Here is a 72089-nt window from a genome sequence, read left to right as displayed (position 1 = left end):
GACCTTCTATCAAAGGAACTGGAGTTGATATATCATGCCAATGTGAAAATAGTACCGATTGTATTAACTTGGGACGGACTTGTCACTTCAAAATTCCAACACTATGCACAATCGTTGAACATCAATGAGAGAACACATGCGTATATATAATCACTCACTATCAAAAAAACCCTTGAGAGCATGATTGTTTCCTATAGGAACAGAATTGAGCCATGCCAAAGGACTCTCGAACTGGACAAAAGAATAAAAGTTATTTATCGACAAATAGATATGACCATAACTTCGCCACTGCCTGTCAGCACTTTCCAAGGAAAGAGGCTGGCATCCTTACCTGAGGAAATATCAGAATATAGCAGATTGAGAAAATTATACTTTAATTAATACTTAATTGATTCATTTGGTGCTTTGAATAATAAAACATAATAAAATACTACTTAAAGATGTTTACAAAAAAATAAATCAGAATAATGCTATATAGACATAAACATTAATGAACAATTTTTTTGACGACCACTGTATATAAAATTTTTAAGGGGTCAAAAAAATTAAGTGGTCGACGAAAAATTAAGTGACGAGTAAAAAAAGGTTGAGAACCCTGCTCTAAATCAAAATCAATGTTTTAAAAAGAGAAAAAAATAATATTTTCTCAAGTCTGAAGTTATGGAGGAGGATTGTTTTCGACTTGCAATTAATTTAAACGCCGAACAACAATTATCACAGTCAAATACTGCGTGAATTCGTGTACTTGGCTTCATATTTCCCGGAACTAGATTGTGATTTTTGTAGACTGCGACATAGCCAGAGAGTAGATACACAGCAAAAAGGATACTAACAAAGATTTCATTTTACTGGGGATGTCTTCTACTTAAAGATTTTTTTATTTGATCCTTTTTTGATACTTCGTTATTTTAAATAGATTTCTTGTTAGTAGATAAATCAGAATAAAGATGGAGCAAAAAAACAAAATTCAAAGGGTATAAAAACCAATATAAAAATGCCAAAATAATAAAATAAATTGACTTTTAAGGAATAAAATCAAAATAAATGATACAAATAATAAAATTTCAAATTCTGAAATCAGGAAATGAAAGTTCATAAAGAGTTATTCCTTAAAAATCAAATTAAATAAGAATGTAGCAAAGTAAACATAAAATAACAACAAACTAAGTCAACCACGTGTATCAGCGTGTTATAATTTATTAGTCTTACCTTTAAAAATAGGTTAACCATAGTGTAAAAATTTTAATTTTAATAAATATGAATTTTATTTATATTTTCAAGAAGATTCTCTTCCTAATGTCAGTGAAAAGGTGAGTCGCGGTCTTGCCGAAGATTCCTGAGGTCTCTAAAAACTTTGAACTCTCTCACTGGAATGTCAATTTCGTGAAGAACCATGCCACGAAATGGAGTATTGAACCAACCCTGAACCAGAATGTAATCGGAGAAGTCAAAATGGAAAGAGTCATACTTCCGCATGATTCCTTATTACCCCAAATTTTTGCACTTGTAATGGACCCTCTCAATGGAAATCTGAACACAAGTACCCAAAAGTTATGATGGATAACCAAAATTATGGTTTATTATATATACAACAATGACCTAAGAATATTTTTTCAAAAAGAAGATACAATGATGATTATGATGAACGAGGTAAATAATTTCTTCCGAGCTGCCAGACTGGAAAAAATGTCGAAATATCCGCAACTAATCTGGCTGACCTTGGGTCGGAAGAAAAAACGATTGATGGGATGGAGGTCACAGAGATATATTTGAGTGCTAAAAGATGACGCCATGTATTGAAAAGCGAAATCTTTTTGGGAATCAATAAAGACAAAATTAAACTCGTACAAGTTATTTAAAGCCCTTAATGTGCACGAATAATCCCTCTATAACTACAACATTGGGTTCGTCGATATTGAATCACCCAAATTTGAACAAATTGAGAAAAATGTACGCAATATCGTTTTACATCAACGAATTCACTTGAAACCTGCAAACAAAGAAAGGCTTTACCTACCAAGAAGCCAACTCCGTACACGATTTGTATTCACTGCTTATAAAAGTGAACTGATACTTTTCTAAATTCTTCCTGATAGAGAGAAAGTCGCGTCACTGCCTAAGGAAAAATTGGATTCTGCAGATAATTAATGCAAAGAAAACACACTTGGCAAAAGACTTCAGGGAAACATTATTAACATATTTTGCAACAAATCTGCAAAAAATCTCGAAAATACAGCGGAAGGCTGCGAAGTCCATCTCCAGTTTTATTAAACAGCTTATGAGGACGACGGGGTCTGTGTTCCATGTTAAAACATGCTGGCAACAGCCCAGATCGTTGGATTCTCGTCTAATCAGAAGATGCGTCAGATTCCTGGCTGAACACAGAGAGAAGATGCGTAGATTGATTGGAAATTTCGGGATCACCTAATTAAAAAACAGAATTTGTTGTTTTAGTGGGATTCATGGTATTGTTGTAATCAAATATCACATCTTTTATTATTTCTGTATAGAGTCCAAATATTCCAGATGACGATCTTGTAGACGATATCCAATGTTTTGTGCTTTGGTTTAGCCTTTATTTTATTTATTAATATCAGATTTTATTTCTCAACTTGCCCTTGTATCCTAGGAGCGCGCGGTCATCAAAAAATATGACAAATGTTGTATTTATCGCAACGTTTAGTCATAAGAGCATTACTAAATTCTTTTCCATTATCGATGTAAAGAATCACGGTATAAAAACGTTCTGAAATAAAAGCGATATTTCATTTGCCGATTTTTTGTGCTAAGCCTAGTGTCTATTCTCCGGCGTGTCAACTCTCTGGACGTCAACAAACTATTTTTTTAATAAAATTATTTCTACCAGGTTAGACGTGACATGCGCAAGTACACTAGATTTTTGTTAATAAAAATCTTTTATTATGTCTACATGAACCTTGCCAGACACAGCCGTTCCTAGAAACAGTCTATCGATAATAGTGTCTTGTAATGCCTATTTCACTGTTATACTCAAACAGCTTTACTAGAAACGTATCGGTTAAGTCAGCGATGTATCTATCACGCGGTCTCTTAGCAATTATAGGAATTATTTGAGGCTTTGTAGACATCAGACAAACGCAATAATGCACAAAAATACACTCGCCCAATATTTTTACTTGAATGTTTTAAAAGTCTACAAACATGTAAATATTTATTTTTTAAAATAAAAATTAGGTTCTTCGGGGAAGTGAACATTACTATGATCAAAGTTTTGATTTGTTCGAATATGAACGGAACAGAAATTTAGATTACGACATTTATTTGAAAATCACTACTTAGTGCATGTTTAAGCAAATATAGTAAAATGCTGAGAACTAAAAATACTCATGGAATCTCACCTTTAAATAAATTGTGCACTTCTAGCAAATACATTATTGACAGGTTTATAGGGTTAGACATGGCTTAAACGTTGGCTCATGAAATCTGACATTTTAAATTTTGTAAAATAATATAACCTCGTATTATTAGGCTATAACATGATGATTTGACAAGTTTAGGTGGCAACAGTCCATATATAATGAGATCATATGCCGGAAATGACATTGACACATTGTCTACCTGTTCGCATAAGTACATTACTGAGAAAATGGGGTTACTCATTAAATATTGAGGATTCAGAATATCTGAAAATACAAAATGCGTCAAAAAATTGAATGAAAGGCGGTTTATATCAATCCTTTCTCCTATCTCTATTGACGAACTAAAGGATCATTGGTTTTTTCTTTGACCCTAAGTCGTCTCCAATTGTCATTTTTGTTTTCATAAAAGAATACGTGCACCAGATATTGCAGGCAGATTTGTTCAGAATTTGCGAAATGGACCACTTCCAACGACCACTTTGCTCTAATTGCATAGCAAAACGACTGCTTATTTCATCAACCATAGCCAATTCGGAGTCTTTAGAGACTACGTTTAACGCAACTAACAGAATTCCAATAATCCAACTAAAATAACTCAACCAAAAAGCCAAACCTGAAAGTGTAATCACCTTCGAAAATATTGAGGGGATTAAACAAATCGTTCAAATCACAGTCAATTGACAAAATTGTAAAAAAAGTATTCCTCACTCCCCAAACCAAATTCTCACTTGAATACAATTGGGAATTACAATAAGGCTTAACCTGCCTATAATCGTCCGAATCTGATGTGATTAAATCATAATCTGCATTATAACATCACTCAAGGACACTTCCGCATCATAAAAATAGCTATACATCAATACTCTAAAGAACTCCAAAGTATTGAAGCCAATTAAATTCTTTGCAGGAATTGATTTTCTCCCATCATCCACTTTAAAGGAGAGCAATCCAACCATGAGGAAATAAATAAGTTGAAGGTTATCCCCAAAACTTTTTTTTTTTTTTTTTATCTAAAAAAAACATAATTAGAAAGAAAAAAGTAAGCAATTGGGTGGCTAAGGGAATTGTCGAGGGCCTGAGGGTCAGCTCAACGATGCCGCGCTGCGTATTGAGTGGCAGTTTCCGCGGAGCACAGCAACCGAGATTCGCTGGAACAGCCAGCTCGTCTCCCTCCGGTCGTTTGTTTTTGTGGAGATTTTTCTACCAATGGCGGTGAGGAGTTGAGTCGCAGCCTTTCCGACGATTCCAGAGGTTTCGAAGGCGAGGGGGGCAAACTCAAAAGCGTCCGAAATACACCGGTATTTCGTCATCTTTGTCTCTTCAGCCAGCGCACTGGCGGAACCCGGGTTTGCGACAGTCCTGGGAAGCATTGTCGCCGAAAAAGAGTCGACACACGTGGCATCCCAAACCAGGGACTTGCCTTCCCTAAAAGGAAAGGTCGTCATCCCGTCGGGACGCTTGCCGTCGCTCCGGGAAAGGCCGACTGGCTCTAGGGTGGAAGGGAAACCAGCCGACTCTAGAGCCCTCCTCACAACGTCATTCAGATGAGTGTGACGGGGAATTCTCCCGGCACTCTTCTTACACGACAAGGCGTGCAAGCCGTTTGACGAAATTGAGGACCCGCACCGGCAAGGGTGGGGCTGGCAGATGTCCAAACCCAATCGTAAGCTGATCCCAATCCGCAAGGATTCGTCGTCCAGTAGTAACCCCGTACTAGGAGTGGGGAGAGCTTTGAGCCAGTCACCCGTGTGCGGCTGACAGGCGCAGTTAAGGGTGGCCAGCTGGAGTTGGTCCGACTTGGAGCGAAGTTTTCGTAATGTGTTCGAGCAGAGAATTTCGTCCCAGCCCCTTTGAACTGAAGGGATCGTGGGAAAATCAAGGTCGAGTGAGCACCACGTACGGCATGCAGATGAGAATTCCGAGAGCTCATTAAGTTCGAGAGAGGGAAGTAGAACTGAGCAAACGGAATTCCTGAAAGCCGACATGGATGAGAGATAGCAGGGTAGGGCCAGGTCCGCACAAGAGCGGATCCCGATCCCCCCGAAGCGAGTTGGTAAACTGGCACGGGTAAAACCGTCACCAGTGAACCTCAAATTGAGGTGGAATGTTAGCGATTGGTGGACAAGATTATCGATTCTGGATAATGAGTCTGTGGCAGCGAAACACGGGGAGGAACGGAGAATATAGGTCAGTCTGGGGACGAAAAGAAAGTTCTTCAACAAGAAAAACGCAAGATGCGAGCCAAGCCCACGGATCCGATCAGTGAGTAGTTTAATTTCGTCCCATTTAGACGATAAGGCATTTTCTATGCCTTCAGCGGAAATTGGAGAGCCCAAGATAACTAGATCGCTGGTGGGCGTTAGCCTTAACCCAACGATCAGGCTGCTGGTCTGTGTGTGCACACCAACTTCAAGATCAACTTTTTTGGTTGTTGGTTGTTGTTGCTGTTTCTATTTTTATTATTTTTGTTATCATTTCATTATTCTATCATCTATTAATCTATCCTGTCGTTATCATTCTATTAATCGTTCCTTTTCCTTTTTCTTTCGCTTTATTGCATCATTCTTTACATGGCAACTTGTTCCTCTTGTAAATCATCCAATTCCCGCAAGAAGGGCCGCTTGTGCTCCTCTTGCGATCTGTACTTCCATCTATCCTGCGTCGGGCTCTCCAGGGCCAGCTCGGCCGTTATCCAATGCTGGAAGTGCCCGAGTTGCCTTGGTCTACCCAAACGCATATCCCCAATTCCGGGAGCCATTTTACCCCTTCTCAATTCCTCAAATCCTTATCTGCTTTCCGAAGCGAATCATTCATCCCAGTAAGGATTCCAAAATCGGCCAGACCCACTGTGGCCAAGTCCCTCGCAGCCTTGATCGACCAGGCGCTGGCTTCCAGCGCTCCTGACCCTTGGTTCAAGCTGTTCTCTTTCTTCCCGTTTGCCTCAATTCTTCTCCTATGCGCTCATGCGCTGCTAATCACGTTTCTTCTGCCCAGCGGATTAAGGACCGTTGTACATCTTACGTCCACTCAGAGTTCAACTCTGATTGGCTGTCTGTCTCTCTTACGCCCCCTTGTAAGGAGGCACCTTCAAAACGGCCCGGTCTCGCAGAATTGCGCTTTTCCCGGGCAGTCCGAAGCAAACTCCTCCAGGGCGATATCTCTGGAGCAGTGCGCGCAATTTCATCCAACTCCTCTGTGGCTCCTCGGTGTGATGCTGTCCTGAATCAACTCCGCAGCAAACACCCCCAAGCTCCCACCGACCTCCGTGCAACACCGACGTTAGTTTCGGCTCCGTCCAACCCGATAACCTCGTCTGAGGTTTCGGCCGCTCTCGGGTCTTTTGCGCCCAGTAGCAGCGGCGGGATAGACGGTGTAAAGCCCATCCACCTACGCGATCTCCTGAGCCCATTGACCCACGAATCCGGAAAAGACCTGCTATCTTCTGTCACTCGTCTTTGTTCGCACATTGTCTCGGGCGAGATTCCAACCGTCGCCAGAGATCTTCTTTTCTCTGCTGGCCTCATTGCCCTGTCGAAAGCCGATGGCGGCGTGAGGCCCATTGCGGTCGGTAACGTTTTCAGGAGACTCTCGGCCAAGATAATGTCCCGCAGGGTGGTTCCCCCCTGAGTCTGGAGTTTCTCCCTTTCCAGTACGGTGTCGGCGTCCAAGGTGCCTGCGAAATTCTCGCGCACGGCACTCGCCAACTTGTCCAGTCAAAGCCAGAAGACTGCAAGTTCATCGTGAAGCTGGACGTCAGCAACGCATTCAACTGCGTCCGCCGGGACCATCTGCTCGAAGTGGTCTCGGCACGTTGCCCCGTTCTCTTCCCAATTGTAAAGCTGGCATACTCTGCCCCAAGCTGCCTTCTGATCCATGATCAGATCATCATGTCAGAATGCGGCATTCAGCAGGGTGACCCACTGGGCCATTGCTGTTTGCCCTCTCCGTTGACCACATTGCACGGAACCTTTCTTCCACTGTTAACTTCTGGTACCTGGACGACGTGACGATCGGTGGACCTACAGAGGTCGTTATGGAAGACGTTAAGAGAATCACTTCCGGTTTCTCCAAGATCGGACTATCTCTTAACGGCGAAAAATGCGAACTCGTAAACATTTCTCTTGCCCCCGCCGCTCTCCGCAACACATTCTCCTCCCCAAAACTTAACAATGAAGGCCAAAAAATAGGCAAAATCCCCAGACCAGCAGCATTCCATCTAAATTTAAGACAACCAATCATACCTTTCTGAAAATATTCGATTTTAACGAATTCTTTAAGCAAAAAATCAGGATTTTTAAATTCCTTGATCACACTTTGATTTGAGAACTTTTTTATCAATTTAAGAATCTAAAAAAATAAATATTCAACAAAACAAGCAAAGGATTGACTGCTTTACACAACATTGAACAGAATTTGAGTTTGTGGTTACAGTTGTCCACAAAAGAACGACCAAGATCCGACTCTACCCAGAGGTTTCCAAATGATGAGGCGCAAAAAGCATATCAGAAACATTTTTTTAGAAAATTAGATCTATATAAAAATCGTGATTATATTCCGATAATAAAAGTTATTATGTCACATGCACAACGCGCACTACGCCCTGAGCGCACATTATTGATTCGCTAATAAATAATGATTGATAACCATATGGGTGTATATAATTATACAAAAGTTCAGCACCGGATGAAAAAATTCTGCCAAAACTTTATACTGAAATAATAAAATATAATATGAGGTTAAAATTAGCTTATAAATTTAATATTGTAATTATTTTTAATTTTATTATCTATTATCTGTTTTTATGTCATTTAATAAATTTTACAAAGAACTCAGATACAAAAAAGATGATTCGTTATGCTACTGGAACTTGAATTTTTATTAAGTTCTTACCTTTTTTACAAAAAGTTTCACACTGCGATATCGGTGTTTAACTCTCAAATTGAAACAAATTTTTAATAAAAATTCAAAAAATTAATTAATTTTCTTTTTAAGGCGATGAATTTGAATTTTATCTTTTGAGCCATCTTTTTTCTCAATCTCAGCATAGTTATTTGAAAAAATCTGAACAATTTTAACCGGAGAACCATATGGACTTTCAAATTTATTTAATTTTAGTGAAGGATTCGTTCCAAAATCCTTTTTTATTCGGACCTATATTTATAAATTTTTATACAAAACCATATCTCCCAATTTAAAATCATTTTTATTTCGATGAACAGACATTCTTTTATTCATTCTACGATAATAAGGTGAGTTGATATCGATTGGTCTGAAATTTATTTTAAATTTCGACGATTCAATGTTATTAGACGTTTTTAAACTTGTTTCATCAAAAAATTTGACGATTATTTAATACCTTGGGTTGCACAAATTTTGCTAAACTCTTCTTCGAATTGTTGGAATCGTTCATGTTCGGCATTTTCTAAATCAATTTCTAAATTATGACCAAAAATAAATACCTCTTGATTCACTAAAAGGATATTCTGGAACTATTGCATTAAATCCTGGAATTCCCCTGAATCTCATAAAGGGAGTTTCACCTATTTTTACAGAATAGTTTAAAACCCGTAGAAGAATGAGTAGAGAGGTTATACCAGATAACTGCATCTCCAATACAGTTAATCCACTTTTTGGTACTATCCTCAGATAACATTTTCGAGATTTTGCGTGTAATCGTTTGGTTGAAGCGCTCAATGATCCCTTGACTGCGTGGATTGTTAGGCCTTCCGTGAATTTGGAGAATGTTGTATTTTCCACACAAGTCAGTAAGGTAAGAATTCTTGAACTCTGTCCCATTATCTGTTTGTAGATATAGACATGGTCCATGCTCGATAAATATATCTTGAATATTTTTTGAAACCTCGAGTCCAGATTTATTTTTTAGCTTTCTTGTGAATCCATATTTGCTGTATACATCAATACAAGTTAACAGCCATGAAAAAGAATCATTGGAACTAGAAAATCTAAAATAATCAGAAAAAGCACCTTTTAAGATCGATTAAATCCATTTGAAACCTTTCATTTGGTTTATTAGCAAAAACGTGAAATTCTGTATCATGGTCCTTTAAAGGTCCAGAAAAGCGGCAAATGTCACAGTTGATAACAACATCACGGACGATTTCACGTTTAATAAAAAAAATCTTTGCCTACACAATCTCTCAAGTTCATTTTGACAGGAATGGCTAACTTCGTGAATTCCTTGACAAAGTCTTCTCATTTTTCATGATCATCAGAAGTAATAACTAATTTGTGACTCCCGTTTTCAACACGATAATAAAGGCAGTCATTTAATAGTATAAAAGATTTTGACTTGGTCAAAAGCCTTCTTTCCTGATATCTATTTCTTGTCTTTACATCGATCCCTTGGAGAATCGACTTGATTTGATCATATTCATTGTTATTTCTTATATAACTTCTTTTGTTTTGGAAAACCAAATGTGAACAATCCATAGTATATAGCGTGCGTAATATTTAATTAAAATTTGATGAAAAAAAGATATTAACAAATTAATAAATATATTATAATATTTTTAAAGTGCCATTTGTGTCATTATATTCAATAATTTCGAAAAAATTTATAAAAATTACAATATGACTAATCGATAATGTGCGCTCAGGGCGTAGTGCGCGTTGTGCATGCGACATATTAATTTAAAAATTATATTTTTTCAATCATCTTTCTTACCTGGGAGCAACCATTAACTGTCGTGGCTCGTACGTATAGCATATAGCAAATCAGAGAAAGAGGAGTGTGAGGATCCTCAAAAGCTTACCAGGTTCCATCTGGATCCGGAAACGTACATCTACGTATACAAAACGTGTGTGCAGCCAGTCCTCACATATGACTACGAGGGCTGGTACGGAGGAGAGTGACTACCTGATCGAACAGTTGGAAAAGACAAGACGTTTTCGCTATGAAATTGGCTTACGGAGTAAAAACTGACGGAAGGTTAAAAGACTCACAAGAATCCTCTGTGCCCACGATCCGGATGGTCTTGGAGAATTGTTATCAACTATGACTACAATTGGGGATACGCATGGAAAGAGACACTTCGGTGTTTTGTTTTTATCTTCCCGTTAATGATTTCTTCCTTGTTTTTTCTTTTTCTTTTCGCTCAATAACACTATTCTATTCTCTATATTTTTTAAAAAATTTATTTAATTTAAATAATTTTAACACATGGATAAATTCTTGAGTGTTTGCAAAAGAAAATTCACAAATAGTAAAGATTTTGACGATGGTTCAAATAGTCAAAATGATTGGAATATAGAATATGAGTCCAAAACTGAACGATATTTTTGCGCAAATTACAAAAGTTATAAACTACACAAAACACAGTCCTTTAAAAGCTAAGCTTTTTGCAAAGCTGTGTGAAGATATGGATTCAAAATATACATCGCATTTATACTATTGTGAGGTACGCTGGCTATCTCGTGCAAAAATGGGTAATCTCCAAATTTAGGCATACTATAAATCTCGACGTATAAGCAATAGATTTTAATTATTTTTTAATTTTTTATTAATTTAAGTTAATTTTAATGGATTTGTCTATTGGATTGTCTGGATTTTCATATTTTTTAAGAATAAAAATTAAGCCAAAAAATCGTATTTGTAAACTATTAGGAGCAGAAATTGCATCCGCATCAACAATAGACAATCCCATTTAAAATTAGTCAATGTTGGCCATTGCATTCTACGTTTTTGAGGTATTTTTTTAAATTATATGCGAAGTTTGGCGAGAAACAATGGTTGAAAGGGTAGGTGGTTGGTTCATTTGTTAGTTTATTGACGATGTGTGTTTTTTTTAATTTATTAATATTAATTATTTATTTCTAACAAGGAATTATTTTAATAAAATTTTAAATAATTTATTCCCTTGTGGTTTATAGTAGGTCTAAACTTGGAGATTACCTAAAATTGTTCAGGGATAAAGTCTTTATTGTCAAATTTGCCTATTTGGTTGAATAAATCAATACAGGGACCACAACTACATTTATTCGCTCAAAAGGACAAAATAAAAGCATTTATGAAAAAATTGGTATTATGGAAATCAAATATACAAAAATATTTATGACATGTTTCCACTTTTAAATACCTTCTGCGCCATAGTGAACATTGAAGCAAACAAAGACATATTTGCTGAACATTTGGATTGTTTGTTGAAGTATTTTTGCTCATTATTTTAAAGATCTCGACTGTAAAACGTTCGAATGGATACAGAATCCATTTACTGATGAAAAAGATAATGATTGACAACATTCGAAAAAGAAAAATTGATAGAATTGTCATTATTGAAACAAAAATTTGAGAGAAAACCGCTAATTTATTTTTGTTTGAATGTAAGTACAGAATATGAAATGTTGTCGAATAAAGCAATGAAAGTTTTGTTGCCATTTGCTGGCTCATATTTATGCGAAAATGGATTTTCTGCAATGAAATGTAAATATCGAACTCGTTTAGTAGTGACTAATGAGCTAAGAGTAGCACTCTCTTTAATGACACAAAGATTTCAAAAACTTTGGCCAAGATAGAAAAAAATTATCTCACTAACTTTTTGTTTTAAAAAATTGTTCTTGATAAATTAATAATTATATTATGAAATATAAAGGGAGGCGCAAGATTGTACATTTTTTCTAAGGGAGGCGTGTAAAGAAAAGCTTGGAAACCTCTGCTCTAGCCGGTCGACTGATTTTAAAATAAAATTCATTCACTTTGTATACATATAAATGGACTAAAGGAGAGTACTTTTTTGTATAGAAAAGTCGTCAAACTCAGATTTTTTGACGGTTAATTGGCTTCAAATAAACATTCGAGGACACCTTGTCGGTAACAGAATGGTCGGAATCATTAACAAGACCGTATTTTGTGTGAAGTTTGACTTCAAAATTACACTCACCAAATAAAGCGTCGTATGAAATGAACTTAGGGTCCAAATTTAAAGATTTTTTTGTCTTGAATAGTTTCATAACTGGTCTGGTCGTCGTCTTGAAGAAATAAGCATTTTAACTATAGAGGCTGGTCGGTTAAATCCGCTCCCAAAAGAAGGAGTTTCTTTTTCGCTTAAATATATTTGTACATAGTTTTTGCCAATTTCAGCTAAGACTTTGATAAGAAGAAAATACAATTATTTAATATTTAACTTAAAATTGTTTGGTTATTTCCGATAAGTATACTGAGCCAAATTTATTGTAGTTTTAAGTTTTGAAAAAAGCGGCATTTAAAAGTTGTTTTTAGTTTGTATTATTATCCAATGTATTTTAAGTTCAACAAACAGTGAAATCACAATAGTAAGTAATCCATTTTATTGTAAAAACAAAGACAGTGACAGAAATTTTTTGACGTCCGATACAACGAAGCGGCTGCTCTAGGTAGTCGAACTCTTCTGAGGAAACGTTTATGTGCCGTCTTGCGGAAGCTAGCCAGGTATCAGTCCAGATCGATAAATTGGTCGGTCACTTGAGATTGTCTTTGGAAAGACCGAATATATTTCTTAATGACCTGCCGGATATCCGGGTCTTGCATTTCCGGTTGTTTAGCAAAAATTAAAAATATATAGGTAGCTGAATTATGATTAATCATTCAAAAATTTAAAATTGTAAAAAATTTAATGAAAATAATCAAAAATAGATTTTTCCATAGGTAAGTTTTGTGATATCTCTGATAACCCTTAGTCGGATATCTTCTAATGTTTCTGCTTTTCTGTCACCGGAACAGTGTGGATTCAGAAGGGGTAGTTTTACTGCAGATCCCGTCTGATCTCAAATATAGATATGTGCCACTTGTCAACGATACACGAGTGATTTTAAAATACTGGGGGTGGACATGCCAAGTGCTTTTGATACTGTTAACAGGAAAAATTGCCTGTTGTGATTGAAAGTTTGCAATCGAAAATTTTAGAAGAGAAAAGAGTAGGTTGCGAATGGCTAAGAAAAGGGAAGACGAGTCACAAAAGCAACATCGAAAATATGCAACAGATTAAGAGCAATTATAAAAAGGAGGAGACCATGATATGAGGAATCTTAGGCATGAACAAAATAGAGTGGGGAAGGCTATTAATAGAGAACAGGAGATACGAGAACAGAAGAAACGCCGACGAGATCGAAACGCAAGAAAAAATTCAGTTAGGAGAAACCAGCTAACTAAGAACATCAGACAGAAAATCGACTATGAGTTTAACGTAGGAATAGTAGAATATCTAATTCTATTTGTTTAGAAACTCTGTATTTAATTATAGTAGAATAATTGAGTATGGAAAATTGGATAATGTAGGTTCTTAAACGGAAAAATACAGTTGGTTTTTAGCAATGAAAATATTACAAATTTGCTTTATAGATAATCACGAGAATCAATTTAGCCAAAGATGTCTAACAGATAAAACACTACGTGCAGATATTATAAGTTTGTTACAGAATATGTTGCAAATATTCAATACATATGTTTGATCATTTAGATCTGTGCTGGGATCTATAACTGATGAAGATTATAAGGTGGTTATGCATCAAGATAGAACACTTGCAAATCAACATGAGCGTCGCTACAACACACCAACATCAAACCAGGTAGGAATTCTGATACTAGCTCAACAATATGACAAGAGAGACATTATAATGAACAAAAGATCCACTAGATTAATGAGAATTTCAGAAACACATCGATCATTAATGCTCTTCAGTACCCATTAATATTTCCCAGACGTAAAGATAGCTACAATTTTAGGGTAATGCATATCAATCAATCTATTGGTTTAACAACCACTAAAAAACATTTGTATGGAATTTTATTCTTACATGTTAATGATACACGAGCAGTTTATCAATACCCCTCTGTATCCTTTAAAAGACCTCAAAAATGAAATTTAAGTGTCAAAGAAATTTTAAGGTTAATAAGTATTGAAAAATAGATATTTTGTAATAAAATTGTTGCATTTCATATAATGTAATGCTATAATGTTTCACCACTGTAACATTTCTAAACAAATATTAAGAAATTGACTCAGGTGAGCAACACTAGTAAATTGCACATGTTTTATATTTTATTTAAATACGAAAAATTATAAATTTTATATTAAACTAGAGCATTCTTCATAAAAATATGGAATGTCCAAATACCAATATTTGTATTTAAAAATGAGAACAAAGTAAGTATCTAAAAAATAGTCAAGAGCCTGAGGGTTAGCTCAAAGATTATGTGACAGTTTTCGCGATGCACGTGAACAAGAGAATCCTGATGAATACCAAATTACACTCGGTAAACTCTTTTAAACCCATCAATAGATACCCTCAGTTCATATAAACTATTAAATAGTTCATATTAACTATCCTGGAATCATGTTAGTTGCATAAAAAAGTGAACGAATCCTAAAGTCATCCTAAGAAAGCGGGTAATCTATTTGTCATCCAGTCAAAAGACATTAGAATGAGTAAAGCAAGTCGTCACATTCAGTACTCTTTAATTGTTTAACGGAGACTGACCTTACTAACCCTTCTTAGTGGCCTTTATATAATCCTCCTCAAATTGAAGTAATGGTTTACTCGAAATTCATTCTTTGATACGTGTGACACAAAATGTTCTTGGCGAAACTTAGCGATGAAAAATGTAGACCATTTTTGCTATAAAATGTGTACGGGTGCTCAAAAATTATTATTTGGAAAGACACATTTGTGTGAACAAATCAAAAGGCTCATGACACTCTCAGACAATGTACAGCAGCTAATGATTTGTGAAGATACGTGTGGATACCACAATATATCCAGGACAGTAAACAATGACCATTACTTTAATTGAGGTTGAAATCACTAATCAGCCATTGTCGAAACAAGTGAAAAAGATGCACAAATACAACTTTCTTGAAAGTAAAGTAAATATAGTACTGTTTTTGCCATGAGAATACTCTTAAATGATACAGCACAGTACTGTGGAAACTCTGGAAAGTACCCTGAATACAATAATGGATGGTTTACGAGGATGACTATAAGCAAATTGATATCAATGATTTGAAGATTGAAAAATAATGTTTAAAATAGGACAAGAAGTAAATAATGTGAGATTAACTAATGGACACGAAGACACTCAACTTTAAGCGTTTTCGAGATATTATGACAAGGGAACTTCAGGGAGGTTGAAAAGTTGATAAGAACACCTGTAAATTGAAATTTCCGTCAAATTCCGACATAAATTTTAAACTGACTTTAAATCTGATTGTAGAATAAAAATAAATGATTTGTTGATTTCCAAATACATTTGTTGATTTGTTAATATAAATTACTCAAATAACACATCAAAACAATTTGAAGCTCGAACCGCTTTTGACGGGGCATTTGCAGACGGACAGACCAACGATCGTTCGTTATTGTGTGACCATCGATCGGTTAATATGTGGGCCCTTTGTTGGACCTCCTCGATTCGCCTTCTGTTGGAACACGACAATCGCGGACCCCACGATCCGCAGGCGTAGGAAATTAACGGTTCAAGGTATTAGCGGTAAATATTCTTGGGCTTTGTCGCGATTTTGTTCTATTCGGTATTGTATTGTCAATTCATCTACATTTCCAGTATTGTATTTTAGAGATACAAATTCTGCGATAGTGGCCATATGTGTTTTCTACTAACTTAACTATGACTTTTAAAGAATTTTGAGACAATTCCATCCCACGTCAAGACAATTAAAACACTTTTTAATTTTACATTAGACAAATCTTTACTTTTACTTCCTAGAGAACCGACAGTTCGTTTGTAAGCAAATCGTATTTGTGAAATTTTTCCACTTCAATTTGCATTTAACGAGTGTTTCTTAACCTTTTTTTAACCGGGGACCTCTTTAGTCTGTTGAATTTTTCTTGGGACCACCAGCACCAAAACAATTTAATAAAAAAGCTAACAAAATTAAAAAATCATAGTATTTAGAGTTAGTTTGATCCTGCTTTTCAGAAACTAGCAGTTCAATTTTTGGTACAATGTTGGTAAGTGCCATTCTCATATCGTCTTTTACTTTAAGTCGATTACGAACTTTACTGATGTTCTATCATAGCTGGTGACCCATCTGTATAAATAGATCCAACTTTATCCCAGTGAATACAATTCTCACGTAAGACGCCAGAAAACAAATTAAAAATATCATTAGCTTTGTTCTTCCAGTTAATTCCAAACAAAATAAAAACTCGTCATGAATAGAGTCCATGTCGATAAAACGAACAAATGCAACCAACTGATTTATATATGTTATATCGGTAGATTCATCCAATTATATTATGCATGGGGTGCCGTTTATTTTCATAACAAGTTGTTCCAAAACATTACAAGACATGTCTCATATTCGATTGTGTCATTAGATAAAGGTATATTTTAAAATTTTGAAATATTGCATTTTACCAGTTTTTAACATTTATTAGGAAGTAAAAAACAAATTTTATTAAAAAATCAAAATGAAACCAAAAGAAATTATGCAGCCAAAACAATTGAATGATGTAAAAAGCCATACTAACCACCGGACAGGAGGCAACACAAAGCTTTTAATAATGTAGCACTTTTGCGTACTTTACTAAAAATAGTAAAGATAACCAAATGCATTAATTGAAATTATTATTCATGTCGGAGAGCAAAACATTTAATACATCTCCTTGTTAATATACCAGTGCTTGAACATTCCTATGCAAATAGAAACGGACTAGCCTGGATAACACACAACAAAAAATAGTATTAAATCACGTTTAATTAAATTATTGTTTTTAAATAAAAATATCTCTTAATATTAATTATTTTTAATTAATATGACAAATTTTATTCGTTTTATAAAAATTTCACCGAGTTTTTAATAATTTAAATTAGCTATACTTTTTATTTTTAAAAAAACAGACTTGTCTAAAAAACAAAGAATTTAATATATGTTTTGTCAGATTAAAATTGAATTCTTTTCGAATTTGATGAAATCAAACCCAAAGAAGAAGAGATCGACAAAAATGAGATTTCTGTTTATTCGGTCACTTTTGTTCACCAAATTTTCAGGTTCGCTGCAAAGTCTGGAATTTAGTGAAATCTACGAATACTTACAAAGAGTGTGGTCCCTGTACATATATTCTGAGTGATCTGATTGGCCGAAAATTTCATTTAAAATAATCAAAAAAAGTTATCCGGACGTTGATAAACGGAAAGTTATTCGTAAATTCCATGATTTGGAGAGAACTCAAAGCTTGGGTTAAAGGGACCAATGGGATGACGATTTCTGTCGTCAATATTGAAGGAGAATTAGAATTTTATTACATTTCTGTATATTTTTTTGTCAGAAATATTAACGAATACAATCAGATTAAGGAAGCGTTAATCGGGATATTCCCGGAGGATATGAATGCCCGAAGCAAACGCTGGTTGGACGAAAAAGGTTCCAATTTTTGTTAAAAAATGATAAGTATTAATTTTTTTAATTTAAAGACTTTATTTGAAAGGGAAAATTGAAAAATTAGTCATTCCTTTGGACTGTCTAGCAGAGATGGAGACCCATGCTCGTTCTCTACATTTGATGTCTCACGGAGGCGTCAACAAGATTGAATTTCTCTGTCGCCGTCATTACTTCATCGTGAAAAGTAATGTCGTAAGAAAAGTCATATCCGAGTGTGATGTCTGTAAGTTTTCTCTTCCACTTCAAGTTAAATCTGTTTTAGTAATCGTTTAGACCAGGGGTTCTCAATCTTTTTAGCTCAAGGGCCAAATCGATAATTAAGATTAGCTTCGCGGGCCGCACAAAAAATATTTTATATATTTTTATATTTTCCATTTTACTAAATATTGATTCGCATAAATATGTAGATTCATATATGCATTGTGTGTTATATTTTTGAATTTGTCTTGAGGAATTAATTCGTAAAAATTAATAATGACGCATTTTTGAACAATGCCGCCAGTTCTATATCATGTTGTAAATTAATGAGTTCTAGTTGAAACTTTGCAGGCGCATCCTTAATTTTCACGCTGAATGGAGTTGCGAATATTTTCATTCAAGGAAGGAATTCTTTAAAATTCTAAAAATTAAATTCATATAAATGTACCCCAAAACGTGCTTCAAATTGATTAATGAAATCACCAATTATGGATATGTTTAACCTTAAGAATGAATAATTAAATTTAAACATTATTAAAAAATTAATAAAGTTAGTTACTCTAGAGGGGCCGCATTTGAGAACCGCTGGTTTAGACCGTGGATGAAATTATCCATGTTTTCGCCTCTGCTCCAAATGAGCGGTTTCAAATAGATCTGATCGATCTGAAAAGGTTTGAAAACGTCAACGGAGGATACAAATGGATTCTATCCGTTATTGACGTCTATAGTCGGTTTTATGATTATAATTATCATAGTTTTGCTTTTGTTAGGCCATTAATTAACAAGTCAGGACTCGAGGTTTCAAAAAATGTTGAAAATAAATTTTCACTAGTTGAAGTGCCCTAGTGAAAATAAATGGGTCTCCATTCTTGAATATTCTGTGTATTGCTACAATACAACGATGCATTCATTTTCGAATGAGACCCCATTCAATTGTTATCGAGGAATTCTAGGAACAAATATGTTACCGATCATTGAATCTGTAGAAGGTGGCATAGTAAAACGTAAAAGAACAGGCTGCCCATAGGGGCCTGATTACCCATGTCACATAATATATTTAGGTTTACCAGGAAAGTGTTTTTTCAATACAAAATGACATTAACACGAGAATTGCTGATTCTCCCTCTGTTACTGCTTCCCAGAATGAATTTAAGATCGGTTTTAATTTTTTTCAACATTTCCTCCTTAGTAAATTCAGATTCGGGGACTCCAGATGTCATTAGTATCCACAGTGGTTTGTTACTTTGCTTTGACTTAGAATCGGAGGAAGAACGGGAAGTTGAGCAAAGTGATTCCGCGGTGGATAAGATTTTCACGGAAGAATTTTTCCAAGATTGTTCTGGGGATGAAATCATGACTCTTAGTGAGGAAATGATGTCTTTTACTGAGGATGTGTCCCCATGTGTCGACCAAGTGGTTTCTTTAACTGAGCAAGTCTCTTCACATGTGGAGGAAGTATATTGACTGCAAATTTAATTTCTTGATTGCAAAATTGATTTTCCCAGTCGCAAAATTCATCTACTATTTTCAAAAATGATTTTCCTAATCGCAAACCGGATTTCTTACATGCAAAATTGGCATTCTTGACTGCAAATTTAATTTCCAGATTGCAAAAATGATGTTATCAGCTGCAAAATTGACTTGTAAATGGTATAGTTTCCTGTAGTGAGGAAACGAATGTCATGTCTTTTACGGAAGAACTGCATCCAGTGATAACCAAATGGCATCTTTGACAGAGGAAGTGATCATTCCTGTTAATCAAGCTGTGTCTTTTACTGAAAAGGAATCAATTCGCCATAATTCGATGGAAAAGTTCTATGTTTCTGAAAATAGCGAAAATATCACAAAAGAGAAAGACCAGATTGAGTCTACTGAGAAAGAGGATTCTGGCTATCTCAAAACATACATAGCTAGTCCAATGGAGGTCGAAAATACAGAGTATGGTGACACAAACAAAAACAGTCGAAACTACTAATATATTTGATTCATACGTAAAAGATCGTTGATTTGGTTGTAAATTGTTGATTTGTGAAGACTTGATGGCAGATTGTGCTTTTAAAGTGAGTTTGGTTGTGAGTGATTTCTCCAGACTGAGGGGACGTTGACAGAATTGAATCTTAATTCGAAAAAGTATGGAACACAGAAGAGAGTTTTGTGTTGTTTGGTTGATAAGGAGTTGTCTTCTCGTTTAAGTATGTAGTGTGTGATTTGTGTTAAAGGAATTGACTAACGTTGAGGCTGTATTGGTTGATCATGTCATATCTGGTTCGACTATCGTACGGTATTTGGAAAATAAGGTGGTGATGACTGTCACGAAATATGACGACAGTTTTGGATGTTTCAAATATATGTAGAAATTAAATTTATTATCTGTAGATGTCGAGGGAAGAAAATACAAAAGAGTTGTATGATGAGATTTTAAATAGAAAGTGTGTTCAGAGTAAGCATTCTTTGGCTGAGTGTGATTTAACTGGAAATTCTAAGAGAATGTATAATTAGTCGTTGATTATATTAATTTAGAGCTCAAGACTAATTCTTATTTTAGTTATTAGTTGTTATTGGCAGCGTGAAACCACATAATCATATTTTTATAATTTTATACGTGCTGCGCCTTGATTATTTAGTGAGAAGTCTTTCCTCTGTTAAAACCATTGACCATGAGTTAAGGAATTATTTTTCCACTGAGATATTGACTAGTAATATATAGCCCCATTTTTATTGCCTTTGTCCCATTTTTAGTGCGTTTGCATTTTGAGTACAATAAATCTGACTTGACATGCTTTAGCCATATCTGGACTAAGTAGGGAGTTGTCTTTTGTGATATGAGTAAAGCTTTTTCTCAGAAATTTAATAAACGGTTAAGAACCTAAAATAATTTTTTAAGTTATTTTTTTATATCAAAAGCAATAAATTTATCAGATTCACGAATATTTATTTAGTAATGCTTCTGAGTGAGTCATTTAAAACAGCTTAAATATTAGTTAATATCACTCCGCGTTGTCATAAGCTCGTAAGTGCCTAAGGTTTTGTTCGTGTGGTATTCTCAACCGTCTTTCCAGCCAGTCCTTTTCATTGTTATGAATATCTTCAAGAATGTCACCAGTTTTGAGTAGGCCGCTAAATCAGACAGAGGGGAAGCGTGCATCTTTTCCGACCCCGAAATCAAATTTGTTGATTTGAAAGTAATCTTTCATGATTTGGTTGCAAGGAATCATTTTATTATTCTCAGAAAATGTCCAAAAAGTCTTTAGCGTGAGGTGGTAACTTTCTTGCTTGTCGAATTTCATTTACATAATTTGTAGAAAGTGTCGTCGGTAGACAACATAAATGGCTGAATACCATTTGTTCAATTTTACGTAATTAAACAAAAGTGGAAACGCTCTTAAAATAGTTAATTTAAAAATGAATAAAACCAATTTTGCGTTAGAACTAAACATTTTTAATTGTATTAGAAAGTCACAAAATATCTAAAAATAGTAATTTTCAATTATTTAAAATCGATTATTAAATTGTATATATTTTGAGGGTACATTTTCAGATGGGTTTATTCTATAAAAGAACCTAAAATAATTAAAAAGTGCTTAAAATTATTTAATTCAAGCAATTTTTTGGATTAAATATTTTTTATAGTAAGAGATATCTTTATGGTATATTATATTTTCTAAAATTTAATGAAACACAAAAAAATTATAAAATCCATCTTCAATATAAATATTTTAATCATTTGTAATATTTTATTAATCATAAAATTATTATCAAAAATTAAGAAATACACAATTCTTGTCTGCTTGGTCAAGTGAGTTGTTGAAGTTGTGATATGTAAGTTTTTAATAAGTATTTTACTGATTAAGAATAAATCAAATAAGTTTATATTTATTTAATGTATTTTTAACTTAAATAATTAATTTATATGAATTATATGCACTGTACAACAATATTTTTGTTAAAATATCACTTAACATATACAATTAAAGAACTTAACATTTTTAATATCAATTGAATAAATATTTATAAATTAATTTAGAAAATGTCAATGCCCCGTTGTGATATAAGTTATGAAAAATTACCCAACATGGGTCACCAATTTGAATGCGAAAATCAAGTTAATTTGAATACCGAAAAAACATATTCAATTACTTCTGAGGAAAAGACCGTTGAAGATATTTCTCAAAAACATGAAATTCCTGATCCTACGATTAAAACTAAAGTTAAAAAAACATACAAAAAAACACCAAAAAATGCAAAGAAAAAACCCAAAGCAAAAAGTATCAAAGATTTGAATATCAATTTACCCCCTTCGTTTCAAATTAAGCCGAAAAAACGAAATATAAAATTTTCTCCATATGTTAAAATAACTGGCCCCGATTTCCAGAATCCAACCAAATACGAAGTTATGAATTACGAGTGCTCAAATAGAATGCCTTTACCTCCAACACATCCAAATTCCGTCGCCTATATGCCACGCGTTAGCAGAGAAATAACAGTGGATTCTTGCTCGTTTTGCGGAAGACGAAGAGGGGACATTCATCTTGGGGATCTCTTCGGTCCATATCGCAATGAGGAGAACAACGGTTGTGAAATATGGACTCACGAAGACTGTGCTGTGTGGACGAACGGGGTTTATGTGAGCAGCAAAATCGTTTTCGGTCTTGCAGAGGCTGTTTTCTTTGCTAAGCAAAATGTACTACTGTCTTTGAGACTTTTATTTTTATAGACTTGTCATGTGTGTAGGAGTGTCGGAGCATCTCTTTCATGTGTAAAAAAGGGTTGTAAGAAGTTTTACCATTTTCAGTGTGCTCACGAAGCAGGTTGGATTTTTCTGATTTTATGTTTTAGAGTGTCTTTTTGTCGAGAATAATTTCACTATTTATTGTGATAAACACAAAGGAAAGGTCGTCACGTCCGGGAGTGCTTTATAACATTTAATTAATATTATTTTAAATAAACAAAAGTCTTTATTTTTGAGTTTTTTGTCTGAACATGGAATTTCTTGTTTCAGGATATCATTTTCCAAGTTTTCAATTCGGTATTTGTGGACTTTTTCGGTTTTGGATCAATTTTGCTTGTTTTAGTTAAGGCGGTATTTAATATTGGGCCAACACTTTAAACCCGTTACTTGACATAGGTAAAAACATATTTCTCAACTATAAAATTTTGGGGGTACTTTCTTTTATTCAAATATATCTCCAAAAGTTGTAGAAGTAATGCATGCACTTCACTTTCCTCGCAACATGCCAATATAGCCATTATAAACATCGACTGCTCTGCTGTAGTCTTCTCTATCATAGAAAGTATCACCAATCAGAACCCAAATCAATTTTACCAATGAAGTGTCATTATACTGTCAAATTGAGCATATTTTTTTCTGTATAAGTCAATTCGGGCTTTTGGAATGCTGTATTCTGGAGATTTTTCTGTGTATATTTTCAAGAGATTTTTCTGCATAGTAAAAAAAAGTGGTCGAGAACCTGTTGGTAACTTTCTTGTCCCGGGTTCGACTTAAGTGGCTGCCTGCGCTAGAAACTTCGATTGGGTTTGATGAGTAACACCGTCACGGACATCTCATCACATTTTGCTACAATTTGGAGAATTTAAGATCATGCTTCCAAAACTAATTTTTTGACTGAAGAATTCCTTTTTAACATTTCTGAATTCTGATTTTTAAAAAACCGTTTTATCAAAAAATGTTGTCGACTGTGGAGATAATATCTGTACATTTATCACATTTTAAATTGACGTATCGAAATGCCATTTCTCCCTTTAGATCAGGGGTTCTCAACCTTTTTAGCTCAAGGGCCAAATCGATAATTAAGATTAGCTTCGCGGGCCGCACAAAAAATATTTTATATATTTTTATATTTTCCAAGCCGGTAACTCGCTTGCAATCCGAAGTGCAGCCACTGCTGATGCGTAATGAGTTTTTGGACTCTGTTTTTTCTTTTTTTAATTTCCATTTCCTTTATAAAGAATTACAAGCTAAAAAATCTAAAAAAGGCGTTGTAACTAAAAAGAAAGTATTATTTGTTTATTAAGTTTTTGAAATCCGGAATAAGTAAAGTTGAAGAAGTTCTTAAAAGCTGACTCGAGTGATTATCCGTGAGTTTGTTACAATATTTATTTTTTATGCGAATCATTTTACTAAATATTGATTCGCATAAATAGTAGATCCAAACATTGATATATTCATATATGCATTGTGTGTTATATTTTTGAATTTGTCTTGAGGAATTAATTCGTAAAAATTAATAATGGACGCTTTTTTGAACAATGCCGCCAGGTCTATATCATGTTGTAAATTAATGAGTTCTAATTGAAACTTTGCAGGCGCATCTAAATGGAGTTGCGAATATTTTCATTAAAGGAAGGAATTCTTTAAAATTCTAAAAATTAAATTTATATAAATGTACCCCAAAACGTGCTTCAAATTGATTAATTAAATCACCAATTATGGATATGTATTTTTCATAAGCAACGCCTTCGTTGTTTTCAGATAGTGAATAAAAATGAGATGTATCTCCCTCTTTAAGGGAAGTCATCCATAAATATAATTTTTCGATAAACGAAGAAATATATCCATATAACTGATAACAGAGTTTGCCTTTTCCTTGTAATTCAGCATTGAGATCCGACAAATGCGTGGTTAAATCAACATAAAAAGCCAAATCGGCAATCCATCTTTCATCGTAAAGTTCATCGAAAATTACTTTGTCTTTGGTAAACTCCTTAATTTCTGGAAGCAATTTATAGAACCTTTAATAAAATATTAAGGCATTTCGAACGACTTAACTACCTCACTTCAGTATGAAAAATAACATCTCCATACTCAGCATCAACTTCTTCCAAAAAAGATTTAAAATATCGGTGATTGAGCGCTTTTGAGCGTATCCAATTAACGATATTAACGACTTTTTTGGAAACATGTTCCATTTTAATGGACTTGGCGATAAGATTTTCCTGGTGAATTATGCAGTGATGCCATATTAATTGATCGAAACTATTTTCGGTTATATCTTTTGAACAATCAATAAATAATTAAATTTTAACATTATTAAAAAATTAAAAAAGTTAGTTACTCTAGAGGGGCCGCAAAAAAAATCCTGCGGGCCGCATTTGAGAACCGCTGCTTTAGATTATCGCCATTTTTATTGTAGAGAGGTCCTTTCATTTTGTTATACATCAATTAGTAATGAAATAATTAGCAAAGTCTTATTTTCCTGATTCAATTCGACGCTATATTCCATAATCTCTTCAGGTCTTTGATAGTCATTTTGGTGACCGGTCATTATGGATATAAATATGTCTCTGTGCAGGATTCACACGACAGAATCTACCCGTCGTACTCCCAAGGATTGTAGAACAGGCATTGTTCAGCATAGTAAAGAGAATTTTTCATGTAGTTTACTCTCAATGAAGTAATTGCCAGCTTAAGTCAATGTTTGGCTGAATTTGGAGTTGTGGAAAGAATCAATTTTGTGTAATTAGCTGCGAATTGAAATTTTTTTATTAGATAGACTTCTGAAAAAAATTCAAATTTTTCTATCAACAAACACACACGGCTGAGGCTCGGGGAAAATTTTTTTTAAGAAATGTGTATTTGACCCTTAAAAAGACATAAAAATCATTTGAAAAGTCTGATTTTATTTTTTTGTATTAAATCACTATAAAATTTTTTTCCGTAGTGAGTTCACCAATAGGGGCAAAATTCATCAATTTGTACAACTCGCTTAAAATTGAATAAAAACAGACAAAATGACATTGTGAAAGTTTTCAACTGCTTAAAACATTTTTTATGAAAAAAACTTTATCAGCTAATGATTCTGTAATAGTTGGGGCTTTTAAGAGACTACATATTGCTAGACACCATTACAATTTATCTGCCAACGTATCTCAAATTCTTATAGAGACTATAGGCAAATTCTTATAGAGACTACATTAGTTTGATAAATAATTGGGAATATGAGTTTTTAAAAAAAAACTGTTGCAAGAAGCTTTAATGACAGACATCACCAGAAATAGCAAAAATGTTATTAAATCAGATTTGGTCAATGAATTTTAACTATTTAATTTTCAAGTAAAAATTTTTCAGTGTGACAAATATCAATAATACTGATCATACTGGACGATGATTTCAACGGAGGCTTACAAAATTACCAGTAAAGGCCGGTTGATATAGGAGAGACACTCAGATGTGAATATCTTATCGCATATGGTCTATTCAATCTATTTAACGAAAGATTATATATTTCAATTTGACCAAACAAAATGATAATTATTTAATGATATCATATGTTAAAAAATCTCAAAATGATAAAAATGGTGTTTAACGCGGCCGAAATCGGATATCATAGCATTTCAAAACTAAAAAAATTCGTGTTGTCGCTGGCTTCCAAGACATGGTCTACCAAATCAAAAAAATCGTTATTAAGCAAGTATGTTTTCCTTCTCATAATCCATGCTAGCAGACTCCATCTGACTGGGAAATGATATTCAGCATGCATTTATAGAACATTTAAACAAATCTTGGAATGGTAGCGAATGAGCCAAATATTGTGAATACGTTAGGATTGAAAAACTGAGTTGACACAATTTAAAACAAATAAAAAATCGTTTGAACAATAAAATAAAACACGCAGAATAAACTAGCAGGTAAATTAGCTCAGAAAACCAGAATATTCCTGATTTATTATAAAAGACTAAAGTACATAAATAAATCATTTTGCATTCTAATTAACGTGATTAAAGAATCAGGCGTAAACCATCTCATAAATACTCGCTTTATAATCCCCACATCCCGCAATCAAATAGTCATCTTTATCACCAATATCACAACACAAAACAGATCCATGTTCTCTAATCTAAACCATTTCAAAACCAAAATACAACCTGAAAAATACTCTGTCCAATAGGAGACACCCATCCATTAAGCATATTGTCCTTTCCAGTACTAACCAACCATCGTCCAGACTTGGCAAATTTCAGACACAACACGCAGCTCTCATGTAAATTCAATTGGTATTTCTCGTTTTTAGTATTGCTAAGTAATTCAATGAAACTATGCTCCATTCTAGAAAAAATATATCAAAAAATTATAAACCCGACTGCCAGCCAATCGGGAGATCCACTCAGGGAGTAAATTCGAGAAGGAAATGAATTTTTATTGAGTACATTATCTTCCCTAGCGTCCCACGTGTTTACAACACAGTCTAATCCTCCAGTCCAGATTTTCGAATCGTCGGCAGAGACGTCAATACAAGTCGCTCCATCATTATGTGCCTTGAACTCACTGAATATAACTTTATATAAAAATTCACCGAATCTTTGTAGAATTGTGAAGATCCCAAACTCCAACCACCCCATCGGAGCAGCATACGTAACATAGTTTGTCATCGTTTGTGATTGAGAGAGCGTAACAAGCCTGAATCCCATTTTTAAAGTCACACTTCTTTTTAACACCGCCATTTCCAATTTCAAAAACTGAAACGGTATTATCCTCTCCTCCAACAACTAAGGTCCTCCCATCTTTGGAAATTTTTATAGATCTAACATAGGCAGTATTCTGAAATTAAAAAATAAACTAACTAGACAATCAAATTGCAGCAAAGGCGTTTTATTTCCCGTTAGACTTCCTATATCCCAACAGCGAATTCGTCCCTTCCCACCAGTATAAGCATATTTGTTGACATGGTTAATGGCCACTGCACAAACAACTTCGGTTTGTTGAAAAGTCGTCAATAACTTTACACCCTTTGGATTTCCCGGGCAACACTCTTTAGGAAATTGGACGGGCATAGGTTGACCACCATTAACGACCCGATAACAAATAGGTCTAATTTATGAATTTATTAAATTATAATACTGTTTATTTCCAAAGGCAGGAAAGCCACTGTTTTTATACATTGCGTCACCCATCATCTCCTATTAGTAAAATAACAAGAAACCATACATTTCTCGGATTCAAATTCGAAATCAACCCCAACTTGAATAAATCAATGTCCTGGTTAACCATCCCAGATAAATTTGCCGGGAACATTTGATATGGGAAACACAAATTACGATATGGGGACATTTCTATAAAAACTTACAAAAAACTCAAAACCATGATTCAAGTCCATTGGACGAACGGCCATAGGATGCTTTACTGGAAAAGACTTGTTATTTCCAGATATTTTGTCATCACGAGGCGATCTAATTCCATTTCCTGTCTAATTTTGTAAAAATAAGTACAAAAACCTGTTCTTCGCTAGGTTTTGTCTCCACACTTGTCCTCCCATCAGCGGCATCAGCATCATCAGAAATCTAAAACGGTGAGACCTGAGAAAACATACAGAAATTGGTTCCCGACGTTTTCTAGCATTTGGATTAACAAAAGTTGAATTTTCCTATAATAATTCATTTTTTAATAAACCTCAGGTTCTTCGTTGGACGTCTTTTGTAGATTATTCATTATATAAGGAGGTGCTCCAGGTTGATTAGGAAAGAGATTACTCCTGACCATGTTATGCCCACCAGCCGCCATTAAATTTTCAGGCGCCACCATGCCCTGTAATGCTGCAAATTGCAAAGGATTTAAGAATTGAGCAAATTGTGGAGGGAAATTTTGAAACTGACAATTCATTTTTTGTTGGTTCTAAAAAGTTTTATTAAATATATACACGTGGTTGTGAGTGACCTTTAACCCTCTGGTATTGCTGTCTAACCCTTTCCAACATAGAATTGGCATGTTGTTGATAGTCAGGAGGAAGTGCGGGAATGATTTGGTTGACGAGATTGGTCAAGGTTTTTATTATCTCGGCCTATCGTTTATTAACAATTTATTTAGTTTAAATAAATATTTATCACGGAAGTAAGAAAAATAATTTTAATAAATTAGGTCACGATAAAATATTCTGATAAAATAGGTCAGTAAATAAAATTTTGGGACTAAGTAAATTGATAATATAACTAAAGTACGTCAGCTATTTTTAAAAATAAAAAAATTAAACCATCATGAACATATCTGAATGGGAAACTTCTTGTTGGCTCTATAATATATCAATCAACCGAAAACCATATTTGCACACTTTTGAGCCTCAGTCCGGTCATGGAGAAGCTTATCTCTTTCGGCCTTAACACTAAAATATATTAATAGGTGATAATGTCAAATATATAAGCCTGCCACAAAAAAAGTCTCAATATAAACCACAAAGAATCCGATTCTAATAACAAACCTTTGAAAATCGTGCTGCAAATTAATAAATTCTTCTTTTATTTTGTCTAAATGTTCTTGTATGGACGGCTTTCCTCCAATATGATTGTTCTATACTTTTAAAATGTACAAAGAAACTTGTCTGGAACCAGGTTGCATCAAGCGCAATAAATAAAGAGTGAAAAATGCGCAAATTACAGTAATTTTGACTTAACGCAATCGCCGTTGAGTAATTACGTTTTATTAGTTTTGGTTTTTAATCGTTATTGCAAAGCTGAAAAATTATAGCATGATGTAATTTTGGTTGTTTATGCCTCCTAATAGTTGGTCAATTATCATACCTTGTATTATTCCTACTGTCAATTAATGACATCGTCACAGAGGGCACTTGAATGTCTTCAGAATAATGGACTGTGACATATTTCCCAGACAAATTGGATATCTACTAGTGATTGAAACAGCTTAATTGCAGGATACAATAGTGCCTATTAATAAGTTTGCCTAAGAGATGAAGGATAAATATTAATTTAAAAATCGTTTTATCGATCACATCACGAATTTACTTGAGGAATATCAAAATTTTTAACGGAATAGAACTTGATTCTACCCCATTAGAATGTACGGATATGTTATGGCTTTGATAATCCGCAAACCACATGTTATATGTCGAAATATAACCACACCAAACTAATTCATTGTCAGGAATTTTGCATCATTTAATGAACTTATTTAACAATTATCGTTAATTAGGTCGGTATGGAATAATTTTCTAATAACCTGTTTAATAGCAAATGTACTTATTTGAATTTGTTATAAGTAAATTTCATCTTAAGAGCTATTTTAAAAGTAAGTTTTTGATACCACGCTCCTATTGAATGACATTTGAAAGTTATGACATGAAATCAATAAATTGATTTTGTCTAAGATACTCTTTGAGTAAATGTCTTGATTTATGGCCTCTGTCCTTAAATTCGATGTAATTATTTTATAAATCATCAATACAATCAAAGCTCATTATCCGGTAAAGATGATTAATTTAAATAAAAAGGTCAGTATGATTTCAATCCATTATCATAATCTTATTATGAATTCCCATTTTCCTATTTATTTGGTAAAACGATGTAATAATCAATTAATTCGATTTAATACAGGTAGTCTTTTGTGCATTTAATTAATCTTTAATTACCAGGTTGCTAAGCGATTGTGGTTGACCAATCTGTTTATTTGATTTAATGCACGAAAGATTATATTTGATATACCGCAAATTTATCTTATGTGGTTCAAGGTTTACCACCAATTTTGCTTATGTAAAATAAAGACAAATTTCATTAATTTTTTCATAATCGTGATAATACAGATTTATGATATAAGCTTGTCAAGGTCTGAGATTTTATTTCATTCAGAGTTAGTTAAAAAATTTTTTAAACAAATATCAAATTTATTATCAAATGAGGTTTATGTACGATAAATGAAAGAATCCTTTGTTTAATAAAAAAATTGTGCTTATCTTACTATTTTGTTATAAAAATCATAAATTTAACAAAAGAGAAGTAAGTTCCAAAACTGGTACGAATATATTAAATTAAAAATTTTTAAATGGCTTGAACAGAACCACATTATAATCCAGGTTCAATTTCATTACGTAAAAGGGTATAATTCAAAATTAAAAAATATCTCACTTTGAATTCCCGATAGATTATTTCAATGAAATTTATTTTTTGAGGAATTACAAATTTGAAAACATAAAAATCTATAAACACTGATGGACGCGATTCTTTTGGAACAAATAAAATTTCAAACTTAAATAATTAGCAATAATAATTTTCTGTATTTGATTTTTTAAATTTGGGATTACAGAAAAAATAATTAAGATATTTTGATATCGATGTTACTCCACGCTATTCTCTCTTAAATAAATAAACAGATTAATTTTTTAATTAAATACTGTGCTTTCGAAGTAATCAGAGACAGCAGTCCAGACACCTCTTATTTACTTTTCATAACTTAAAAAAGATTTTTCTCACGACTAATTTTTTGGTTTAATTCAAGAATTCTTTTTCGGTATTGAAATTATTAAGTCTCTAGGATTGTTATACCTTCCAAATAATGCAAGCTTATTTTTTAAAATGTAGATTCATAAAAAATATTTATACGTGGTTTACCAAATCTTTTGAACTCTATTTTATTCAAAAGTAAAAGGAAAGGGATATTAAAAGTGATTATCAGACACTTTTTAAACTTGTTAGACATCTTAATTACCTTGTCGTTTTCCTATAATTTCGAGACTATCGAAGGTTTGTCAAAAAATTGTTAATATTTCTAATAACGTAAAAATGTCAAAAAAATTATACTAGAATATTTTAATTATATCACTAATTTTTTCCGATTTTCAAAAATATTTTAATTATAGAATTTCCTGACTAAACTTAATAAAAATTTCAAACATCTTGTCCTTGTTGGTCAGAATATTAACAATCCACATTGGTCAAAAACAACTCAAATAGTCATAAATGAAATCGAGTCAGCATAAGAAAAAAGAAGACCCAATCTGCGACTACGAACAACATTTTATACTCCGCTTACCAGAGGTAAATAACACTATTCAACACTCCCAGGACATTGCAACAAATCTAAGACAAGATTTAACCAAAAATCCTAATTCTTTAAAAGATAACTTCACAATTAAGCTCGATGAAGATACAAGAAATGGGCAAATTCGATATAACTTTGAACAGCTGGATGGAAAGGTTTGTTAGAATTAAAAACATGCAGCTAATGAGCCTACCATGCATTATTGATGTACTAAAAACAAATTCTTCAAGTCTTTTTTACAAGTCTGGTGCTATATCACAAGTAATCATTTATTTAATCAAAATAATGTTGATTAGATTTTTATATGTTCACGTGATAATCAGAATATTAAGAAAAATAAGGTTGGTACAAAATCCATGGAAGACCACAACAAGGAATATATTTACAATCACGGGAGTAATATTTTATTATAATTAAATAAAAACAAATAATTAAACAAAAACAATAATTTAATTATAATTAAATAGTATGTCCACCATTTAAAAACGTGAGACGTAGAAGATTCAGAAAAACGTGGACATCAAAAGTATATTTAAAATATAAATTAAGTATGTTTATATCCCTGAAGTTGAAAATGAAGTCAAAAGACTACTCCGAGCTGACTGTACCTCCAAAGAAGTCGTGTGGGAGATTGTGAAGGACTCGGATGAGACATTCAGTGCAACCAAAGAAGTCAAGATCTCAGAAAACGACACAAAACTTGGTAAAATAAGTTAAAAAACGCAGAGGAGAAATTATTTGGAGAGGAAATTAGTTCAGATGAGGAGGTCAGCCATCCTGTGGTAGAAGTAGAGGAAGTCCCGCTTGACGGTGAGATGTGGGGTTATTTGAAGTGAAAAACACCGTCAGACAAATGAAGGAGGAGGTGAAAGAACTTTTGGCGGAGATTGACGAGCTCAAAAAAGCGTCTTCGGGGGTTGGGGGTTCCTTGAAGGTGGGAGTTGAATTTATTCTTGGGTAGGAAAGATTTGAGTTGCAGATCACAAAGAATTATAAGCTTATTTCAGCTAGACGTGATAAAGTCAAGATTTGTTCGCATTATTGTTTTAGATCGAGGAATTCAAGTCAAAATGGGGGCAAAAGAGCGAATAATCTCATTAATTTTCTTTTATTTCATTGGCAAATATACCACATATAAATATGACACAAAATAAGTCATAATAGAATAAGAATAGTCCTATAAATAACTAATTTATTCTTTCCCTTATTTCATTATCAAATATAAAATATGACAGAAATATGCCACCAAATGAGCTACAAGAATAGTCACACAAATTTATTCCCCTTTAATCAAAACCATAATAAGAAATAGTCCTATAAATAACTAATTTACTCCCGTTTAATCAAAGTAGTCAAACACAGAATCGCAATAAAGGCATACTAGCAAAATACAACACAAATTAACCTTAAGAACTGGAAAATCGCCAAACATGATAGTGATATACCCAACATACGGAACAATCCTAAACATAACCAGAATAACAGACCCCCTGATTACACCCAAAATATGCCGATTCTCCACATATAAATGCGTTTGATACAACCCTCGGTCATCAATATAATTATTATCCCCTTTCGTCAATATATAGTTATAACTTGCACTTTTAAGTAATAAAAAGTATATTACTTGGAGGATCGGTGGACTACTAAAACACGGTGAACGACGGGGATTTCACGGACTTTGAGTTGCATGACGATTATGTCACCGGCTTTGAGTTTGAGGACATCCGGCTTGGTCACAAACAGTAAATCTCCACGGTGAAATGCCGGTTCCATACTTCCGCTAAAAATACTTTTTTGAGGATATTTGCCTCGTGCAGACTACGATTGGACTGAATGCGGCAGTCAGGATTATTAGAAGCTTCCACAATGCCAGTGCAGTTACTCCCACGTACATCATTGACAGAAATTGAGAAAATTTCTGAGTTTTTTATAGCTAAAAAAACCTGTCTATAAGATAGCGAGCCAAAGTCATCAGATTCAAACCCCAACATGTACTACAAAGGACTGAATTGTTATTAAATAAATTTATTAATTAATATAATATTTAGTTTAAGAAAATATTATTTTTATAATCAATATATGGGAAAAGTATTTAAGGTGTTTGTTTGTGGAGCAAAATATGTTGGCAAGACATCAATTCTCGAGACTATGATCTACGGAGAACAAAGATTAAGCAAAGTAGACATCAAAGTAACAAAAATCAAAGATTCCAATTTCAACCCTCGAGGACACATTCACGGCACAAATAATGACAGATCGCGGAAATACAGAAACCGTCGTATTTTTTGAAATTGGAGAACTAGTATCCCACTACTGTTAGGCCTAGTCTGAAAACAATGTTGAATTGTCACGTCAATATATATTTGCTGCCGATGTTGTTTTGGATTGTATATTTAGGGATATATATTCGTATATGACATCACCAATGTGAATTCGTTTAATCTCCTCCAACGAATTCTCGATCGAATAAATGAAAAGTCTCGCGGTGCTAAAAAAGATGTTTTTTTATATTTTGATTAAAAATAGCTTCCTCCTGTTTTGATTGTGGGGACAAAATTAGATCTCGAGGATAAAAGAGTGCTTCCTTCGTCCAAGATATCCCACTGGGCATCCACAATGAAAAGTTGTTTGTTTTAGTTGTATTTTATAGTGAAACATTGTGAGGTCTCTATTTTCAACCCAGCGTTGATTGTAGACTCTGTCACGGCACTGGTTTCCAAGATTTCTGCAATTCAGGGTTTTCTGTTGGTCTGAATCTGTGTAGGACGTGTGGCCATTAATTTTGGGAGAAAGTCCAAGGCTGAGGCCGCTTAATTTTGTGTTTTATTGGCATTTTTAAATAATTATTTTCATTTAATTTACGCTTTCTGTATATTATAAGACCTAGCTGAAAGGTATAAGGCCAATTATTTCCTTGAAATTGCTTGCATATAATTATAAGCCCTACTCCAGTTCTGGTATTAAATTTGGGTCTTGTTAAACTATGAATCCTGGGGTTATAATATCTGAGAAAATCCTTATTTTAGTTTTTAGGACCCAAAAAATTATGTTGGATGACTATTAAGATAGCGATTAGTTATTAAACTAATAAGCTTTACTTCTTAGATATTGTCTGACGTTTGGGAGAATTGTAAACTTGCCATATTGTTCCAAAAACGTGACAATCTTCTCAAAATAGTAATTCATCAATGCCAAATCATTCTTAATTTCATTTCTCAATTCCATGGAAAGACTGCATTTGTCCACTTTCTGAGCAAAAATATTTAGTGACTGGGCTACACACAAGTTCATTTCCAAGTCATCCGACGTGTGGATTATGTTATCTTCCCTTTGGTCAGTCCTGTGCAAACAATATACATTTTCTCTTAATTTCTCCACAAATTTTCTCAAGTCGGATTTGAACTTGTAAATATCACTTTTATTCATTTCAAATTGTTTATTTCCCAGAGATTTCCCCTCCGCCGGGGAAAATAATTTATCAAAATCCTGACATATTTGGCACATTTTTGTATCGTTATTAGCAAATTCTCCAGCCCATTTACGCGCCAACTGGAGTATAGGTTTGACACTCTAAAATACATTACAACCCCAGAATACTGCTAAAAGACTCAGAGAGTTGACTTGCTCAAGAAATAGCACTGCTTCGGACATAATGTTGACAACAACCCCCGCACTTGTGGGCGGATTTGAAGATAAAATAGGCAAGGCTAATGAAAGCAAACTGTCCCAGGACTCGAGGACACTCTCTACTCGACATTCCATGATGCTTTCCACGTCGCAACGCCCTTCTTGGAGGAGATCTCCTAACATGACACTGAGTTTGTTAATGTTGGCCATGTTTGAGAATAACAACTCATAATTGTCCTGAAATTAAACAAAAATGTACAAATTGAACGGATTCTTTGTCATTTTGTGCAATTAAATTGAATATTCTGGTCAGTTCGAGTATAGTCTGCACATTTCGGCGACAAATAGAATTAAAACCGACCCATTTTCGGGCAGTCTTTTTCAGCCATTGCTTCCGTTTCTTTAGCAAATGAACTGCCTGGAATCCCATATCCGAAATATCTCCTCTTCCTGCCTCATCACCGGAACAGACATTGCCCGACTCTTTCACTGTTTCTCGAATCTCTTGTTCCAATTCCTATTTATTCAATATTTTGATTAAAAAAGTACCTTTAATTTAATCATGTGTGCCTCAATTTCTCCTGGTTCTTCACTAGTGAGGACAATAGGACTTTGAAGACTGCTTATGACAAGTTCCAGCCACTTGTTGGTCAACTCCTCTCGATGCTGTCCAACAGCCTGTAAGGAATCCTTCTCTTTTACAAGACTACAATTAAAAAGACATAAGACCCACTATTTAATGGCCTTAGAGAGTAGAACTGTCCATTTTTTGTCAATTTTTTTCAAAAAATGAGGATTTTCGTTTTCAATTTGGCTCATTATGAGTTTGTGCTTTTTATAGAGATCCACTAGTTCTTCAATTTCCTCAGGAGAGGACAATTCTGACAGTAGTTTCTCCCCAATTCTCGCCAACTCCTCAAGTTTTGAGAATTCCGAACCGATTTTTGTTCTTTTTTGAATCTTAGCCTCAATTTTGGCCACTTTCTCATTAATTTGTGCCACTTGTACGACCCATTCCAATTTCCTCTGAGATATCTTGTCAGCAATAATTCTCAGATGACGAGAAATGGTTCTGGCCTTCTTTAATGATTTTTGTAGATCTTGCAATTGAACTGTTTCTCCACCCCTTGCAAGAATATCTTCAATGTAGTCCACAATCTCGGTCAGTCTGGCGAATAATTTAATTAATTTATCCTCGTCGGTAACTTGTGTCATTTCACTCTCAGTCATGCTAGGAATTATATTAAGAAATTTTATTTTTAATAGGTTTTGATTTTAATTCGACAACCTTAATATTTGTTGGACCATTTTTGTCATTTTTCTGTCCAATCTGTCGAATTTTGTTTTAAATTTAGGATTTTCTGATAATTTGGGAAGGCAATCCTCAATTTCTCGCATATTTTCTTGCAATTCTTTTGCTTTCTCATTAAAATTGTCTTTATTTGAACAGCCTTGACAAAATTCGATCAATTTTTCAGCTTTTTCTGTGAGAAAGTTAAATTTCAGCGCAGTCTACAATAATTAGAAAACACTGAAACATTTGTCGGACTCATTTCCTCTAAATTTCCTGACTTTGTTCTATTTTTATATCAAATCAAATTTACAGGCTTAATTTTTCACTGACTCTTTTCAATCGACGTTTAAGTCTGTCGATTGTTGGCGGAATTCCTCTGTTCTTTTTTTCAGTCTTAACAAATTGATTAAATTCTTCAATTTTATTATTTGTTTCATTCAAAAGTGGAAGTATCCCTTTAATTTCCCCGTCTTCAATATCGGATTGTCTCAGTCCTTCGAGATACTCCAGATTTTGGACAATCTCATCATGTAGGCCAAAGACTGCCTCATTCTCAGACCCAGTCTCGCTATTTCCTCTCACTGCAGTCTCGTACAGAGAGTGGCACTGTTAGTAATAGCAGTGGTGGTTACATATGATTTTAAATAGTTGTATTTGTTGCGAAGAGGACTGTCAATTTCTCCGATGCTTTCGTTCAGTGTTCGAAGTGATCTTTCAATAGCGAGGAGATATGACTCTCGATAATTGACTTCTGTCCACATCTCCTCAATCTGATCATGCATTTTGACTAAACCTGATTTATGTCCATTTTTTCATTGTTATTTGAATATTCTCGCAGTTCATGTTCAGTCTGGTCAATCCATTTTGAGAATTCCTTTACTTTTCCTTCAATTACAGCCCATTCCTCTGCCTCCGCTTTAAATCTCCCAGAAATTGCTTTTATCTGTAAAAAACGTGTTTTTGGTCTAAAACCTTGTAATGACAATTTTCCAAGTCAGGTTTGACTCGTTTTAATTTCTCACGTGACTTGATTCCAACATCTTGGCTCAGTGCTTGGTTAATTTGAGTTTCTCTTTGTTTGATATGCTCAATTAGTTGCTAATATGACAATAAAGTAGTACTATTGACTCAGAGTGACGATGATTGGCAGCCTGAGAGGAAGTCGAGGTCAAATTCTCATTTTCCCGAATCCACAAAGCAGCATTAAAGTTTATAAAATTAACAATTTCCCCCAATTCTTGTTCATTAATCTTTTCCCGCTGCCTTTCCGCTTGGATCAAATTCTTTTAACTGTAAGTTATAAAATCGACTTTTTCTTCCTTGATCTGAGAGGAAATGTCTTTACATGTGTTTTCAAGCACGTTTATTCTCGTGTACAACTCATCACTGCACTGTACTCCCCGATAAGCCACTTTTAGCACATATTCCACTCGCTCTTTCAAAGAGTTTAACATTTTTTCACATTCCTGGGAAAATGACAGTCAATACGTTCAAAGTCTTGATTTTTTGGTTTAAACTGTATTTTTCATTTCCAATTCCCAACACTGTGTCCTTCAGAGTTGTCAGATCATTGTCAATTTTATCCACCTTTCGTTCCAAATTCTCGATTTCCTTGCACCTGGAGAGCACTGTGGCCTCATAGTTCTATCGAGTATCCCTGATGTCGACAATACCAGAATATTTGAATGAAGTTCGTTGTACTCCACAGCCACTTTGTCGTTCACAAATTGGGAAAAACCAAAAGCGTTCTTTAAGGTCGACAAAATATCGACAAATTCATTAAAATTGGCCTCGTTCTTACCGAATGCATAAACCAGATTCTGGCTGTTACTCTCAATTATAATTACTGTTAGACTTGATAGCTGTTCCCTCTCACTTCCTGATTTATTTACGATTTCTTCAAACTGCCGACTTGTTTCGTCAATCCAAGAACTCAATTCCTCTTCCCGTGAGTTAAATTCTTTAAGGCTAAAAAGGAATAACCCGAATTGTACCTTTTTATTAATTCATCAATGGAGGAAAGTCGGTGGTTGTATTTATTGGTAAGATTAGCCCAATCTTTTGACTGCAGGTCATAATCTTGTGTGATTGACTGTTTGAGTAAGTTTCCTTTTATTATTTGTTCTGCATTTTCATAAGATTTCGCGAGAATGGAAAAGTAGTTGTCTGCTGAATTTTTACTTTCACTCATTTCCTGTCAAATTCATATAAATTGATATTACGTAACATAGTTCTCTGAGATTTGTTTCGTTTATCAATTCCCCTGTTTTTGCAGAAGGCGGGAATTTTATAATTTTTTCAAATTTTCTTTTTTCGGCAATAAACTGATTTTTCTTGTCAAAATATATTTTGCATGTCTTTTGAACGGTATCCCAATATTCCTTCAACGTCTTTTAAATAACTCTTTGAAGGACCTAACCCTCAATTTAACAATTTGGTCTCTCAATTTCCCCATGTAGACTTGTGCCTTGTCCACAATCACGTCCATCTGCCCCAAACTCCGCTGAAATACGGAATCGACTTTTTGAGCCAATTCACATGCATTTGTGAAACAATTCTTACAATTTGAGCCACAATATCATAAAACCGAAATTTCATTAGCTCTGGATGTTATATCAGCCAATTCGACTCGGTCGTCGTCTCGAATAAATTGTTCTGTCTGACTAATCAATCTCTCGATCTCTTCCCATAGATATTTATCAGCCAAATTAGTTTTCGTCGTCTCATTAACAAATGTTTCTAATTTATCGTGTATTTCAGTGGCTGATTGGAGAAGGGAATTATACTCCGACGTTAGTCTTCCAGTGTCGGTTCTAAGTTCAATTTCTTCATTGGGACTGCTTTTTCTTACAATCTCATCAAGATCTGAATTTCCTCGTTCTATTCTTTTTATCAGCTCCTATTGGCTTAGACACTGTTAACACACGTTTATGGATTTGAGATTTTCTTTGGTCTTTTGGAGGTTCTGTGTAGTGTCATTTACAGCCTCAATTTCTCTCCACATTTCAGATATCCACTGAAGGAACTGATTTGCTTCCACGAGAAGATCACAGTTACTTTTATCCCCCAAATCTCTCTTCTAATACACATTTACATGCTATCAAAATGACTACATTACACATTGCTTCAATTTCGTTTAATCTATTCCGAATACTGGCCAGTTCGGAGTCATCCCTTCCCAACAGTTGGGTAATGGTAACCGAATAACAGTCATTCAACACGGAATATGAATTTGGAATATCCGATCGTATTTTCTGACAATGTTTACAATCAATTAGACCCTCAGTTCCTTGATTTGATCAAATGTGAGTTTTGGTGGTAAATTTTTAATAAAAAATTCCGATCTTTCGATCCAATCCTTCAAATCTTTCATCCTGGCTTCATTTTGATCGATAACTTTAGATATTTCGTCTATAAACCAGTCACATGCTATTATATCACCCAAATATGTTCTATATCCGTCCAATTCTGATTTTTGTTGAGCCATTTCTCTTTGGCTGTCCTCAAATGAGTTTTTTAAAAAGTTAGCACAATCGACAGTCCCTTCCTTAGAGAGAACATCGTAATAGTCCATATTGAACTGTTCCAAACTTATTTTACATTCACTCAATGCCTCTGTCACTTTCTAAATTTGATTTATTCGTTTTAATAAAAAAACGTTGATTATTTTCTCAGAATTGATGAAATCTTGTCTACTCACTGGAGACTGTTTTTTGAGATGTTCAATCTCGGAAGCGGTCGTTTTTAGATTTTGTTTTGTATTGGATAGTTTTTCCATGACTAAGTTGATGATTTGGTTCATTCGCTTTGCATCGGAGAATATGACCTGAGAAAACGTGAAAAAGTGAACTGACTTGGTTCTTCTGTTTCATTTCCTCATATTCTGATACAAGTTGACTTATTTTATCATTTAAAGGAAATAATCCTAAATTTTGTATTTCTATCGACAAAGGATGTAGTCTCTCAAGGGATCTCTTGATTTGCTTTGATTTTAGTGTAATTAACAAACTTGTGAGCTTGAAATCACTTCGGGAAGACAAGAAAGTGGTTTGTGAGAAATATTTTTGGCCTTTGTTTGCAATTGTTCAATTTTTGATTTACATTGATCTAATTCATCGGAAAATTGTGCAATAAGCTGATATGCTTCTTCAATTTTGTTTGAACGTTTTTTGTCCGTTTTGAACTTTTCTCTCAAAAATTCCCATTTTTTGTGTTTTTCAACAATTCTTTGTTTATTTTGTCCAAATTGATCAGTCAGCGTAAGAATCTTTTCTATGGTTAATTCCCCTTCCGTAAAATGTCGTTCAATGTCCTGTTTATAAGATCAAATTAATAATCAACCACTTCTAGATTCCGAGCTGCCTCTGAACTATTCGGGTCGTCTACCATCAGTTCATACATGCTCATTCTTTGCTCGAGAAAGTCTTGAATTTTGTTGAATTTGTCCACTTGTGTGTTTAGAAACTCCACTGACTCGAGGAAAGTCTCCCGTTCGTCAACCTCGTTCTACAATTTATAGATTTTGAACAGACTTTGATCTTTTCTCGAAAAATCTCGAATCTTTTCTCGAGATCTTCAGCTTTTTTAAGTAGAAAGTCATTTTCTGATAATTTTTCTGTGATTTCTCGAGCCAGTTTTTTAATATTGTTGATTTTATGGAATTGCTTGTCCATTTGTCGAGTTAAATCCTTCAAAAATAAATTAAAATTAATATTTCGATACATTTAGATGAGATTGGACTAATTTGTCACTTTTATCTTCTGTTTGGGTTATTTTTATGAAGGAATTTTCAATTTGATTTTCCGAGGCTTCAGCAGTTTCAAAAAGTTGGTTGAGTTTTTCAATTTCGTTAGCAATGCCAAATATTCTGCCAATATTCTAAGAAATTTATTATTAAAACAATTTCAACGTGTTCTTTCTTTATTTTAGACTTTTCTAAATCAATCACAGCTTTAAACGGTTCCTCAAAAACTCTGAAATTGCGTAATTTTGATCGGAAAGCATCCACGGATTGTTTTAGTCCAATCATTGACTTGTCAAGTTGTCCAATTTCTTGATTTATTTTCTTAAAATGAATAAATTAATTCACAGAATAATTAGTTTTGAATTTTTCCATTTCCAATTCTTCCACGTTCCTCATAAGAATATCGTCATCCACGTGGTTTAACATTTCTTGGCAGATTTGATACATGTTCTGACATTCCCGGCCATTTTCAAACAAATCCTGCAAATCCTTTGACTGATTTGTCGTCTCAGCTTCAAGATCTGCCAAATGTTCTCCAAAAAATTTGCAAAAAGATTTGATTGCTAAATTATTTGGATCAGTGTCTAATATTTGTCCTGAAAGTGATATAACGAATGAAAATTCGTTTTTATTCGCATCAATTTCATTCAAAATACCCTTTGAATTGTTAAACAATTTTATTTAACTTGACAATTTTCACACGCCTCTTTCAGGTGATTCAAGTCACAGCCAACCGGTCTTGTCGATCTAACTTTCCTTTGACAAGATGCCAGCCAAGTTTTCAATTCACCAGTTTTTGCATCAAATTGGTTTTTTAGAATTTTATTTGCTTGAAGTTTGTTTTCCTGAGCTTCAATTTTGTCGTAAAATTTAGTCATTTTTGTTTTTAGTTGTAAAAATTGGGACTAATTTGAATGGGAAAATTGGGAATTACTTTAAATGTAATTTTCTCTCCGTTTTTTGTGATCGTTAACGGAATTAAAATTTGCTCAATGTCACAGGAACTGCAAGAGTCCTCCCAAGAGTTAATCTGACTTCCAAATTCCGCAATTTGTCTCCTTGCTCCATCAAAGTCTGATTCCTCCAAAAATTCCGTTTGGTCCCAACGAAAAATCGAAATCTATTTTTAAAATTTGCAGAATTTGACCTCAATTTGGTCACAAAAACTGCTAAAACAGTTCCAAATTTCCAAATTTTTGCAAATTTTGTCGTTTTTTACTTTGATTTTCTGAATTTGATTTTTTAAGTTTTCCAAAGAATCTGACATTTCTACTGACAATTCAATTTTATCAAAAAAATCAAATCTAATTTGAGTTAAATCAGTTTTTAATGTCTAAAAAATACAAAAATTAAATACTTTCAACTCAGAAATGGCCCCTTTCACGTCTCCGTGTTCAATAATTTCATAAATTTGTAATTTTTCATCAAAATGTGTCACTTTATCGAATAATTCGTCGATTTTTGATTTTGTTTTGTGCTCGTTCTCTTCCAAAGCCTTATTTTGTTTAAGCTGCTCTTCAAAGAAGGACTTTGCTTCAAAAACTGCTCTTTCCAGTTCCACTGCCTTGGATTTAAGACCTTCATCCAGCCCAGTGGAGTCCTCCATTAAGGATTTAAGTCTACTTTCTACATCCTGTAAGTCAAAACAGGCTTTCTATATAAATATAACCAAATAGAATAAAATACTTTAAATATTGGTTCATATTTGGCTCGTATTCTGGGATCTGTGATGTTGTAAAGTTCAGGGACCATTATTTCCTTTATTCCTAACAAAACTTGATTTTGTAGTTCTAGTTCTTTTCCGATTTTTTCATTCCTTTTTTGAATATCCTCCAAAGCATTAAGATGGTCGTTAATTTCTTGTTTTTTGATCTCCAGTTGATTTTCTAGTCTTTTTGGTGTCTCGAAGTCCCCGACTTGGTTGGCCATGTCCTTCAATTTGGCAAGGGCAGTCTCGCAGTTCTTTATATATACTTTTGAGTCCTGAACATATGACTTGATATTATCAGACCTTTAAGGCCTGTCTTTGATTAACTTGGTTTTCCAAAAGATCAGGACTAAATTGATGAATTTTTGAAAAAGCATCGTAAAACAAATCCACGTGAGTTCGGAACTCGTTTTCCGCGATTTTAATCACGTGGTTTGAACGAATTCTTTTAATTTATTAAAATTAAATAATAATTAAATAAATTATTAATTATGTTAATTTAAAAAAATAAATAAAAATAAATTTACTTTTCGTTTAGAGAACGTTCTAGTTGAGAAACGGTCTGAAATTGGTTTAATATTTTGTTTTTTAGACCAATGGCCTCTGAAAAGGGAACTTGTAAGCAATCCACGTCCTCAGACAGAAGTTCCAGCTCTTCGTAGGCACCCTTTATGTCGGGTAGACAGTCCTATCAGTCAGGAGTGGACAATACTTCGACTGGATAGGCACTGGTACCACAAAGAGATTCAATTGTTGTCATTTTTCGCGCCAAAAATTCCAATTTGTTAAAAATTTGATTTGATTTTTCACGCGATTCTGAAGCTTTTGACAAATCTTGATTAATTTGGTCAGACAGGGACGAGATTTTTTGGGCCAAATTGTCGATTTTTGACTTTATTTTGTTTGCACATTCGTACGTACAGTGGGGAAATAACTTTTCTGCAAGATTTTCGATAAATTTAACATTTTCGCCGCACAAATTCAAGTTTTCAAGGGTTTTCTGAAATATGATTGAACTTTACTTTTATATTTTCTGGTTTTGTTGACATATTTAAATTTTTTCTTGAAATATCTTCCACTTCTTTCAAATCATTCTCTAACACCACAAAAACATTGTCAATTTCCCTCCAAATTGATTGAATATTCTATTAAATTATTTACTTATAAATACTTTCGTATAATTTAACAAATCATTATAATCATTTTTAACAATTTCTACTGATTCTTTTGTTTCCATAATTTTCTGTCGACATAAATCTGAAAGAAATATATGTTTAGCGGCCTCCTCCACTTCCCTTAGAGGATTCTGCATTTGTCTCTCGACGTCGGGTTGGTCCGTCTGATATAAAAAATATAAAAACTTGTAATTGGGATATTGTAGTACTCAGAGAAAATTGACTGTCGAATTTCTCGTTTCTTGTTTTTAAAATTTTTTGAGAAATTTTTTTCGTTATGTTTGCTATTTCGTCCATTTTATGAGAAAATTCTTGATTTTTTAAATTTTGGACACATTTTTGAGTAATTTTATTAATTTTTTTTTCTTGAATGTTCAATTCGGTTTTACATTTCTCCATTTTTTGCAAGAAATTATCTTCTGAGTAATTTAGGTGTTTAGATAATTCCAATTTAGCATTTTGATAATGATTTTTAAACTCTTCATTAAGGACAGAATGTAATTTTGACAATTTCTAGTATTTTTATTATATTTAATTAAAATAGCTACTTTAAAATTCTCGAATCTTGTTTCGTATTCTTTGTCCTCCACTGGAGTTTGTTCCAGAATGTTCTCTGCTTCTTTTATAGAGGTTAACCAATTATCACATTTATTAATTCTATCAAATATATTAAATAAAATAATTACAATTTAACAGATTCGTCATAATAGTCTTTTATTTTTCCAAAACTAGTTTCCATCAATTGTAATTTGTCATCAAAATCTGCTAAATCAATTCCCGCCTCTTCTAATTTTTGATCCATCAAAGATTTAGTTGCAAGTGTAGAACAACGTGCGACAATTTCAATCAAATCCGAAAAGGTCGTATTGGCCACATCGAGTGAGGCACGACACCCCAAGCTGTTGTCGAGTTCAAAAATATCATTTTTGTCTTGAAATGACATATTGTTGAACTCCTCAAGACTTTTCCAACAATCTTTCAAATTGGCAGCAAAAGTTTGAAAAAGTTCATTAAATTTGTCAACCGAAGGAGTCTCGTCCACGGATTTCTAAAATGACCTTTATTCAGAGGACCTTGTACTTCCGTGGATATTTTTCCGTGAATTGTGACAAGTAGGCCATGATTGACTTTCTGTCAGGATTTTTAACATTAATGTCTAAAACTCGATAAATGGCGGGACCTTCAGGATCGAATAATCTCGCAATAAAAAGGTTATTTTCTGCCACGGAAAAACAGTGTTCCATCAATTCCGTGTTGTCCCTAAAGTTGTCGGGGCCTTCCACCAAGTGGGGAGGGACCAGCGAATTGACAATGTGCAGAAAATTCTTCCCGTTGACCCATGATTTGTCCAAATCCTCAGTTTCCAAGTCATAGGATCTAATTTGAGATCAAACATTGTCTCACTCTCTGATCTGTTTTTTTAAAGCATCCGCGGCAGACCCTCCTGGTTCATAAAACTTGATCTGAGGACTATTCAACACTGGGATCACCTGGAAGCGCAGTATAATGATCCAAAGAAGACCTAAAATAATCGACGGCTTCCCTTCTATGATGCTGCTGGGGATTATATTCACTAATTTGACCTAACACCTAATTATCAGACTTGTTCTTACACTGTGGTCTTGTAGAAATTGGATTGCGTTGCTTAGGTTAATCTGGCTATGAATCCTCAACATATTTGGGTGGTCCTCGACTGGCTGCCGACATTAGTTGACGACTTACGAGAACTTCTCCTGATAAAGCTTGGATTAGTTTGATGAGGATTCTCCCGTCTGCCAAATCTTTGTAAATGTCGGTTACTCGGTCAGGCATTCTCGCCTAGGAAACGTTAATCAACCGAAAATGCTTACGAGTATTAAACGACTGTTAAGCCAGCGAGTAAATGTCTTTTTTTGTATCATTGCGTGATGTTCTATTGGGATAAATGTTTATTTTTTTGACCATTTAGGGTTTCTATTGATACTTTCATGGATTCCCCTTTCCACGTCTGTCTGCTCGAAGTTGATAGGTCTTCTGTAGAGCTTACAACTGATGACACGTCAACTCGAAATTCGGGTTTTTTCATTGTGGTTACCAAGACTACTTAAATTTTATTGTTATTTTGTTTTACAACACAACATTTTTTAATTTACCAAAAATAAGTAAAAAATAATTATCTATCTGTTATTGACGTCTATAGTCGGTTTTATGATTATAATTAACTTAGTTTTGCTTTTGCTAGGCGACTAATAAGTTAGGGTTCGAGGTTTCAAAAAATCATGAGTTTCTTTTTATCTTAATAGTCCCTTCCAGATTCTACAATCGAACAATGTGATAAAATTAAAAATACCGACATCCGGGTTCTCTTCGAAATTTAAAAATTCAAAAAATCCGCAGCAGATTTAACAATCTTAGATCAAAGGTTATTTTAAGGAATACAAATATTTTGTAGGGAATAGTTGAGCCCTTTAATCAAACGACAACAAGATCATCCAGTATCCTAATGAAAATTAATTGGTCTCGATTTTCGAATATCAGTTTATTCCTATACTATAACAATGGACTCATTTTCAAATGAGATCTCATTTAAACGATATCGAGCAATTCTAGGAACAAATCTGTTGCTGATGGTCAAATGCGCAGAAGTTGCCATAATTTAATTAATCTTTAGAATCGTTAAAATAAACATTTTGAAATACATCCGATCTGTGGTGATGATCATTACTACACAAGGATGAATAGAAAAATGGGAGTGCATTGTAGTAAATACAATTATTCAATAGGGGATAAAGTTGTAAATTAATTTTTAATCTTATTAAGGTTCGGATTCCGTTTGTACACAGTTCTGCCAAAAGCAATGTTCTTTATCCTTAGACAAGTTTGTCTACGTCGAATTTTAGGTGAGAGTGAAAAGCATAAATGTACAAAGCATCAGGGTTATGTTTATTATTATCCGAATAAGTGCTTTCGGGCTAGTGTAAGTTATATCACCCTCCCATGCATATTGGAAAAATGGTGACAAGTGAGGGAACCCGGCAACATGCACGACTGAACACTCGACTCATCATCACTGGTTATTGATTCCTGTTCTCTGGTCATAATATGATTCAATTTCTTGTTATGCAGTTGTACCCTACTTGATGCACCTCTACTGTCTACAGTACCATGTGGGTCTCGATTAGGACAACTAGTAATTGTAATAAAGGTCTGTTCATTTCAATGACCCTACTTTGACTGCAATATTTGGGTAGGTGTGTGCTAATACTCGAACTGAACATCTTTTAGATAATTTTTTTAGTTAAATTTATTTTACGGAGACTCAAATTTTATTTTCGTTAAATTTTGTAGTCTAGTGTATTTGTTTTTATTTTATACCTGACCGGTTGTTCCGGTTTTGTTTCAATTTATTTCTCTAATAATAGTTCTTAGTGATATGAAGAAATCGAATATCATGGGCCTTCTTCCAGAATCAAATAATAAAAACAGTATAGTGAATGCAGGAATATAGTTTCTAGCTTTCCACCATTATCGAAGATGTCAATTGTGTCTCCGAGTCTGAATAGGTGTCACGGATCTACCTGAAACAGTATCCTTATCAAAGTTCTTAAATGATAAGTCACACTCACTCGATAAGGATGAGTTACGTGATGCTTTTAAAAAGGAAAGCATCGGTAGGACTGAAAAAAGAAAAGTTTTTAATACGGCTGGTTGAAAAAAGGATCTAGTTGGGCAAATAACTAATAAATTGGAGGAATTACATATTTCAAACACTTTGTTCATTCATTGCATCATTTATCTGCAGGCACTATATGCGAAGGCTCTTAATTTTGAATCCAATTATTTGCATGAATTTATAATTAGTTTTCTTTTTAAATGTTAATTTATGGAATTAATTAAGAAAATTTAACCGGTCCGAAGTGGACCACGCCAACATAATTGACGTTGCGTTGCCTCTCATGATAGCAACGGAGATCAACTGGAGAAGCCACCGGGTCTCACGCGTGTCGTGGCTTTTTAATGTGGCTAAGCGTCCAAGCTTCTTTAGGAAGCGAAGCGATTTCCCACTTATTCCTCCAGTTGTCTCGACCACAATCGGACAGAACACGAATCGATCTCGCAGCGCTTCATATTTTCTCTCCTTCGCCCTCATCGTTTTTTCCGCGGCATACAGTCTGTCCACTGCGCTCCCGGCAATGTTGGACGGGCATAGAGTATCCACACATGTTGCGTCCCAGACTAGGGGTTTCTCCTCTTTAAATGGGAAAATTGTGATCCCATCAGGACGTTTTCCATCTCCTCTGTCAAGCCCGACCGGTTCAAGTACGGCTGGGTATCCTGCAGACTCCAGGGCTCGCTTGACAATTTCGTTGATCGCCTTGTGTCTTGGGAATCGTCCTGCACTTCTTCGACAAGAGAGAGCATGGTGTCCATAACAATCGACGGTGGCCCCACACCGGCATTTGTGAGTCCGGCAAATCTCCAGTCCAAGTCTGGTGCTGATGCCAATGCGGACAGTATTGTCGTCAAGGTGAGTTCCAACACTATCAACGGGGAGTGCATTGATCCAAGCTCCACTCGATTCGCATCTTCCAGTCACTAGACAGGCACGTCTGTGTTGGTTTGACTGGTTCAGAAGCCTCTCGAATTTATCCTCGCAGATGGTCTTGTAACGATTTTTCTGCTCAGGCATCATCCCTCTCGAATGCTCCATCTCTGTGATTTCAGATGATTCAGTTTGGAGTTGGAGAATCATCCTGATCAGCAGTTGGCTGAAGTCCAAAGAGGATAGATATGCGGGGCGAGCCAGATCATTCGGAGAAAGGATTCCCAGTCCGCCCAGGTTAACGGGTAGGGTCGCTTGGTCCCACCCTTGGTCGTTGAATTTCACATTCGTAATGCGTTCAATTGTGGTCCGAAAGAGACAATCAATGTTGTCGAGCTGTTGCGTTTTCAGGTAGCAGGGTGCACCCCGAAGAACGTAATTTAGTTTCTGTGCTGTATTCCAATCTCTAATCACTCAAATTGAGGCGTTTTTTAGCAGGAATAGGGAGGTATGTGCGTCTAGCAACTCCAAACGTCTGAAAGTTGTTTTTAGTTGATGTTCTTTTGTTATTAAAGTGTTACTGATTCCTGCATCAGTGAGAGGGCATCCAAGTATTTCTAGTTGTTCTGGTTTGGTTTCTGTGGCTTTAGGGATGATCTCTCTGAATGTTTCAAGAATCAGGTCCCATTTAGGCTGCGAAAATCCAAAATTGATTACTTCGCACTTATTGGTGTTCAGGGTTAGGCATAGGGATTCCAATTGGGCTATCAGACTTTTTAGGCAATCTAGCACATCCTTCGGCTGGCCGCCCATTGTGCAATCATCCAAATACCATACCCTCAGAGGAGTCGAACAATATTTGGTGACACGGGCAATTCCCAGGCTAAACAAGGCAGGGCCCAATGGGTTTCCTTGTTGGACTCCAGAATACGATGGGATGTGATATTGGCCGTGCACCATCTCGATGGTTTTCCATAAGAGCTATGAATATAGCTGTACACTGATGGGTAATGTGTGAGGCAATCCTCCAGAATTGTGTCACGTCGTATCGAGTTGAAGGCGTTTTTAATGTCGATTTTGACGATTACAAAAGGAGTGTCCTCGTTCTCTTCAGTGAATGTTCGGACAGCATGAACTGCCGCTTCACAACCCCCCGGTGAACCGACCCCAATTTGGGCTGGTTGTAATTGTGTTATCAACGTAGGCAGGATTGCTCTGCAAACAAGCTTTGAGGCCAAACGACGAAAGACCAGTCCAACAGCAATAGGGCGTACTCCCCCTCCCTTCTTGTCGAATGCGATTAGCTTGGCAGAGAACATTACATGTCGGATTGTTTCTGGCAATGTCCCTGATAGCATCCTGTTCATTAGTTTGGTGATGGCCAGCAGGAGCCGGACCCCAGAATTGCCCGTGTTGCGACCAATAAGATCTTTGAGGTGGCCCGGACGGAGCCCATCTAGTCCACCACTGCTGCTCGATACAAAGGAGAGAATCCCATCTTTTACGTCTTCTTCGAAGATAAGTAGATTGGGTAATTGTCCCGGGCAAGGAGGAATCCGATGGTCGTCCGGGGGACTTGAGTGACGTTCAACAAGTGATGCATAGGATTGTTCAGACGGCTCAATTATACGCTGTTGGTCTGCCAGAGTCCTCACAGCAGCACGTATTCCACCTTCCAAAAGTTTTCGACGGATCGCACTTCGTAGTCTCTGAGGCTTTTCTGAGTCTGCGAATAGGTTCCTTGAGAAGAATGTGCGGACGTTCTCCTTTATTAATGACGTAAGTGATTTCTCTTCTTTTCCCCTCCTATGGGGTATGCATAGTGTGAATGGGGCGAAGCAGAATAGTCGTAACCAATCTTCAGAGTCGTCCGAAGAAATTGCCTTTTCGATACACTCACATAGACAGTCCGCGACAGATATACGGGCAGCTTTGGGAATCCTGATCAGGAGTCTACGTGTATGTGCCAGGCTTGATATCAATTCAAGTATTCCCTGATGGTCTAGTGGGGCATGTTTGGAAGGGTAGCGTATGGGAGAGTTTGTCGCATTCGCTGGTTGGAGACATGCCCGACGAAGAACCTGTTATTTTTTGAAAATATCAGAATCGATAAAATTTGAGGATGAGCGATCAGAAACCAGGATAATTTTGCTGGAGATTCCAGGAACAAAATGGACACTTTTTGATTAAATCCTCATAACAAATATGTGTTGCCTTGAGACACGGAGAATTCTCCGTTATTCCCAGCGGCTGCCTGTGCCGGAAGCTCCGTTGGGTTTTACAAGTTAAGTCGTCATTGAGATGTCATCATAGCCAGATTGGATTTCATGAGTTTAATAGGGTTAAAACAGTCGCAAACAACCGAAAAATATATTAAAGAACAAAGTTAAATGTTAACTAGGGTAAGTGGCAAAAGAAAACTTATAAGACAAGGACTCAAAATTCACGATTAACTAGAATAATTAAGTTCCGTGTTTTCTCTTGCAAAGTTATCTTTGTGCGGCAAGCAAAAAAGGCATCTCGATTTGGGGTGTGCGAGTTGTCGTATTGGGAAGGGTTATTTTTCCTGCAAATAGAAAAGTAACCAATGCTTCGAAATACTAACAAAAACACTTTAATACATTTTTCGTAGTAACAAAACAGATAATGACAATTCGACCAAAATCTCTCAGATAACAAATAATTTCATTATCTCCTGCGTGAAACAATAACTCCAGAAAAGCTCTCGTTTTTAACTACCAATATTGGTAAAAAGGTTGGGATGGAGACCTCACAACCAGGAAGCCTTGCCTTTTTTGGCGTTACTTCTTTTTGGACAATGTTCCCGACGAAATCAATTCTTTTCAAAACCGTCTACGTACCAAAACTCTGCTTAGGGCTTTCACACCAGCAATGGCAGCAGCGTCTTGCTGGATACTCGATCACTGACCAATCGGAGATTTCATTAAGGCCAATTACGATGGCAAAACTAAATCAGCTCTCGACACCATGGGCTTCATTTCGAAGTAAGGATAGGCATTCCAGGAATTCTTCTCCAGCTTAAGTGACCCTTTTGAGCCAAAGCCTTCACAACGAAAGGGACCCGACTTGATTGGGAGTCACGTATCAACGGTTCTTATGGAGACACTAACTTGCTTTTGTCTTGTTCAAAATGCTATTACTTCCTCCACGTTCCAACACTCAACATTAAAAAATGTGATTTGTCCCTCTTTGAGTTTATCTTTTACGTCAACATTAAGGAAATAAGTTTCTTCCTCTTCGTTTTTCAAACCGACAATTTCTTTTACTTTGAGGAATTAAAGAAACTCATTCCAAATTTGGCTGTTTTCTCCTCTAACAAGTCAAAGTATTGGCGAAATCGGGTTCTTCACGAACTTTTCGCGACTCCCCTTCATTCCGCATCAGACCGATCTGGACAAACCATGAAATGTGCCTTTTGATGCAATGCGTGATCCTGTTAGAGCACACTACCTCACAACAGTACAACAGGCTCTGACTGCTTTGCTGGAGCCTGAGAACGACGATTCTTTGTTAGGGTAAGTTGATTTCAATATGCCTAATAAAAAACTGTTTTCTCGTCTAAGAAGCAAAACACTCAATAAAAATTAAATTTTGAATTAGAAACGAACGTAGTAGGTGAACGATGACACAGCCAGATACCAATTTAATAGTCAACCCTATAATTAGTCAATATGTGCAGTAAATTATGAAAAACAAAAAGAAAGACTATTGGCAGGCTTTCCAATTTTGGTTGTGTAGCCGTTTGTATTGTCCTTTTTTGATTGCATTTCTTTGTATCCTTATTTCAGCTATCTGGAGCATCATTAAGATATGGCTCTGATATTTATACTGTTTATAGGCTACTAGGTAGAATGTAATTTTTTTATTTACAAAAACAACTAACACCGAAAATCGTTAAGTTCCAGCGGCGAGGACGCAGTGTGCGTTGCCCCGAACAATGGCCAGGCCGATGCGCTGGCGGAACCAGAGGCCCTCTCTCGAGTCCTTGAGCCTCCTCCCGATGGACTTCCCGACCTCTTTGAGGAACGAGTCAGTCTCCTTTCCTGCAACTCCAGCGGTCTCCAGGGCGATTGCCGTAACGCGGTAGCGGTCCGCGAGCGAAGAATATTTGTGTATTTTGATCTTTTCGGCGTGGTTTGCAGCCGAACAAGGGTTTGCCGCAGAAGAATGGATCCTCGATTTCGAAAAGGTATCCACAACGGTGACATCCCATACGAGGGCCTTCCCCGACGAGTACGGGAATATTGTCATCCCGTCAGGCCTTTTGCCATCTCCCCGATCGAGTCCGACTAGGTAGAATTGTGTTTTAATTAAAATAATGTTTTTTTCATTAATAAATTATTTTAATTTTTAGTTACCCAATTATTAATAAAAAACCTAATAAATTATGGCACGTGTGAGCACGCTATTTACATACCTTGTTGTCCTGTTACATTAATGATCATCTTTGTTTTTTATTTAATTGGATTAGAAGGAATATTTTGCGATGTAGTTTCTTTTAATGGATAAATTATCTGAAATTTCATCATTTTGTAATATTTGCGAGTTTATTCTTTCAATCTGTTTATTCCACTTAATTTGAAATCTTCTTTATCTATTGAATTTTACGCTATTTTTTGATAGAAAGTTCTATTCTTTTCCTTTATATTCTTATAGTAGATTTTTATTTATTTGTTCCTGGATTTTTTTTAAAGCGTGAGCTGCTTTTTTAAATTTTTCAAAATATTCTTTTCATCTTTATCTAAAAATAATAAAATAAAGCATTACCTTTGTTCAACATAAACGTGTTGTACCCTTTACTTCTATGAAATAGATAAAAATGGGTTTTCTTCGTGGAAGAATGCAAGCTTTTATTATAATTGTACACTACCAAGTCCAAACATGAAATCCATTCTTTATTTTGATGTATGAAAAGTTTTTTTGTAACCAACGAGTTAACGTTTGGTTACAACGTACTACTTGGCCCTGCGACTGAGGATGCCTTGGACGACAAAACTTTTGTAAAATGTTAAATTCTGTGCACAAAGAATTTACTAGTTCATTTTTGAACTCTTCTTCGTCGCTACTCTTAGACTCTTGATTCTCTTGTAAACAGTTTTCGTTTATATCTTGATTTTCTGTGCATTCGATATTTAAAAAATCTTCACTCATTAAAAGATCGAAAATATCAGTTCTTTCAATTTCAGTGTCATAATGTTCAATTAATGGATTTTTGTGACTAGATTTATTTAAAATCTTAAAACAATTTTGAATGGCTTCATACGTCACCCAACGCATATTAAAAAACAAAATTGCATCTTTTAATGTCAATTTTTTGTATGAATTGTATAAAGAAATATTTTCAGTCTCCAGCAAATCAGTTAAGTACTGTAGCTTTCTTTTCATGAAGTGAGTCTTGAAGGTTTTTATAATTCCAATATCCATTGCCTAAATGTAAATTCAAAGTTAAAATACCTGAATTTTCAATTGAGTCTAAATTTGGACAAATCTCTGAATTTTCAAAATTAATGATAATCATAACCTGCATCAACAGTGTTTATTCCATAATCTCTCGATATCATTCGAAAGGACTTTGATTTGAAATGAGTGTACAGCTTTGTTATAACAGAACACTGCTTTTTCGAGAATTTCCAGCCACTTTTTTCATGTGTGTCTACCATTTTGAAGAGTTTTCGGATGGTTTGATTAAAACGTTCTACAATCCCCTGGGATTGTTTGGTCTTCCATGTATCTGCTTGAATTCTGAAACATTATCTGATTGCAAAATTTTGCAAGGTCCATATAGGTAGAAAAGTGATTTTAAGTTGTTGCATACTTCTTTTGAAGATTTATGAAAAAGTGGTCTGACAAATGCAAATTTGAATAAATTGTTAAAAGACCTACTACTAACGTACTATAAACATCGATGACTGTTAAAAGGAGGGCAAATCTATTGGTGATATTTGGGATAGACTTAGTGAGTTTTGTCACATACTCACCATATGATGGTTTAGATGGGTCAACTGCATTATGTCTAAACCCGAGTAAATGGGGATGTCAGGTTTGATCCCACTAACACGGACTTGTGTTCGCCCACGACGGAAACATATAGATGATTGCTACTTTTATTGCATTGTAAAGCCAAACAATCTCTTATTATGGTACAATATCGCCCAAAATATCCACGAAAGGCACTTGCTGAAGTTTTTTTGGGATTGTGGTCTAATGTGTTTTCTTCTTGGTTTCCTCTGATTTTTTTGATTTTTTCAAGAATTTCTTTGCTAAGCTTCAAAATACGCATAGTTCCACGCATTTTTTTATTGTATACATATAGCCTCTAAACAATTTTTTTCCCTTCTTTGTTAGATAATGTTATCTCCATTTTGTCACTTATTTTTGCGGCATGCATAATATTTAAGATACGATATTAAGATTAAGATACGCCTTGAACCTGATTAAGCCAAAAAGATTTATCAAAGCAAATAAGCCAATTCGAAATTGATTTTGGAAAAGCGATTATTTCAAGACGGAAAAAAGTCAAGTTCGTTAACGAAATTACGGGCTTTACTTTTTTTCCATTTTGCGCAAAATTTCGAAAATTTATATGGGAAAAAAATATTGAAAAATTGATAAAAATTAAGAGTTGCTATTATGGCTATAAAGATACAATATAAATTAAACAAAGACGACTTGACTTTTTTCCACTTGACCTTTATTCCGCTTGACTTTCCTACCGCATACCAGATTTAACAAGTGCCACGCGGCTCGTCAACATGACATTTTAAAAGACAACTTAAAAGAAATTATTTGTCACAAATTTTTTTAAGAAACAAGTTTTGAATCAGAAACCGTTCCTTATGGTGAGGAAGAACACCGGTTAAAAGTTCTTGTTTTCGACTTTAGAGTCAATGCTGGATGGTTTTCCCCAAGCTGTCGCAGTCACGTTGCACGTCTTTTTATCAAAAAATGGATTGTCGTTTCAATTAAAGACAGCAATGAAAATATTCAATACCTACGTAATTTTGCGATCGACAGTAACAGGAACCAAGGTCGATATGACAGTTCAAAGAAACCTTACAGATGCAGATATCAAGAGTCTCGTGTCAAGTTTTCACTAAAAAACGATGATATTTCACCGAATTTCCAGGATAATTTTTTTTTAAGAAACAAGTTTTTAATCAGAAACCGTTCCTTATGGTAATGGCGTGATTGGTCACATCGGTTGAGGTGGAGACAACCCTCTATTTTCAATGTCTGATATAACACAAGCAAAACAATCATATGAACTGTCTATTATGTCTTTCAATGTAAGAGGCCTTAAATCGACTTGAAAACAACACGCATTGAAGAAATACAGGATCTCGGTTGGATGTCTACAAGAAAACAAAGTGAAACTCTGGGATGACCAAGTCGATGGGGACTATCGCCTTATTCTGCTGCCCTCTAAAATGCAGGAACTATGGCCAAGGCTTTGTGCCACATAAACACTTATCTACTTGTATTCATCGATGCTGGATCGAATATCTGTACTACAAATAAGTACCGAACGCAAGTCTGGAATGCGTATATCATTAATGTTTATGCTCCTCAAAGTGGTAGGATTGCCAAGAATCTCGACGAACTAGACTCCTTTTACGAGGAAGTAGGTAGGACACTCACAAGTCTGGAGGATTCGTCCACTCTATTCATCGCGGGGGATTGGAATGCCAAAATTGGCATCCGCACACTTTCCGGGGACTCTTCTGGTCCATTTCTGTGAGACCTTTTCACTATTTTTGTGTATCACAACTTTCATCCACGTTGCACGCACATCGGACCACATGGACTAAAAGTAGAACAAATGGGGTCGGTGAAACTACATAAATCTACAACCAAATCGATTATATTCTTTGTCGACAGGCCAATAAGGCTGCCTTATTTGACTCCCGATCATATGGAGAATCTTGGGTTGACAGTGATCACAAAATGGTCGTTGGACGTTTCAAGAAACACCATGTGCCCCTCAACGCGCGAAGACGCCCATTTGCTACAAGGAAAAGATATATCGCGGAAAAACTGTTGTACTCCTCCCTTACTCGGGAAAACTATCAAAAATTATTGGGGAGCTATATCTCTTGTATAGGAACGGGTCTCTCCTCGATGAACACATGGGAGTCCATTAAGAATGGTATCCATACTGCTGCTGACGAGTCCATTATGAAGAAACCAAATAATAATCAGTCTGGAAAATGTTGCCACCCGGGCGGTAATCGTTGAGCAAAAGGATCTAAAGCAGGGGTGTCAAACATGCGGCCCTCAGCGTACTTTGCCAAACATAAGTGCGGTCTGATTTAATGGCTATAAAATGCAAAAAATTATTTTTTATTTTTTTACATTTAATTAAATTTTTTAATTGTATTTTTAAATCGTGTTTGTTAATGTCACGTGCTTCTTCTGGAATAAAAAAGAAACGGTGCTTGAAAGATGAACGGAGAGTGTTTCAAGATAAATGGGAACTTCTCTATTGATATGTAACAAGTTTATCGATATACCGAAAGAATACAACCTAAAGGGGCATTATCAATCTAATCATTTATCATAAATTTATTTCGAAGGTATTAAGTTGCTTATTAACCAAGAACGTCCAATGCGTGTTTCAATGCTAAATGAATTGCGAAAAAATTTATCTGCGTTAAAAACTCATTTCAAAAAAATCATAATCGAAGTACTGCATTAGTCACTGGAAGCTATGAAATCAGCAGAATGCTTGCAGTAAATGGAAAATAATATTGTGATGGTGATTTCATTAAGCAATGCCTTGTAAAAACAGCGAATATTATTTGTCCAGACGACGCCCACTTGTTTAAAGATATTAACAAGAAATACTGTTGCCGAACACATTAATGAAATGGCATTGAATTTGAAACACCAATTAAAGTCTGATTTGTTAAAATTCGAATATTTTTCAATTGCAATCGATGAAACAGTTGACGTCGTTGGAATTGCACAATTAGCAATCTTTTTTAGAGCCTGTGATTCAGATTTTAATATTTATGAAGAGTTTCTCGAACTGGTACCAATGCACGATAGTTGCAAGTAAAGATATCTTTATAAAACTGAGCTTTAGATTCTAAAGCTCAAAATCGAAAACAAGAACGATCATAATAACAAACAGGCACTGAAGAGGGGACGTGCCAGAATACAACGACTCATTAAGAAACTAAACCGTCAGGCAACTCTGGAGCCGACTGTAGACACTCTGGAAACCTTTCTAAACGAAATGAAAGGGCTCAAGGACGGCGCACAAATATTTCAAGCCATGCTTCTTCTCAAAAGAAGAAAACCCACCAAACTCAAAATTACCGATGGCATGGGAAAAACCATCTACAAGCCTGCTGAGCAAGCCGAAATAATTTCTGATCACTTCGAACATCAATTTAATCTGAACACTGACGATATTGACCCCCTTACATGCATATCAGCACCTCTCAATAAGCCAATCGCAGTTGAGGAGGTCATCCAAGCTGTTAAGAAGCATAAGAATTGTCGGGCAGCTGGAAGTGACAATATCAATGCAGAACTGATCAAGTATGCTCCAAAACTACTCATGGAAAAACTGACGACCTCTCTCAATTAAATGTTCGCAACCATTGACCTACTCCCATTGGGCTCAGGCACACTCATCCCGATACAAAAAGCCAACAAAACCTCAGTACTGTGATACCACTAAACACTCTGAGAAAACTCTTCTCACTCGTTACACTCGGCCAGATTCCGGAAGCAGAATTGGTTCTTTGAACTGAATCGGCGTTGTTTCTATCGCACTTTAAATGATGAAAGAAAGAGTGCAGAGTTTATGTTTAATGACACTGAATGGAAAAACAATATGGAGTAAAAATGAAGTAGTGATAGTGTGTTACAGACTAACAAAAGAGTGACATGGACACAGGGTACATTTGCAGAATTTAGTAAAGAAAGCATCCTTGAAATAATTAAACAACTCCCAGACTGGAGAGTTAGCGGATGTGATGGGGTGTATAATTTCTTTATAAAAAAATTACATCAAGATAATAATGGTGAATACACACCGGATGAGTGGTTCTACACTGGAATCACATATCTCATCCCAAAGAAAGATATTTGTCAAATACCCAAAGATTTGAGACCAATTACTTGTATGTATAACTTATATAAACTTGCCATATAATCTGTGGTGGAAACTCAGCCTACTATAAGGCAATGAATAGGAAAGAAAATGGACACTGACATTTCGCCTGAAGCAAAAGTCGTAAAACACAGCCTGTGATATCTTTGATGCTTTATGCAAGTTCAAGACACATAATTGATTGTCGCTTTGAAGCCTTTCAAGTCCGTTTGTGGCCCAAAACTACATTCGCGTTATTTTCGAATGCACGTTGAAATACGGTGTTGAACTTTAAGATGGACAATACATACTTATTCTGATTAATGATGTAACAGCTGCGTTATTGGATCAATAGAAAATACGAATTTAGTGTCGGAGACAAAGTTTAGATAAAAAATTATAGATAGGTTCGAGTTAAAAAAGATTATGGAACAAACCCTTCGTTGCGGTTGGATAAATTACCATTCAAATTAAAAATAAAATAATATTTTGAAAAATTTAAAAAAGCAGCTCACGCTTTTAAAAAAATCCAGGAACAAATAAATAAAAATCTACTATAAGAATATAAAGAATAGAACTTTCTATCAAAAAATAGCGTAAAATTCAATAGATAAATATAAAGAAGATTTCAAAATAAGTGGAATAAACAGATTGAAAGAATAATCTCGCAAATATTACAAAATGATGAAATTTCAGATAATTTATCCATTAAAAGAAACTACATCGCAAAATATTCCTTCTAATCCAATTAAATAAAAAAACAAAGAACGATCAAATAATGTAACAATACAACAAGGAATGTCAACAACGTGCTCACACGTGCAATAATTTATTAGGTTTTCTATTAATAATTGGGTAACTAAAAATTAAAATAATTTATTAATGAAAAAAACATTATTTTAATTAATTAAAACACAATTCTGTTTGTTTTTCATATTTTTTTGATAGAATACAGTGGGGCAAATAAGTCATTGAACGCCTATTTTTATAATGATAATTATTTTTGATAGCTTTTATAATTTTTATAATGTAAATCGTGTATTCTTTTTAACCCATTCTTTATTAGAGCAGAGGACTGCATTAGAAGTCTATTGAGCAGTTTCTTGGAGAAGTACTATCAACAAATCAACTCAAAACAAAAAATCCCAAATAGTTCCGGAGTCTAAAATTTTTTGCTTAAAAAATTGACTTATGTCGAAGCTTAAAAGATACTTGGATCTCCTAGATAGAACTCTACTGAAAGAAATAATAAGAACCATTGAAAAACACTTTGTCAGACAACTCAAACTGAAAAAGAACGTGATTGGTTACGCCAATCAAAAATGTTCAATCCAAAATACCCCAAATTTTGGACAGCATACAGTAAAATTACCAGAACCCAAACAAAGGCCGGGAGAATGCCTGTCGATCCGAGGGGAGACAACCGAACTCTTCCGCAATCAGCCTGTCACCTTGGTCATGAATGCTTTGGCCAACTACTATCGTCCCTCCGCACTTGTCTTTGTCAAGTACACACGACTGATGTCAGCGACTGATGTCAGCGATTCTCGAATCCCATATTCTATCAACCGTTATTGAATCTGATTTTCGTATTAAACATTCCAAACTCATCCGTTTTTTGACCAGCCTCACAATGTTGGACAGCTACGTCGGCTTGTTTTTTGCCAAAAACTTTTTTGCCCTTCGCAAATTGCTTTACTCTCTCAAAAGCGCACTATGGTTTCTGCATAAAAACATCATAACTGATTTTGGAAACTTCCTATCAATATGCAATGTTGAATTTGATTCTCCTTATACGCCACGGAAGCCTCGGACTTTGGTACCGAATGATGTCGCACTACTTGCGTACCTTTCGTGACTTTCTTTATGCCAGAAACTCATGGGCACAGTTCTTTTAACTGACTTCAAACATTACGTGCATTTCGAGTTATCATCGGCGTCCCTGAAGTGGCACTCGTTTGGTCTTGAAACTCTGGACCTTCGGCAAAGGCAATTTACTTAGGACGAAATTCGCCTTGAATCGCGTATTAAGTCATTCCGCGCATTCCTCGATCAACATCGCTTGGGCTGCTTTGAGACATCCTGTCGTCCCCACAGCAGTGCCTGTTTAAATGCCACTCCACTGCCTCATGAAACTTATGGACAATGAGTCGGTTAGGAGAGGGGTTTGGAGATTGTCTTGTTTGATGCTCGCCGATCCACTCCTTCCCTGACGTTAGCGAAAGGCGATGGACTACACTTTCTCGATGGTCTACAGTGCCAGAGAAGAGAAGGAAGGAAGAAGGGGAGGAGGTTCGTAGAGTGCCATTCTCTGTTCACTTAAAAGGCTCTGGACTTAAATAGGCAATTAATTAGTTTCTTTTTATTAATAATGTTAGTCTTGTCATTAGTAACGTATAAACCTCTCTTTTAGTATATTTAATCTATTAAATAAAGAATGATTGATTTACCTCGACTCGAATATTTGAAATAATGTTAATTATTTCAGCAGCCAGATAGAATGGGGACTTGTATTCATTCAGCCGCCACGATGTGTTCATTCCGAAATGTTTTTTAATTTGAACCTATCCACTTTTTTATCTAAACTTTATCTTTAACAGTAAATTCATATTTAATATTGTGAATATTGATTTTCCTATTCATTGTTTTTGGGAATTTTAAAATTAGAATCGCTTAAGCATAAATTCTAAGTTAAAATAGTTGAATTTTCAATTGAGTCTAAATTTGAAGAAATCTCTGAATTTTCAAAATAGCATAGATTTCTTAGAGAGACATTCTTGAATCCTGAATCATTATCTAAGTGTAAGTTTTGCAAGGTTCGTATAAGTAAAAAAACGAGAAGTACTATCGGTGCACAAACATACAAGCATACTTAATTCAAATCCATAGTCAGAGAGAATTTGTAGTAGTTTTACAAAAATATCTTTACTTTTAGTAAAATAGGATGATTGGAGGAAATGGTAAAATATTGTGCCAATGAAACAGTGGTGACTGTCTCCAGGTCATTAGCCTCATCAATGCAGGTGTGGATTGTCTGCGAGTAGGAATGAAATCTGCGGAATGGGGTCACTCGATGCCTTGGATTTGACCAAAGACGTCCAGACTCGATATTTATTGTTGGGGTATTACGTCATTTTAGATACGGGTCATTCATTAAAGTGACTCAGAGTGTGTCGGGGACAGTCGTAGATTTTTTAGAACTTTTTATAGTAACAATCCACTGCACATATTGACTAATGATAGGGTTGACCATCAAATTGGAAATCAAAATTTTAATTTATAAATAGATGTCTTTATCAAGTTATAATATTTTTTAATAATTTAAAATTAATGATAATAAATAATTATATTTGAATTGACCAATCAGAGAGCAGCACGTATATTCCTACGTGTCACTTGTTGTTGACTATATAAGCGAAATTTGCGATAAATTACAGTGATGTTGTCTTACCTCTTATTTTCCTCATTATTATGGACTTTATCATCCTCCTCTAACAAATCTTCTAACATAGTGATAGGAATAGACTTGGGAACAACTTATTCATGGTAATAAACTCCATCCAATATTTCCTAGTGTTGGAATATATCGAGACGGAAAAGTAGAAATAATGCCAAACGAACAAGGAAATAGAATCACTCCATCCTACGTAGCCTTCACAAAGACAGGGGAAAGACTGATCGGAGACGCAGCAAAAAACCAAGTGGCTTTAAACCCAGAAAACACAATTTTTGACGTGAAACGACTAATGGGCCGAAAGTACACGGATTCAACAGTCCAGAGCGATATGACTAAATTGCCCTATAAAGTTATAATTTATAGTTTAAAATAATAGCTAATAAACAAAAATGACCGTCTTTATGTTCAAATTGATGAGAAATTGTACACCCCTGAGGAGATTTCTGGAATGGTGTTATCAAAAATGAAGGAAATCGCGGAAAAGTATTTGGGACAGGAAGTTAAGGAGGCCATTGTGACTGTGCCTGCATATTTCAACGACGCTCAAAGACAGGCCACCAAAGATGCAGGAACCATCGCAGGATTGAATGTTTTGAGGATAATAAACGAACCAACTGCGGCGGCTATTGCCTATGGAGTGGATAAGAAAATGAAAGAAAGGAATGTTTTGGTCTACGATTTGGGAGGCGGGACCTTCGATGTGACACTTTTGACCATCGATGAGGGGGTATTTGAAGTGTTGGCCACAAATGGGGACACTCATTTGGGAGGGGAGGACTTTGATCAGAACGTGATGGAATATTTCATCAAAGTTATCAAAAAGAAGTCAGGGGGTGATATTCGTTCGGATTTAAAAGCCATGCAAAAACTGAGAAGAGAAGTAGAAAAGGCAAAAAGAACGCTTTCCTCTCAACATCAAGCGACTCTTGAAATAGAAGACCTTTTCCAACAAACTGACTTTTCTGAAGTTCTGTCCAGAGCTCGATTTGAGCAATTGAACATTGAACTATTCAAGAAAACGTTAATTCCGGTCCAAACAGTACTCGATGATGCTGGACTTAAAGCTTCGGATGTGGACGAAGTGATTCTTGTTGGCGGATCAACCCGAATTCCTCACATTCAAGCATTGGTCAAGAATTTCTTCAACGGAATGGAGCCAGCCCGAGGAGTTAATCCTGACGAGGCAGTCGCATTTGGGGCTGCCATTCAAGCAGGAGTGCTTTCTGGTGAGGGTTCGGACATGGTCTTGCTGGATGTGACACCCCTTTCACTTGGAATTGAAACTATGGGAGGAGTGATGCACAAACTAATTCAAAAAAATACTGTCATTCCCACAAAACGTCAAAATACGTTTACTACAGCTGTGGACAATCAGCCGGGTGTTGATATCCTTGTGTTTCAAGGAGAGAGAGATCAGACCAAGTTCAACAAGAAGATTGGGAATTTCCACCTTTCAGGAATCCCGCCCGCCCCTCGAGGAACTCCTCAAATTGAGGTCACTTTTGAAATTGACGTGAATGGGATTCTCACAGTCAGTGCTGTTGACAAGTCCTCAAACTCTTCTCAGTCCCTTGTCATCGATTCAAGTGCTGACCGTCTTTCGAAAGAGGAGATTGATAAAATGATCAGGGATGAGGTCGAATTTGCTGAGGAAGATCGTCTGTTCAAGGAAAGGACTGAATCCTTCCAAAGATTCGAGGCTTCTGCCTATCAGCTCAGCGCACAGTTGAAAGATGATTCAAAATTGGGTGGGAAATTGAGTGTTGAAGACAAAAAAACTTTGGAAACTGAAGCCACTAGTGCTTTGGATTGGCTTAACTCGAATAGAAATGCTTCGGCTGATGAAATCAAAAAACGTCTTTCTGAATTCGAGTCTGTTGTTCATCCTATCACTTCCAAATTTGCATCCGCTCAACCTAATCCAGCTTCTGAAGAACTTTAGTTAGTTTTCTTGATTGTTCAATATATGGCTTTTAATTTTTTATTTGATTCTCGGTTTAGTTTTTGCACTTTTTTGTAAAGTAAATTGATCATACAATTTAAGATATGTTTTGAAGTCTATTTATAAATTTTGTGTATGATTAATTTGGGAAAGATTTTGATATTTTCCTAAGTATTGTCCAGACTCATTTAATTTTATACTAAATCGTGAACATTTTTTTAATTTTCTTGGTTTTTGAATGATATTATTCCTTGTCTGTATTTATAGGAAATTTTTTTAATTAATGTAATTTATTATCAAGATTTCGAAGGAACTCGCTTTTGATATAAGCAACAGACTTTTTCGACTAGCGTTGTTTTTTCGTACTATTTTACACGCTAGAAAGTAAATAAAAGTTCAAATGCATAAAGAGTTCTGATGTGCCGATTACTGATATATTCGTGTTAATGATACAACAATTAAGTACATTTCATTGATTGTTTTAATAATTATGTTTCCGTTAAATTTTAAAAAATTTTCTTTAGAAAATTGATTTTAAATTTCGACTTTTTTAACAGAACTTTTTTTTGGTTTAAAAAAATTTTACAACTGAATATAATTAATTTTAATTTACCTTTATAATTTATTATCTTAAATACAAGAGCACCAATAATTGTCATAGTGATTATAAACCTAAATTAATATCAATGACAAATCAAACTTTGGTTACAAAAAGAATTACAGTCTACAGAAATGGAGATTCCTTCTATAAACATAAAATCGTTGTCAATCCAAGACAGATCAGGAACATGGATATACTCCTAAATAATCTTACAGAACGCATCCTGCCTATTTGGGGATGTGTTCGGAAAATAATGACCCCGATAAATGGTCACCAAGTAAAAAAACTTTCTCAAATTGAAAATGGCAAAGTTTATGTTGCTGGAAATATGTCTAAGTTTATTAAAATTGAGTGCTAACATATATGTAATCGTAATTATAGATACCATATAGAAGACCAAAAACCTCAGCCTATCAATCCTGTCAGAATTCAAAAATTACCAAAAGTAAAGTCAATTTATTCATGACCAGATTCCTAAGCAATACCAAACCATAAAAAGTCGAATCAACGTACCAGAACAATTTCCAATTTTGATTTAGTAAATGAAAATATATATTAAAGTGTTCATGAAAACGGAAACAGTATCCGAACACCTTCAAAAGTTATTTTACGGGGAAGTTCACAAAAAAGTCTTGAAATGTGTCTTGATGCAATTAATGAAGAAATAAAAATGAGAACTGGAGCTGTCAGAAAGTATATTATTTATGTTAATTCAAGAATCTATTCTTTATCGGGAGAAATAATAAATGATGTAGACAAATTAACTTCAAACAGTCACTATGTGGCAGTAGGTTCAGAGAAAAAATTTGTAAATTGTAACTACAGAACTGAGAAAACACAAATAAATTTTTCTACATTCATAACCAAAGCGTAATAAAATATTGATTTATAAGTTGAGCTAACTATACTCATTTATTGTAATGTTTTATTAATGCAATCAGTTTGTAATAGATTTATAACATTTATCCGATTTTAAGTATTGCTGTTAATGACGTCAATTGATTAAACAAATGAGTGATATGATCAAATATGAGTGAGTTGTGTCTTGCTGACAACAGCGTTAAGGAAATAAAAAAAACTTCTTCTTTGGAGACTTTTCTCCTTCGAACTAGTCGTTTTCAAGACATCCTAATTGCTGGATGTTAAAAATTCAGGAATAACGCTAAAAAATATGAGTCCCAACAAGTAACGAATAATAAAAACCACATTAATTATCAAACGGTCCTTATAAAAATGATTTGTTGACAGGTCGGTTTGTGGCTATAAATATCCAAATTTAAATATTATATGTCAATTTTGGGACTATAAAATCCCGAAGTGAATCCAGAAAAAAATATAATTATTTGTGTTTATTTAATATTATTTATTTCAGTAATTTAATGATTGTAAATTTATTGGCGGGGTAGAATTATTTTAGTGGTGCCATTTAAATTTCTTTTTATGTCTGGAAATTGTTCAAATTCACATATAAATAATAAAATCAGGTTTGTCAATATAATATGTGACATATTTTTATTAGTGTTCCACCATCTTTAATCAAATTTATTAATAATTTGCGGTTCCACCCACTGGAAGAAGACTTTATCAAGCTAAACGTATCATTGCTCCCAATAAAATCAGAAAATAATTTTATTATAATCATTCATTCAATTTCGGGTACTTTTATTTTATTTAAAGTATAAGCCTCATTAGATAGTCTTTCTACAAGTCAATCATGCTCCAATTCTTTGGACCAATTCCAATGGTATTCTCCTATTTTAATCCTCAGTTACATAAAAAAGAGCAAAATGATAAAAGCAGGCTCAATCCTTGTGGAATTCCGTTCAAAATTCACAAATTTAATACAAATGAACTGCAATTTAAAGCCAAATAATCCCACTGTCTTAGAAAAGGCCAAAAAAGTGAGTTTAGCCACATAAATAACCCGTCAGATGTACGGCGAGTGTTTGGCAGCCTGTAATGAACTGATTGATAAAATATCTTCCAATCATGCCCGGAATGTGTCGAGTGGAGATTTATTAACGTGGTATGACAAACTGATCATAAAAATTGTCAATTCTTATAAAGCGACAGTCGATTCTTGGCTAAATTCACTTATTTCGGTTTTAAATCGTATTTATTTTTAAAAGGCGATTATTCGAATTATGGCCGAGTCCCGACAGCCTGAGGTGATTAAAAATGCTGTAAAAACATTAATCGGCCATTCCAGGACCAGTTCTGACGTCGCTCCTTCCATTGTAAAGGTGATATTTAAATAATCGAGCTCTATAGAATGGTGGGATCCCAATTTTGATCTCAATTTGTTATTCACTTAGGAATATTGCAGATTCCGTAATCAAGTTATTTTGTGTCCTTTCTACTAAATACCCGGAATCTAGAAATGTGCTACTTAATGTTGGATTTTAGGTTTGTTTATTATAGAATGGGTTTTTGGACTGTGCTGCTGCCGTGTTGGTACGTGAGACTGAAAAATATTGTTTTGTGGCCAAGTTAGAGACAGCAATGACCATTTCTTCTCTCTTTTTTCCAAATTTTGACGAGAAATCAACATCTACTATAATCCTGAGTCGATCAATGATAGACACGCTCTCCGTGGTGGTGGAAGGACTAGTCGGTTGTGTTATATTCATAATATATCAAGAAATATGTCAAAGCTCGTATGCTGATGACATTTTTACGATGTGTGTATCCGCTTTGGCCAATATAGTGATTTATGACCATCAATTTGGTGAATTCATAATCATGGCCGACGGTCTGTCCATAATGGTCAATGCCTGTAAAACCCGTCTACTTGGAAAGAACGTGTACATTCGAGATTGGGTTAAATATAATTAAATATAATGTCAGTTATGCAGTCTCATGGTCTCGTTGGCTAATATTCAAGGCTATCATGAATATATGATTCACTCAGACTGCCTTTCACTTGTTTTGGCTTATCTCTTTGAGTCTCCACATCCTTTGCAAGTGGAATGTAACTTTCTGGCCACTACACGTGTTCTTCAAAAATCGATAAGAACTATGAGCAAATTGGCTTTGAGTAGAGGGGTTTCCAAGATTATTTATGAGAAGAATGGTTGGTTGTTTATTTGTAGTTTTGGAGGTGTTGGTAGGTTGGTTGAGCTTGCTAATAATGCGGAGTGTCGGGGTAATTGTGAATATATAAGAATGGAGGCTGTGGTATGATTGTGATTATTTTTATAATATTAGAGGACCCTGAAGGTTATTCAGACCAGGAATCAGATTGATGAGAGTTGTAATGCTACTAGTGTACAGAAATGTATCTATCCTGCATTACTGAACTCTACGGTTGTTCCTAGGAAAAATACGGAAAGATCTATCAAAGAACCTCAATCTATTTAAAATGATTATTCTTTTATTTATGATCTTTAAAGTGCGAATATTTATGCTCTTTCTTATGTTTTTGTAATTTTAGCTTGATTCATGGATTTTAGTTAATTTTTTTAAATAAATGTTGTTATTTATTCACAACCTCTCTCCTCGCGAATCCTTTCAAGAAACGACCGCCGAGGCAGGCCAAACTCTACTCACTGCTATCACCACACTTATAAACCGGTTGCTGAGCGGGAACATCCCGAATTTTGCTACGAAGCTACTTTTCTCGTCTCATCTACTGGCATTCAGAAAAAAGGATGGCGGTATTCGTCCGATCGCTGTTGGCAACTTGTTCCGCCGTTTGCCGCTAAAGCTGGCGCACGACACGTCAGTCTACGCCTCAGCGCCGAACTAGCTCCACTTCAATTGGGAGTCGGGATCCCAAACGGCTGTGAAGCTGCCGTACACGCGTTCCGAACTCTCTTTCTTTCAAAGGATGCTCTATTCCATCATCACGTGGATGTTAAACTTGATCTGCGGAATGTTAGGATTTAGAGTCAAAATATGGTTAGGGCTTGATTTGAATTTTGGGTAGAACTAAAGTTAGTTTTTGTGTCAAAATTTGGGATTTTTTCGTACAGAAATTGAATTGGATCATCAAACATCATAATCAGTAGAGAGTGCAGGTGAAAATTTTCAAAAATTGAAGAATTTGATTATAACTTTAAATAATCGATATTTGAGTCATTTTTAGTTTTTATCACATATTTTAATACTTCTTTTAATGGTTTAAATTTTTTATTATATAGTTATACTCCATGACTCTCTAATACATATATTATATTTCATTATTCAAAAAATATTTCCCTGTTAAGGGATTTATTTTTTCCAATGGGAAAATTTTTCCTAATTATACTGCTGGGAACGAAATATTTATGGCAGAAAAGCAGCAATCCGAATTTTTGAATATATGTCGATTTATTATTCATACATCGTCATTATGGAGAGCACCAAATCTCAGTATTGTTTTACGAAATAATATCAAAGAAAGATTTATCACAATTATGGAAATTCATCTTTAATAGATCAATCAAAGAAATGTCTGTAATTGGAGAATCACTTTGAAAAGTACTTTTCTCTTTCATCAAATTCAAATATTTCTCGCATTTTATAATTAAATATGCATTTTTAATACTTTCAATCTCAAATAGATATCAAAGCTTTTCCGATTAAGTTGTTCCAGTAACTTTATTGTAATAGTAGTTCCGAACATTATTATTAGTATACTCTTTCCAGATAGAGTTTGCTTGAATAAGCTAAATATTATTTTTTCAAGTAATAAACCTCTCTTAGAGCTATCAGTTTCATAGGTTTATCACAGCTTGATACTTTAGTAACTTGGGTAAAGTGATATGTTTAGTTATCAGATGTTTCACGTTTTGTCCATTCGTAGTGATGATTTTATTATAGAATACTACTTCAGTAATTATTCTATACCATTTCAGGTTTAAAGTGGTTCTTACTGAAGGCAAAGTAGTACTTACTATAAGCAAAGTGGTTTTTACCAAAGGCAAAGTAATATTTACCAAAAGCAAAGTGGTCCGTATGACACTGTCCGTATGAACATAATCAAAGTTATAATACCACACGTGTAACAAGCGAGGCGATCTTCTGAACCATCCTATCTATTCTGGCACGTTCGTTCTTGAGTGCAGATTTATTGCTACCCTCGTACTTACTTTCAATTCTGAGTTTGAGATCTTTTTGCTCACCGGCACGTGCATGCACTCCTGGATAGCATTCCTTTCCCTGGGATTTATTTGTCTGCTTTCCAATGTGTTTATCAGCAGCTGTATATATGCCATTCAGCATGAGCTCTTATTCGTCATTTGGGGAGAGTCCCATTGCCACGGAGAAAAAATAGTTATCCATAGAATGTTGGTAATTTCCCCGAGACTGATGTAAGTACAGCAGTTTTTCTGTAAGGTATCTTTTCCTAGTAGCGAGTGGGTGCAAAGTGGTACTTACAAAAAATAATTTTTGTTCAAAAATGTCAAAATCAATCGGAAACGCGTTTAAGCAAAAACCTACATATTTGCATGTCTGCGAAAAAATTTCATTTTTCATTCGTATGCCTGCGCAAATAAAAAAATCTGAGGCTGCAAAATCTTATTATCGAGGCCTATGGAAGAAATGGTGACTGGATGAAACTTTAAAATTTCTTTAAATTATTGTGTCGAACAGCTCAAAATTAAGCCTGGGATTACATTTGAGACTTTGAGAATTCTCTTAAATTCTAATTTCAGCTTCACGTGTCAAAAGAAATCATTCGAGTCCACTTGAAACATATTAATAACTCTAAAAAGCATTGATTATTATGCTATCAATAAACTTATAAGTATTTTTCATGTAAAGTAAACAAATATGTTTAAATAATCAGTTTATTAATATTGCTAAAAAATTTTAAAAAATTATAATATATTTTCTAATATGAAATTGATGAAAAGAATTAATTTAGTTATATTAAAAATAAAGAAATTAATCATTTTAAATTATTAAAAATAAATCTTATAGTAGTGTGGTCCTGCACTGTTCGTTGTTACATGTTAGTTTGTTATAATTGATACATTTTCTTCTATATTATCAATTAATACAAAATATAGTTGAAATATATTTGATGTCAACTTATAAAAAACATTTAACACGTTTTGACAAGTCAAAACTGTTCCTATACGACGACAAACTCGACCAGACTCCATCAAGAGCAATACAAATTCCTTATAGGACAGAGTACTATTTCCGTCAAAAAATGGCCTGTTTCATTTACACAATGTCTAACCATTTGGAATGGTAGTTGACTTTAAATGGCTAACTTTCTTCCAATTTAGTAACCATCTCACCAGAATGACAGCAATTCGTATTCTGCAGTGTTTTTATATGAAACAACCTATCAATAAATTCCAAAAAGAGGTTTATAACTGTCGAACCACTCTTTTAAGTATGTTGGGGCTGCCTGTATTCTTTTGGCTTCAAAATACGAAGACTACAATCGCATATTGGCGGAGGTTGTGAGAGTGTTTTGTCTGATGGTAAAAGACCCAAAATGCAACAAAAACTTTAGCGAATTTCAAATTAAGGTTGATTTTGTATTAAATTGTTATTTATATAGTCATTTCGTGACAAAATTGTGATAATCGAATCTTTCATTCTCCATACATTAGGTGTGTGTATAAAATAAGATTTGTAGACTTTGACATTAACTACATCCACCCACATTATTATATAATTAAAGCTTACAGACAATATTCATGTATTTGTACCATTTTTGATATCAATAGCTACACACGGAGTTTTGCCGTTCAAGGTCGCCACCATGTTGGCGTCAGCTAGGTTTAATAATTACGAGACTGAGTACTCGTGATTAGTATTTCCATGACCATGTTGCCGAATCAGTGTTCTTCGGGGTTGATCGCGTGCGCCTGCTTGTACATGTCGGCTCTTCATACGTCTAATAATGTTGTTCTTCTTGTTGATTTGCTTAGTCTGTTCTACAGCTGGTTTCCGAATTGGCCACTAAATGGACACTTCCTGAAGATAGGGCTGATTATAAGCGTTTTAATTATATTAAAAGTTGCTAGAGGTTGCAAAGCACTTTCATAGGATAATTATGTCTACTCCTATTCAAGTTAGGAAGCAACTCATGTTTACAGTAACTGTTTATTTAAGATTCTTTTTGTAGTTGACTGGGGGAATTTTCTCAGTTATTCCGGCTGATTCGAACGTGTCGGATAATT

At 34.8% G+C, this 72089-nt stretch overlaps 5 protein-coding genes across 5 annotated transcripts; 2 read left to right on the top strand and 3 right to left on the bottom strand.

Annotated features, from left to right (window-relative positions):
- The first annotated feature begins 31842 nt into the window (after nucleotides 1-31842).
- On the top strand, nucleotides 31843-32680 carry LOC118761114 (transcription initiation factor TFIID subunit 7-like). Its single transcript, XM_036498786.1, has 3 exons — nucleotides 31843-32027; nucleotides 32063-32162; nucleotides 32234-32680. The coding sequence occupies exons 1-3, from the start codon at nucleotides 31866-31868 to the stop codon at nucleotides 32401-32403; spliced, it is 432 nt and encodes a 143-aa protein (XP_036354679.1). The 5' UTR covers nucleotides 31843-31865; the 3' UTR covers nucleotides 32404-32680.
- Nucleotides 32681-35373: 2693 nt separating this feature from the next.
- On the bottom strand, nucleotides 35374-36094 carry LOC118761112. The gene is made up of 2 exons (XM_036498783.1): nucleotides 35946-36094; nucleotides 35374-35913 (listed from the first exon to the last, which is right to left on the bottom strand). The coding sequence occupies exons 1-2, from the start codon at nucleotides 35958-35960 to the stop codon at nucleotides 35623-35625; spliced, it is 306 nt and encodes a 101-aa protein (XP_036354676.1). The 5' UTR covers nucleotides 35961-36094; the 3' UTR covers nucleotides 35374-35622.
- Nucleotides 36095-36128: 34 nt separating this feature from the next.
- LOC118761109 lies at nucleotides 36129-37472 on the bottom strand. Its single transcript, XM_036498779.1, has 3 exons — nucleotides 37323-37472; nucleotides 36685-36908; nucleotides 36129-36627 (listed from the first exon to the last, which is right to left on the bottom strand). Exons 1-3 carry the CDS (start codon nucleotides 37470-37472, stop codon nucleotides 36129-36131), a joined length of 873 nt encoding a protein of 290 aa, XP_036354672.1.
- Nucleotides 37473-40690: 3218 nt separating this feature from the next.
- On the bottom strand, nucleotides 40691-42045 carry LOC115227921. Its single transcript, XM_029798626.1, has 4 exons — nucleotides 41600-42045; nucleotides 41413-41568; nucleotides 41223-41378; nucleotides 40691-41002 (listed from the first exon to the last, which is right to left on the bottom strand). The coding sequence occupies exons 1-4, from the start codon at nucleotides 41717-41719 to the stop codon at nucleotides 40691-40693; spliced, it is 744 nt and encodes a 247-aa protein (XP_029654486.1). The 5' UTR covers nucleotides 41720-42045.
- A 20756-nt stretch (nucleotides 42046-62801) lies between these two features.
- Nucleotides 62802-64374, top strand: LOC115227941 (heat shock 70 kDa protein C-like). The gene has a single exon (XM_029798638.1). It carries the CDS (start codon nucleotides 62868-62870, stop codon nucleotides 64359-64361), a length of 1494 nt encoding a protein of 497 aa, XP_029654498.1. The 5' UTR covers nucleotides 62802-62867; the 3' UTR covers nucleotides 64362-64374.
- Nucleotides 64375-72089: the final 7715 nt, after the last annotated feature.

Source organism: Octopus sinensis, unplaced genomic scaffold (genome assembly GCF_006345805.1).
Source record: "Octopus sinensis unplaced genomic scaffold, ASM634580v1 Contig08735, whole genome shotgun sequence".
Taxonomy (NCBI): Eukaryota; Metazoa; Mollusca; class Cephalopoda; order Octopoda; family Octopodidae; genus Octopus; species Octopus sinensis.
The sequence above is the reverse complement of the archived record's forward strand: the minus strand, read 5'-3'. Positions and strand labels throughout refer to the sequence as shown.

Coding starts and splice junctions, on each gene's coding strand:
- LOC118761114 (XM_036498786.1), top strand. CDS start 31,866: ATGAAGATACAAGAAATGGGCAAATTCGATATAACTTTGAACAGCTGG. Junction 32,028..32,062: donor AGTCTGGTGCTATATCACAA/GTAATCATTTAT, acceptor AATGTTGATTAG/ATTTTTATATGTTCACGTGA. Junction 32,163..32,233: donor ATATATTTACAATCACGGGA/GTAATATTTTAT, acceptor ATAATTAAATAG/TATGTCCACCATTTAAAAAC.
- LOC118761109 (XM_036498779.1), bottom strand. CDS start 37,472: ATGCATGATCAGATTGAGGAGATGTGGACAGAAGTCAATTATCGAGAG. Junction 36,909..37,322: donor ACAACTATTTAAAATCATAT/GTAACCACCACT, acceptor TAATTATTGTAG/ACTGCGCTGAAATTTAACTT. Junction 36,628..36,684: donor ATGGTCCAACAAATATTAAG/GTTGTCGAATTA, acceptor TATAATTCCTAG/CATGACTGAGAGTGAAATGA.
- LOC115227921 (XM_029798626.1), bottom strand. CDS start 41,719: ATGATTGGACTAAAACAATCCGTGGATGCTTTCCGATCAAAATTACGC. Junction 41,569..41,599: donor CTAAAATAAAGAAAGAACAC/GTTGAAATTGTT, acceptor TAAATTTCTTAG/AATATTGGCAGAATATTTGG. Junction 41,003..41,222: donor TTTTTCGAGAAAAGATCAAA/GTCTGTTCAAAA, acceptor TCTTATAAACAG/GACATTGAACGACATTTTAC.
- LOC115227941 (XM_029798638.1), top strand. CDS start 62,868: ATGGTGTTATCAAAAATGAAGGAAATCGCGGAAAAGTATTTGGGACAG.